This window comes from Taudactylus pleione, unplaced genomic scaffold (genome assembly GCF_031769625.1).
Source record: "Taudactylus pleione unplaced genomic scaffold, aTauple2 ptg000556l, whole genome shotgun sequence".
Lineage (NCBI taxonomy): Eukaryota > Metazoa > Chordata > Amphibia > Anura > Myobatrachidae > Taudactylus > Taudactylus pleione.
Window position 1 is genome coordinate 5,906,895 of NW_028284958.1, and position 72,089 is coordinate 5,978,983.

General features: G+C 45.2%; 1 protein-coding gene across 13 annotated transcripts; it reads left to right on the top strand.

Annotated features, from left to right (window-relative positions):
* Positions 1 to 20,723: 20,723 nt before the first annotated feature.
* Positions 20,724 to 58,005, top strand: KLHL25 (kelch like family member 25). 13 transcript variants are annotated; one of them, XM_088452846.1, is made up of 10 exons: positions 20,724 to 20,906; positions 27,497 to 27,555; positions 30,585 to 30,656; positions 33,937 to 34,029; positions 42,133 to 42,245; positions 46,890 to 46,948; positions 48,283 to 48,359; positions 49,089 to 49,163; positions 49,275 to 51,109; positions 56,348 to 58,005. In XM_088452846.1, exon 9 carries the CDS (start codon positions 49,289 to 49,291, stop codon positions 51,056 to 51,058), a length of 1,770 nt encoding a protein of 589 aa, XP_088308972.1. In that variant the 5' UTR covers positions 20,724 to 20,906; positions 27,497 to 27,555; positions 30,585 to 30,656; positions 33,937 to 34,029; positions 42,133 to 42,245; positions 46,890 to 46,948; positions 48,283 to 48,359; positions 49,089 to 49,163; positions 49,275 to 49,288; the 3' UTR covers positions 51,059 to 51,109; positions 56,348 to 58,005. The 13 variants fall into 13 exon arrangements, with proteins under 13 accessions (XP_088308972.1, XP_088308968.1, XP_088308971.1 ...); XM_088452842.1 differs by having other exon boundaries at positions 33,940 to 34,029; XM_088452845.1 differs by lacking the exon at positions 30,585 to 30,656 and having other exon boundaries at positions 42,109 to 42,245.
* The last annotated feature ends 14,084 nt before the right edge of the window (positions 58,006 to 72,089 follow it).

Below are 72,089 nucleotides of genomic sequence, written 5' to 3' on the forward strand. Positions count from 1 at the left end.
ATGTTATTGAGTCAGATGAATCATACACAGTTAGGAGACAGCTTGTAGCATTTAACCATCTATCTACATGTCAACAAGATTCACCTCACTGCTCTACTTTTGGCACAAAATAATGTAAAGGTAATAGCAGCATTTCTTTTCTATCTTTAACACACACAAGGGAATATTTATTAAAGATAAATTGCTGGAAAACCTCTGAAAGGAGGATAACAAATCTTATATTGGGGGTACACTGTAATTCATTGTAAATATACCCCACAGTCCGTTAAAAAAATCCATACCTCTGACAAGCCCCAATTCACAGATCTCTAAATGGGCGGGCTTCACCCAAAAGTGGTCAATTACAGGGGATTGGGGAACAATTTGAGGTGGATCGGGCATACTTTGGGCAGATTGAGGGTGGGGCAAATTTTATTTATGTCTGGGAGGTATGGACAAACTAAATTGGGAGGTATGGATAAATCCTGATTTATTGTTTTAAAGATACCAACAAAATCTTCTATGCGGATGACATATATTTAGACGAAATACAGGATGCTGGGTTTCCTGTCAGTTTGTAATATGTGCTTTTTTGTAAAAATGGCCCATATGTATCTGCGTATCTGCAATTCAGGGTGGCTTATGTGGGGTGCAAAATCAAACCTCTTCTTAGCTAAAAGCAGCATTTTTGTATAGTGTCACTCAATGAGACACAAGGGTGACAGGTAACAGACAGTCACAATTTACACCTACTGTCCTGATGAAGACCTGATTCAGGCTGGACTGAGCAGTATTTCTGAAAGATTTTTAATGAAGTTTGTGGTCCTAAATTATGAGTAAGCTGGAGGATGGGGGCCCGTTTGCAGTGGGACTCACCTCAATGCCTTGACGAAATATGTATTAATTGCATCTGAAACGTTGCACAGTAATGGATTAACAAGCTTGGATTATTGAGTACCTGAGGAGTGCTGCCTGTATGTGATTGTATGTTCAAGACTGAGCGGTCTGCTTACTTCTTAGGATCTGCACCCCGGGTGTTGAACTTTTTTATTTGGAGTCTACTTGACTATATTTATATGGAGCTTTTCAGCTCTTTGAAGAAATAAAAAGGCGGCACCGCAAACATACACAGTGACATATACACGCACACAGAAGCACAGTCTGACACAGACTACACTGACACAGACACACTAACACACACACTGCACTGACAAAACCTATACACACACTGCACTGACAAAGCATATACACACACACTGACAGACACTGCACTGACATAGCCTATACACACACACACTGACAAAGCCTATACACACAGACACACACACTGACAAAGAATATACACACACATACATTGACAAAGCCTAGAGATAAGGGTGTATTTGCGCAACTGCAAAAAGAGTCGTCTATGTATCCAGTGACTATCTCACCAGTATCACACTAAGCTGTTCCGTTCGGGCCCAATACTAAATGCATATATTAAAAGTAAAATCATGTGGTTAAAGACATGAACTTAAGTGTACATGAAATATGCCTCATGTAAACTGGGCAGTCTGGTTCTGGCTAAAGGATGGAGCACTGACCCTCTAGCCTATAGAGGAATTAGTGGATACTGACAAGTGTTCTGGTTCTATATATATTTAGTATATTGTTTATTCTGAATGGACCTTGAGTGATGCCTATAAAATGTGTGTTTTTTATTATGAATAATGTATTGTTATATTTGGTATTATATATTTTTTATATGTAAGTATAAATGGAATTAATAGAAAAGATTTCTGGACTGCACAACCTAACTATATATACAGTGGGAGGTGCTACCTGATGAGACTAATTGCAGGCACAGAAATAGACAAAATCTCAGGTGCACAACTCCAAATCATCAATAATATATATAAATGCAATAAAATTTTGCAATCAATAGAGGTTTTTAGCATAATCATGGCCAAGGTTATGGGCCTACCCACCATATCCAGGTAACCTCTTTCGGGTAGGTCCCTAACATACTAAGGTTCAAATCCAGAGCGCAGGACCCCCCCAAAACCGGCCAGGCTACTTAATGGAATTAAGTTATAAACATGACGTTTTTTTAGAAAGTACTGGGGATGTTAAAATGGGATTGTAGACTCACACCCTTTATGAGACAAAGGTGATAGCAATTTTCAATCAGGACAAAAGAAACGGATTGGACCAGATTGGTTTAAATAGTGTTCACATTTGAAGCAACTTTTATCTTCTGATGAAACTGTCATATGTATTGTCGACGGAGGAACGTGTAAAGACCCACGAATACTGGTGCTTGGATTTCATCTCTTCACCTGTTGTACCCATTTGCGACTGGGGAGCTTTGCAGGACTGTGGAAAAAGTAACGTGGATGGTTGGCCGAGTGACATTGTTGCCGCACTTCATAAGGACACATGGCATCGGTATAAGAATGCAATCATCCCCCGTATAAGCCCTAATTACAACTGCGGTAACTCGGCAAAGGCTCGAGAGGATGCGCATAGCGCCGGGTGTTTATGAAATAGAGCAGGCGCTCTCCCTCTTATTAACATCACGGACAAATTTATGTACGGTACCAGCAATAATTGACAAGGGTCGAGTATAGCGCATGCAGGAGCAGCGCTCTCAGCTGCATAAAGTATCAAGCGGAGAAGGAAAAACTTTTCATTTAAAATTTAAAGGGACAAACAGTTGGGATGGGGGAGCTCCCCCATAAGCCTTTGCGGAACCTGTCACTCATTTGAATGCCATGTTGAGTTCTGAACAAGAGTAATTTGGATTGGAGAAAGGTAGTGCCGTGCTGCTTCCTAAACTGAGACATCTCTGTTTTCTGCCTCCATGGCCATTTTGGAGTCTAAGTTTCACAGCCAGTACCAATTTACAGCCTCTGTCGCCTATGCGTCAACCTGGCCTGAGGTAACCAGATGTATTTACATGTGTTATGGTATGATTATTGGATTGGGGACACTGATGCATTGTGGCATTGATGTGTGGTAAAATTTTGAGGATTCAGCCTGGGATCGGCCGGCTTCCCTGACTAGCCACACGGTCAGATGCCAAGTGTGGTGGCGGGTGACAAACTGAGTATTATCCACAGTGCCCTGTTGACTTCCACACAATGCTCCATACTGGAGTTCCCGCAGCGGCAGTCATGGGCGCAGCCATGTTGTCTTTCTCACCTGACCGAACCTTCCGCCACTGGTAACCTTGCCAGCTCTCAGCTGACACTCTCCTCCAATGTACAGCTACCTAAAGGTATAAAGCAGGACTCCAGGAAACAGCACGTCGCTTGAACAACTTCTCTTCTCCAGTAGCTGCTAGCTCCGGATCGCTGTTCCAGGCTCCATGCTGTTGTATCCTCAGTGCGCTTCACCAGTCTCTGTGATATTCTCCAGTGATAGTCAGCATCAGTCACTACCGATAGTCTCCAGTGATATTCAACATCAGTCACTACTGTTATTCTTCAGTGATATTCAGCATCGGTCACTATTGATACTCTTCTGTGATATTCTACATCAGTCACTACCAATACTCTTCAGTGATACTTAACATCAGTCACTACCAACATTCTTCAGGAATATTCAACATCGGTCACTACCGATACTCTTCAGGGATATTCAACATCAGTCTCTACCAATACTCTTCAGTGATCTTCAACATCAGTCACTACCAATATTATTCAGTGATATCTAACATCGGTCACTACCGATACTCTCCAGGGATATTCTACATCGGTCACTACCGATATTCTTCAGTGTTGTTTTACATTGGTGATTACCGATATTCACCATTGATAATCTCCAGCCACTCAGTTGTCTTTCTTATCTCTCTGTCAGTTGCTAATTCATTGGGCGCAGCTAAAATCATACCCCAATTGGAGGGGTCACTGCTAAAAACCACCAATGAGTTAGACTCCGTGCCTCTAGTCAGGTCTCGATCAACACCCAGAGTTAGCAGATGAGGAAGTCATATGTACTTCATCCTTGTCTACTGTTGCCTCCCCTCCTAGTCACCCCGACTCCCAGTCCTCTGACTGGAAACCTCAAGTGCCAGGTCGTGACAGTTTGTTCAAGCCAAATGGATGCCAAGGGCAGTTTGTTCAAGCCAAGGTGTTGGGGCAATACAGAACCTTTCTTCTCCTACAGAGAATTAAGAAGCAGCTCAGCAACAGGTGGCACAGTATCTTCAGGAACGTTCTACTCAATTAATTACTATTCAGTCCACCCTAGCTTCAGTGGTTCCAACTTATTCTGTAAGTGTACCAGTGAATTCTCCTCCTGTGTCGTCTCCTCCGAAGTCTTGTCTTCAATTAACTACCCTCAATTGTTTTGATGGGAAACCTAGACACTGAATTTCATACTGGTTAATGAAACCACTGCAATTTGAATGTCTACTTGAAAATACGTGCTAGCAGATTTTTATGTCTCTAAAGTGAACTTTTAAAAAACGTCAAAAACACATATGCGGCATGCACCTGCAATCCTAAAAACACCTGACCCATCCTTGCAGACCCCCAAGAAGTCTTTTTCATTAGTTTTTATGCTTGTCCCCCCACTTTTTACTTATTCGCCCCAAAAATGAAAGTACTTTTTTGGGGTGCTCTTAGTGATTTTTTTTATTTTTCTTGCCCAGATTTGTCCTTTGGGGGACTGTACCAAGGGTTCTGGGTCATTTCCCCATGTTTGCACCCCAAAATACAGATTTTGCACTTCTTTTCACCTGCTATTCTTTAGAGAAACTTTTTCGCTTATTACATTGCATTGAGTTTCCGCTTAGGCGAAATCGTCCTGGAATTGAATTTGGAGATTAGTTCCAAACAGGCGAAAAACAGCAATAGGCAAAACTTTTTCACTGATTATGGCTTTTCGTCTCTAGTTGAATACGGCCAATAATGGCCCCCATTAGAGCACTCACAAAGAAAGGTGCTAATCCTTCTTGTTTGTCGCCATCTTCTGTAGCCACCTTCCAGACTCTCAAACAGGCTTTCTCTTCTGCTCCTATCCTGTGTCAACCGGATTTGAATAAACCTTTTACAGTTGAAGTAGATGCCTCCTCAGTCGGCATCGGAGCCGTGTTATCTTAAATAGCAGAGGATGAACAGAATCATCCCTGTGGATATTTCTCCTGCAAGTATCTCCAGCGCAAAGAAACTACGCTGTTGCTGACCAGGAATTATTGGCCATGAAACTTCCACTCGATAAAAGCCTCTGATGTTCAAGCTCCGCAGCTTATTCGTGCTTTTCACAAAAAAATTCCTGCTAAACCTTCAAGGTGTTCAGAGTTCACCATAAAAGGAGGGGGTACTGTCAGGATTCAGCCTGAGATCGGCCGTTACTCACCGCGGTGCCGCTTTCTCTGACTAGCTGCACTGTCAGACACCAGTTGCGTCGGCGGGTGACACATTGAGTATTATCCACGGTACCCTGTTGACTTCCATGCAATCCTCCATAATACCATAATAGAGTTCCCGCGGGGGCGGTCATGGGCGCAGCCATGTTGTCTTTCTCACCTGACCGGTCCGTCCTCCAATGATAGCCTTGCCAGCTCTCAGCTGACACTCTCCTCTAATAGACAGCTACTTAAGGGTATAAAGCAGGACTCCAGGAAACAGGAAGTCGCTTGAACAACTCCTCTTCTCCGGTAGCTGCTAGCTTCAGAGCAGGGGTGGTAAGGTGAATCTTTGCCTAGGGCACACAGAAACCTTGCACCGGCCCTGTATGTGTGACGTGTCACCGGCACTGGGGAAGCAGGAGGAAGGGAATGGAGTAAAGTTGGAGGGGCCAGGGGGTAACATGGATGATGGAGGTGAAAGGAATGGGGGGAGGAATGAAGGAAATGAGGCAAGTACATAATGGGTAGCTAAAAGTACTGATGCTGGTAAAGAGGGTGAGTAAATGGTATTAGGCAGGTGAAGGGAATGAGTGGGGTAAAGAATAGAGGTAAGAGGAATGACGGGGGGAAGTCGCCAGGTAAAGAGGGACTGGACAGGGAATGTAGGTATATAGAGAGGAGGTAAAATATAGAGGCTGGTGTAAAGGGATTAGAAAGCACTATAAGCAGAAAATCAGAGGGTTGCATATAGATCCCCTTCAGTTAATGTACCCAGACGTGATGTTGAGTGAGGGCGAAAGTGCGGTTCCGTGCCTGGGGGGCGCCAGAAACTTTTTTTGGCAGGGGGGGGGAGCAAAATTTATAGTTACTCCACTTCTCCTGGAGAACTTGTGAATGCCAGCCAGCCTAAGCCACTCTCGGGTGATGAGACACCGCATCCCCTGTAGCACTGACAGATAAAAATAAAAACACTATTTCCAGCCTGGAAATTCCAATTCTAGGTAGGAAATGCATTGAAGTTGCTACTTACTAGGGCAGCAGGGCTAATAAAAGTATTTGGACTTTGGATTGTATGCAAAATTAAGAATTAGACACAGAATTAAGCTAAATCTAGGCTGATAATAAATACAAAAAAACGACTTTGTTTAAAGAATATTTTCCAACCTTGATATAAAGTTTTTGTTGCCTATGGAGTGCGCTAGTATTCAAACTCAATGCTTAAAATACCTCCAGGAAAGTTTCATTCCCTGATTCAAGGTGGCTGCCAAGGTCAGTACTGCGCATGCTCTGTGCCATCTTGTTACTGTGAGACAGTGACACAGTGGGAGACAGACGTCTCCTACTTAGCTCTGAGAGACCCAGCATATTAAGATGCTATTACGACTGTTCAAACACCCTGCACCGCTACCCGCAAGCTATATAGTCACTGGTTGGTGGGCAGTAACACACTCCGCTATGCTAGTGTACTGTATCATAGTGAGTACATTATAGAATAGAACAGATGTGTACTAGCACACTAAGACGGAAGGGAGCAGTGAGAGGAAGCGAGCTGCCGTATGGAATAGCTGACTCTATCCCTAGGTTATAAACAGACAAAATAGATATACTGCGCCTAGCTGTAGATATGATGTGTTCTGTTTGTGAACAGATATAGTAGTAGCAATAGTATATAGTGGAAATACACATAGGCAGTAACAATAACTGTGGTAAAGTGGTACCAATTGTATATAGTGTACATATACGATAGGATACCTAAGTGATAAAAGGAACCGTAATAGTATGATGATTAGATATAACGGACCAATGGTAACATGACCCTTATGACCAATAATGGATGTATTGTGCTGTCATGTATAAATTCCACAAATCAACAGTACAGTATATAGGTAAAAAATAAATGGATGTTATTAAAGGGTATGCTAAACCAGGAAGAACCAGATAACTTGCACGTGCAAATAGATCATCAGTGTTTAGTATGCCAATGTCTATGAAAAGGGATTGGTTAGTAAGAAAGACCAGGATCAATTGCTGATCTGTTAATATGCTGAAGTAATAATGTCCAGGATCATAGTAATGTTTAAAAATATTGTATAGGTGTGTTATATGAACCAGTCAGTAACAGCGGTGTCCCGCTGGTTATGAGGGGGTAAAGTGAACCAATGCGATGGGATGCCCGGGGTGGTCTTCTCTGGGCTAAGGAGTACGGTGTATACAAATAGGGGTAGACTGTCTCCTGACAGAGCGTGTGTCACTGTCCAGCAGGGGGTCAGACGATTGCCTGAATGAACAAACAACCGCCGGCAACATGCATGGAGTGAACGCTGCTGTCTTAGGGAGAGATGTCACGGCAGCATCGCTCGCTAAAGCAGTGTGCCATGTGTCTCCTCCCTGTGACGGGGACTTACCTCTCTCACCCTAAAGGGCACCGCTCCTTCCCCTGCTGGCTCTGTTCCTCTCGATCGGCGCTTCTTGCTTCCTGTGGTGTCCGGGATGTGTCATGTGGCTGATGATGTAATCAGGGTTTCCGTCCGGGTGTATTAGTGGTGCTTCAGAATAATGAAGAATATGTTTGTGCAGGCACTGGTCTCACAAATGAGTTCTCAAAAAATAAATAAAAAATAAATAAACACACTCTTTATATATAGATATAAAGATGCTCATTATTTTCCACTAAATATTACATTTCATGTAACATTGCTAACATTATCAATCTTGATTCAAATAGGAAACTTGTCAAAAATACTTACAACAACCCAGCAAGTAGCTCCTTACTCTGGTCTGTCTAATCTCAACAGGAAATCTGTGTATGTGAGTACCTCCCAATAGTGTACCTTATATCCCTTTTCTAATTAATTCAAGAGCTAATTAAATAATAACACCCTTTATTTAATTAAGTTTACTTGTAACTTCTACTGTTCATTATTCACCTCTAACTATATACTTATTAATAAATCTTAAGAAGGCTTATAACAGTTACCTAAAAATGTTTTTCAACTAAAGCAGAATACTTTAAAAGTAGTGAATATGTGGTATTTATTTCATAATTAGCAACCCATAGTATAGCTTCAATAGTTTTAACATCAGCTAGTTGATTTCTATCAGCTGGTATATGACACGCAGATTACAGCATCTGCTGAACTGACACTCATTAGGGAACTATAACGTTCCACCATCTATCTACCTCCGTAGTCTGCCTGTCACTTCTACAGCGCCGTTTCCTTTAGCGCACTAGTGGTGATATCAGATGTAAACAAAACTCGTCTCCAACTCTCGGATCTAAAGGCTAATGTTTCACTAACCTCATCTGCTTCCGGATTCCACTAACCATCAATGATAGCAGCAGTATATTCCACTGACCTACCTATGGCGCATCAGCGGTGACATCAGATATATCGCGTCTTCCCGCTCTCAGATATATGAGCTAGTGTTCCATTAACTTCCTCTACTACCGGATCTAGAAGCTATGAGTTACACTAACCACCAATGACCGCGTCAATACGTTCCACTGTATCTTATCCAATATAATATATAAAACAACCTTAATGAGTTAATTGTGTTAATTACATTTTATATATATATATATATATATATATATAATATGATATATAACAATAGTCTCTGTATACATATTCAATATACCAGATATAAAATACTATCCCCAATTTCCATAATAATATTTATACGACACAAATTTCCGATTTAAATCATGATTGTCACATAATACCCATAACATACAGAACATATTGCATTATATTATTCAGCATTCAAATGAATGATCATATAACCTAGCAGTCATAATATAGTATATTCCTTAATATTCAGATAAAAGACACTATATCAATATTCTCATTTAGTCCCTTAGGACACAGGGAATTTAAAGTGTATATCCAATATGATTCTCTTTTAGAGAGTTGTAATTCTCTATTACCTCCTCTCTCATTCATTTTAATATTTTCTAAAGCAGTAAAAGTAAATGATTTCACCTCTGATTGATGGAATTCTAAAAAATGCCTCAGTAAATTATGTGTGACAATTTTATTTCTAATACTTCTTAAATGCTCTTGTATGCGAATTTTTAGGCTTCTCTTAGTTTTTCCTACATATTCTTTTCCACATCCACAGGTAATCCTATATATTACGAATTCAGTTCCACAGGTGATTACATCTTTAATTCTATATCCTTTTTTACTATTCTCAATGGGCCAGGTAAAAGATTTCTTTTCCATGAATTTACAACTATATATATATATATATATATATATATATATATATATATATATATATATATATATATATATATACATACAGTCAGGTCCATAAATATTGGGACATTGACAGAATTTTCATATTTTGGCCTCTATTCACCACCACAATGGCTTTGAAATGAAACAAACTAGATGTGCTTTAACTGCAGACTTTCAGATTTAATTTGAGGGTAATTACATCCAAATCAGGTGAACGGTGTAGGAATTACAACGGTTTCTATATGTGCCTCCAACTTTTTTAGGGGCCAACTCAAAAGCTATTTCATGGACAGATGTGGGCTATTCCCTCGTTATTTCATTATCAATTAAGCAGGTAAAAGGTCTACAGTTGATTCTAGGTGTGACATTTGCATTTGGAATCAGTTGCTGTCGACTCTCAATATGAGATCCAAAGAGCTGTCACTATCAGTGAAGCAAGCCATCATTAGGCTGAAAAATCAAAACAAACCCAACAGAGAGATAGAAAAAACATTAGGTGTGGCCAAATCAACTGTTTGGAACATTCTTAAAAAGAAAGAACGCATCGGAGAGCTCAGCAACACCAAAACACCCGGAAGACCACGGAAAACAACTGTGGTGGATGACGTGGTGTTACGCTAATGTTCATAAGTATCTTGAAAGACTTGACATGTCAGAAATAAACAATCTAGTATATATTCATACATTTTTATATATAAAAAAACAGTAAATAATAATAATAATAATAATAATAATAATAAATAATCATGCACAAGTATTAAGGCCCTCATTCAGAGGCGGTCGCTCGGGAGCGATCGGTCGCACCCAAAGTGATCGAGAATATGCAAAACGAGCGCTCAATTGCAACGCACATCGTAAGCGTGGAAACACCCACAACAATGAAAGCACACCTCCTATCTCTACGGCCTAATTCAGAGTCGGTCGCAGGCGGCAACCTACGTCAGCACGATTAACACCTGTTACAGTGTTAATTGCCTACAGACATCGATTGCGGCAGAAACCATCGCCAGCACTCGCAATGCTTAAGGTAGACCCTGGGCTACCTTTAGCACTATGAGCAGTAGCATCGTTATTGCAACGAGATGACGTGTGTGATGACTCGCTCAGTAATATATGCACGCCCTTAAAACGCCCTTTTTAAGGTCAACCACGCCTGCATGCGCCCCACCACACCCACGTTCACAAGCATCTTCCCCTGTAACCACCCACCAACGGCACGAAATGTCAATCACAGCTACAACCTCGTAGTGACTAACGAGCAAGAGGATTGCGGTCGGAAAGACAGGCTTGCGCACGCACACTGCCATGTACACACATGCGCAGTTGAAAAAAACATCGCTCGCTACGTCCAATCGCTCCGTGCGACCGCCTCTGAATGAGGTCCTAAGTCTCAATAAAGACCAAAATAAGAAATCTTTGTATACATATAAAAATTACTGACTAGTCAGTGTAAAAAATTGTCCTTACAGAACATCAATTTCGCTTGAAATATTGTATCAAAATCATAGTTCTCACACGGACTCATATATCAGAGAATACAGAGTCTTTAGATCCTCATTAATCAGACCTCTGTGTCTATAGCATTGGAGGACTCAGCGTAATTGCAGTGCTTTATAAAGATGGAATGAGGAGTCCCAGCTTGTAGGCAAATAACCCAGTTTTCGCATGCTCCGGAGGCAATAATTCAGTCAGCTCGTGACTGCCTTTACTTAGCCGCTGTCTCAATCCGGGTAGTGGGAACTCAGTCTCCGCATATAGCAAAACAGCTCCCGCTTAATTAAAGTTGAACCACCGGCTATAATTGAAAGAGTGTCCGGCAAGGTAAGTGGCAGGTACCCCTGACGCATTCGCTTTTGTTTGAGGAGGCTTTATCAAAGAGCAAGGAGGATCCTGTCTGTGTGATCATGTCCTTATTCCTGGATAGCCCGCTGCTGTTCCAAGTGCCAGTCCTAATAGAGCAACAGGCAGTGTTTGCATTGATGGATTCGGGCAGTAAAGTCACCCTGGTGTCCAGCACTCTTGTTCCAGAAAGACTGATGGACCGGATGCCACCAGTAAAGGTCCTGTGTGTCCTCAGGGACACTGAGGAATATGACCGTGTCTGTCTTCACGTGACCGTGAGGGGACAAGTGGTGCAAGTAATAGCGGCAATAGTGCCAAGGTTGCTGTATCTCCATATTCAGGGGAGAGACTTGAATTACCGGCCAGACGTTTGACCTTATATGATCCTGTTGCTCACATTCTGAAACCAGAGGAAGAAATCAGAAAGCAGCAAGATCTGGAGCCTGAGTGCCAGGCTTTGGCTGCAATCAGACCAGTGTTGCCTACCAGAAAGCGTGAAAAAAAAGGCCTGCTCAGAAAAGGATGGGAGGTAGCAGAGACCTGGCCAGCTGGTGGAGAGGAATCCTATGTTCAGGACTGTAACACTCCAAGGCTTTACAATAGACCAATTAAAGGACTCTGCATTGGCGAATACCTTTAAAAAACGTGTAGATGAATGAAGAGTGGAAGGCTGGGGGTCTGGCTAAAAGAGAGCCATACTTTAAAATAGAAGGGGACCTGCTATGCAGAGTAGCAGTGGTGCAAGGGAAATTAAACAGCTCATGGTGCCACAGGTACATGTTCTTTGATATTGGTAACGGCCCATATACACCCTAAGGGAGGGCATTTGGGAGTGGAGTCAACTCTCAGTTTGCTACTGCAGAGGTTTTACTGGCCAGGCGTTAGGAGATACTGCCAAGCTTGCACAGTCTGCCAACAGAACGTACCTAGACCTTATTATAGAGTTCCCCGGTTACCCCTTCCTACAGTCTCAGATTCAAAGTAAATTAGTGCTTAGAGGAGGCACAGGGGCAGCAAAAAAGAGGTTCTGTTGCCCGGGCCTCCATAGACTCCTATAATGCAGGTGATAAGGGGTTTGACCAAAAGGGCAAATGGTGTGCACATGTGACAGGCCCTTGTGATGTAATAGGGTTCCGTATGCCCTTCCGTATTTGACCCCCACCTCAACAGATTACAGCTCCCCAAAATAATGTTGATGCCCGCTCATGGAAGTTTGTGCATCACAGGGCAGCTGAGTAACCAAAGTTGGCAAAGCTAAGCGAGGGGGAGGTGGGAAAAGGAAAATCCTTTTCAGTTAAAGGGTCCACTTCACCAAGCATGGCAAAGCTAAGGGGAAGGGTATGTGGCAAAGAGGGTTCTTTGCCATGTTCTGCTATAAAGAATATGACTCATTTACTGTGTAATGATGTTGTTCCTTGTTATATACAGAGCCATCCCTAGGCATAGACAAACTAAGCAATTGCCTAGGGCATTTGGAATACCTAGGGGCATCCAAGCCCACCTAGGGCTGGTGATTGGCAGTGGTTTGTGGCAGACACTGCGGCACCTGCTGCGGAAGCAGGGCACCTGATTGGCAGGGCTCTGCTAGTTGTTGGCGACCGTAATCTGAGCTGTCAGCTTTGAACGGGAGCAGCAGGCAGCTCACTGCCAGCAAGCAGGTCGAGGGAGGCTGGAGCAGGCTAGCAGGCTCTGCACAGTGGAGGTAGTGGTCATTGGGCATCAACAAAAATGGAAGCTGGTCCCTGGAGTCCAACAGGCTAAGACTGCACTGACTCCCTGTAGCCTGCCAGCGCCACTCCCACAAAGCCACCCCCACATAGCACAGTGAGGAGGATTCAGCAGGAGCTGCAAAACAGCAGGGGCGTACGCACAGGCAGCCAGCCAGCCAGTTTTAAAAAGTAACTGCGTTATAAAAATGTTTCGATTAATGTCAGCTGAGCATGTAGTGAGTAGTGCTGGTGGTATGTGCTGGCCGGTGAAGGGTGATGGGTGAGGCTGTGATCTGTGCTGCTGGGTGATGGGTGCTGTACTGGGAGAGGGCAGGTGGGTTCTATGTAAAGGGTGGTGTGCTGGATGCGGATTGCTGTGTGGGAGAGGGGTAATTTTGGCTGCCTCTGTGATATGTGCTTGATGCTGTGAGACAGGGAGAGGGGTGCTGGGTCAGAGGCGGAACTAGCGGCGTTGCAGCCGGTACATTGCACTGACCTGGGCCCGCCGCAATGAAGGGGCCCGCAGCAGACAGCAGTATAATAATTAGTCTGACTGACTCATTTTACGCCGTTCACCTCTGCACCGCAGGCCGTAACAAAGGAGGATGCCTGGATAGTTGTATATTTTGTGCGTTTAGCACGTGTTTCTATAACAACAACAAAAAAAGCCATAAACCAATATGTTATTTTTGGTGTCCATGTATAAACACTAAGTTTGGTGGTGGGATTATTTGCTAGGGGGCACCAACAAAAGTCTTGCCTAGGGCATCAAATTGCTTACGGCCGGCTCTGGTTATATAGCTTTAAAATACTGCTGCTACACATGTCTGTGTGAAGCATAAAGAATTCTGGGAGTCAGGGGGAAGGTGCTTCTGATGCTGAATTAGTCAATCAGGTGATAGAGAGCTGGTAGTGTTAAGGCCCCCATACATCAGCAATCTGAAAACCACAATTGAACAATTTGAAGATTTATTGCCCGATTTTAGGATTTCCCAATCTAGCAATCTGCGCCCATACATTACAGATCTTTTTCAGTGATTTGCAGATCAATTGCAGCAAACACAGATCTGCCAATCTGGAAAGGCCCATCATTTTGCTAGAAACGGTCTGCAAATCTCCTGATCATGTCCATACACTAGCAATCTACAGCCCCAATCGATCTGTGAAATCCAACACGTTGGACAATCTGATTAAACAATTCCAATCACTTTTTGGTTGCAATCTGCGATCTGTGAAGCCCATACATTGCAGATTTTTATACACAATCGATTGCAAATTGCACGATTGCTGCAATCCATCTCTGATGTATGGGGGCCTTTAGTGTCAGGGAGCCATATTTTGTTTTGGAAATGTGAAGATATAACATTTTCATCAGTAAAAAGCCATCTGACAAGGTCAACTGCTGACAAGAGTGTTTCTTTGTGAGGACAATCTTACAATATATATATATATATATATATATATATATATATATATATATATATATACAATGTCCGCTTGCACATGTCTGTCCAGCTCCCGTGCCAGAAATTAATTACCAATTACCTTTTGCTGCAATAAGCAGTGATAGGATGTTATAAATATCTGGTCTAAAACTCTTTAATTAATAAATTGGTCCCTCAGACTCTGCACTGTCATGTATATTTTATAAATAGGAAACCGCTATGTTGTTTCTCTATTAACCTACATTTAGAGCAAATACTTTGTTTATAATATCGAGGGGCGCCAAGTCCTTCACTTTGCCAGTGACTTCCGGACACAAATATGGTTGTTATGATGTTTTTGTATGTTGCAGTGTTTGCTATACACCCCTCCAGGGTCACCATCAGAGGATACATGTTGCAAATGGCTTCTTATTCACATGCTGCTGTAATAGAGGCACAAAGAACTTTCCCAAGTGTGCTTCTGGCCCATCCCACCCCAAGTGTTCTTCTGCACCATCCCTCCCCAAGTGTGCTTCTGGCCCATCCCACTCCGTGTTCTTCTGCCCCATCCCTCCCCAAGTGTGCTTCTGCCCCATCCCTCCCCAAGTGTTCTTCTGCACCATCCCTCCCCAAGTGTGCTTCTGGCCCATCCCTCCCCAAGTGTTCTTCTGCACCATCCCTCCCCAAGTGTGCTTCTGGCCCATCCCTCCCCGAGTGTGCTTCTGGCCCATCCCTCCCCAAGTGTGCTTCTGGCCCATCCCTCCCCAAGTGTGCTTCTGGCCCATCCCTCCCCAAGTGTGCTTCTGCCCCATCCCTCCCCAAGTGTGCTTCTGCACCATCCCTCCCCAAGTGTTCTTCTGCACCATCCCTCCCCAAGTGTGCTTGTGCCCCATCCCTCCCCAAGTGTTCTTCTGCCCCATCCCTCCCCAAGTGTGCTTCTGCCCCATCCCTCCCCAAGTGTGCTTCTGCCCCATCCCTCCCCAGGTGTGCTTCTGCCCCATCCCTCCCCAAGTGTTCTTCTGCACCATCCCTCCCCAAGTGTGCTTCTGCACCATCCTAGTGTTCCCGCTAGGCTGTTTTAGCGGGGCGCGGCGCCCTGCCCTCCTTCTGGAGGGCAAAAAGCACCCTGCCCTCCAGGAGGAGGGCAAAAAGCGCCCTGCCCTAACAGCCTGCGGGAGCCGTTCTCACCCGCGGGACGCAGTGTCCCGCGGGTGGACAAACATGCGGTGACCCGGTCACCGCCGGGGAATAGACGCCGGGCGCATGCGCCCGGCGTCTATTCTCCCTTTCTGCAGCGCTTGGGGGCTGCCCGGCATGTCCGGAAGCGCCGGGCACGCCCCCAAGTATGACGAAAAGGGGGACGCGTCTTATAGACATGCCCCCTTTTCGTAACCACGCCCCCTTTTCGGACGCGCGCGCGCACACAACATTGCCCTCTCTAGCTCCGGTGCCCTGCCTGCCGCCGGAGCTAGAGGGAACACTACATCCCTCCCCAAGTGTGCTTCTGCACCATCCCTCCCCAAGTGTGCTTCTGCACCATCCCTCCCCAAGTATTCTTCTGCCCTATCCCTCCCCAAGTGTGCTTCTGCCCCATCCCTCCCCAAGTGTTCTTCTGCCCCATGTGTGCTTCTGCCCCATCCCTCCCCAAGTGTGCCTCTGCACCTATCTCTCCCCAAGTGTGCCTCTGCACCTATCTCTCCCCAAGTGTGCCTCTGAACTCATTCCTCCCTAAGTGTGCCTCTGCCGTCATCCCTCCGCAGGTGTGATTCTGCCCCATTTCCTCGCTGTGATTCTGCCCCAATCCTTCCCCAAGTGTGATTCTGCCTCCATCTCTTTCCAAGTACAGTATGCCTCTGCACCCATTGGCGGCAATAGTCTTCTTCATAGAATTTGTAGTTCATTTTGATGAACATAAGTTATTCCACATTTTTTGTACGTAGCCTCCTATGCCAATAACTCACTAAGAGTCTCATTCAGATCTGGTCACAAGCGCCGGTGCATTCGCAACCGGGTCGATGGTTAGCCCTGCGTCTGCACTGCGCATGCGCAAGCACCGGAGCGAGAGAGAAACTCTCTCGCTCCGGAGTGCTCTACAAAAGGGGCGGCTGTCGATGTTTTGTAGGCGGGCCGGGAGGTGGTTTCAAAAATGGTCGCCTTAAGGAACGCTTACCGTTTTGTGGGCGGCCGCACTGACATTATCAGTGATGTCAGTGGGGAGCTTCCTGCTCGATCAGAGCAGGAAGCTCCCTGGGGCTTGTGGTTGCCGAGACCCAACCTAAGGGTCTCGTCGGCAGCCCCGATGATTGGTCGCTAAGCTGTGGGTGGTAACACAGCTTAGCTAGCGACCAGGAGGCCGCACTAAAAAAAGGAAGCGGCCGCCCTCATTCAGAGAGAGCGATCGCTTCTTGCGACCGCCTCTGAATGAGGGCCTAAGTTTTTGGCAGTGCTTAACACTCTAAACACTGGAGGGTGCTGCTAGTTTGTACAAGGGGTTCCAAATTGATTTTGTTCTCTTCACAGTATTAAATGGGACTGTTTGCGATGCAAATTTGTACACTTAGGGCCGGCCGTCCCGTTACGCCGACTACGCATGTGCGTGGGGTGACAGCCAGCAGAGGCCATTTTGATTCGTGCACCCTGCTGCCACACTCTTTCTTCCCCCCCCGGCCGCTGCAGGGAGGCTCCATTTGCCGGAAGACCGCAGAGATTTTACCAGCGGGCGTCCGGCTCTCCACAGCGGCAGAAGGAGCTTACTCTTAAGCTCCAGCTTCCAGCTCCCCCCACGGGCACTATGGGAGAGACGTCATGACATCTCTCCCATGGTTCCGAGGAGCGGCAGACAGCAGCAGACACAGGATCGGGGCTTAAGGTAAGTATTCTGGGTTTTTTTTGTGTGTGTGTGCAGCAGACTTAGAGGGGGCTTAGTACTGGGGGCACTATTACAGGGGGCTTACTACTGGGTGCACTCTTACAGGGGGCTTAGTACTGGGGGCACTGTTACAGGGGGCTTACTACTGGGGGCACTCTTATAGGGGGCTTACTACTAGGGGCACTTTTACAGGGGGCTTAGTACTGTGGGCACTATTACAGGAGGCTTACTACTGGGGGCACTATTACAGGGGGCATTACTACTGGGGGCATTACTACTGGGGGCACTTTTACAGGGGGAATTACTACTGGGGGCACTTTTACAGGGGGCATTACTACTGGAGGCAATTTTACAGAGGCACTACTACTGGGGGCACTATTACAGGGGGCATTACTACTGGGGCACTCTTACAGTGGGCTTAGTACTGGGGGCACTCTTACAGGGGGCTTACTACTGGGGGCACTCTTGCAGGGGGCTTACTACAGGGGGCTTAGTACTGGGGGCACTATTAGAGGGGGCTTACTACTGGGGCACTATTACAGGGGGTTTAGTACTGGGGGCACTATTACAGGGGGCACTTTTACAGGGGGCATTACTACTGGAGGCAATTTTACAGAGGCACTACTACTGGGGGCATTATTACAGGGGCACTACTACTGGGGGCTAACTACTTGGGCATTACTACTGGGAGCACTCTTACAGGTGCTTACTACTGGGGGCACTTTTACTACTTTACTACTGGGGCAATTGTACAGGGGCACTACTACTGGAAGCTAACTACTTGGGGCATTATTACAAAGGCATTACTACTGGGGGCACTCTTACAGGGGGCATTACTACTAGGTGCACTTTTACAGGGGGCATTGCTACTGGAGGCACTTTTACAGGGGGCATTGCTACTGGGGGCATTTTTTACAGGGGCCTTACTACTGGGGAAATTTTACAGGGACAGTACTACTGGGGGAAATTTTACAGGGGCATTACTATTGGGGGCTAACTACTTGGGGCATTATTACAAGGGAACTTTTACAGGGGGCATTACTACTGGGAGCACTATTACAGGGGCACTACTATTGGGAGCTAACTACTTGGGGCATTATTACAAAGGCATTACTACTGGGGGCACTCTTACAGGGGGCATTACTACTAGGGGCACTTTTACAGGGGGCATTACTACTGGAGGCACTTTTACAGGGGGCATTACTACTGGGGGCACTAATATAGGGAGCATTACTTTGGGGGAACTATTACAGTATTACAGGGGCACTACTACAGGGGGCATTACTACTGGCGCCACTACTAATGGGGGCATTGCAGAAGGGGCACCACTTCTGGGGGCACTGCAGAAGGGGTACCACTGCTGTGGGCATTATGTGAAAGTGCCACTACAGCTGTAGTCATTGTACAAGGGTCACTACTACTGTGGGCATTGTATTAGGGGCACTACTACTCTGGGCATTGTATTAGGGTCACTACTATTGTGGGCTTTGTATTAGGGGCACTACTACTGTGGGCACAGTGTATAAGGGGCACTAATGTTGGCTTTGTGTAAAAGGGGCACTACTGTATGTCAGAACATAAATTAGGGACACTGCTATGTGGTGTAATGTGATTTGGGCCCTATGTGCGGTGTAATGTGAATAAGATTGTGCTACTGTGTGGTGTAGTCTGAATTGGGAATACTATTGTGTGACCACGCCCCTTTCTTTTGAGACCTTTCCTTTAGCATGCCTCCCAACCATCCCCATTTGGCGACAAAGTGTCCCAGATGGGGGGGGGGGGTAATGGTGAATATATGCCATGTGCATGCATGCGGCATCTATTGACTGGAGAAAGGTACTGGGAGCATGCCCAGCAACTCCAAGAGCACTGGGCATGTACCCAGCATGATTGGAATTGCGGGCTGCGCTCGAGATTATGGCATTTCCCATGAGACCACACCCCTTTCCTTTGTCGGGTGCATGCACCTTAGGCGTGTGCGAATTCCGCCAGGGGGCGCCACAATGTATCTTCCCTTACCAAAAATATTAGACTCGGGCCAGCCCTGTATACATTATAATTAGAGTAATCCTCCACCATTCTATTGATGCTTACTATATTAGCTGAGTCACAGTAGAGAGATGTGTCAATGTATGTTGGCAATTCTTTTAAGCCTGACCAGATGTCATAATGTTTCACTCTGGTGTGCTCAGTTGACTCATCATCATCCTCATCAGTGGGTCTCTTGGAAAAGGTAAGTTTTTTCTTGGCAAGAGCATTTTCAGGAGAATCTGAAGCAGGAGACATTATTGTGTGTGTCATGTGCCACTTCAGCTGACAACTTGCTCGCAAGGAGCTCTTTGCATCTCTTAACATCTATGTCAGGTGGAAAAGAAATACATTACATAGGACTTAAACCTAGGATCAAACATGGTTGCCAAAATGTAATGGTCCAATTGCAAGATGTTGCAAACCCTTAAGTCCTGGTGATCTACTCGAAAACCCCAAGTGTTCAAATTTCTGCAAAACTGAACGTTCATTTCTTAAAATAATATATGTTAGTGCGCCGGGGGGAAGGGGGTATCATAGCATATGTTTCCTCTGGATGCCGGGGCTCCATACTACACCTCTACGTCCACCGGGTCAAAGGCTGGGGGTTTCATTATTATTGGGGGCAATTTGCTATAGTTTATCATTGTGTTACACAGTTTGTTATAACAACGTCTAGCATGTGAAACCTCAATCTGTACTTAAAAATAACATACTTAGGAGGAGAATTAATAAAGCTGGGAGAGAGATAAAATTGAGAGATAAAGCACCAACCAATCTGCTCCTGTCATTTTTAACACAGCCTGTACAGTGACAGTTAGCAGCTGATTGGTTGGTGCTTTACCTCTCACAATTGTATCTCTCTCCAAGCATTTACTCTCTCCCTTAGTTTTACCCAAAAGGAAACATATCCTTATGTTGTACATACATGCCCAGACAAGTATATTAATGCAGTGTGCTGTAATGTTTTATTATTATTAATGTTAGCCCCAGACAGAGGCTGGCTGAAAGTAACAAGATATATCAAAATACTGAATTCTAGAAACAATATAATCTATAGTAGGCAGCGTAATATACTGATAACATAGTGTGGTACCTAATGTTGTATATTCCCCAGTGCCTGTGACAGCATCAGACATTTCCCAGAAAGCTTTGGCTTTATCCCCCTATTTAATAATCCCTCCCAAACTCTGTGTCCTGGGACTGAGGAAGCAGCAGCAGCAACTCCCAGAGTGATCCCCATGTTCTGCCAACGTTCCATCACTTCTCTCGTATTGGCTGTCTGCGGAACAGATCCGCCCCCCTACTTTTACTGGCGCTCAGCCATTGGACGCTTCCTCCTGTCACTCACTCCGCCCTTCGTGAGAACTAGTTTGCTTTGCTGAGCACACTCTTTCATAGACTGACTATAACATTACATTACCTACCTGCTGCCAGCTGGGGGGAAGTCTGTGCTGCTGCTGCTGCTCGGACATGGTAAGGGACACAGGCATATCATACGGGAAATCTCCAGGGGGAGCAGATCACACACAGCAGAGATAAACACTTAGGGAATGTCTGGTCTGTTCCACACTCCCTTTCCATGTAGTTCAGTAAGTGGCATCATGGTGTCATCATAGTAGGTTCTACAATTAATGTCTATAGTATTACCTGCTGCCCATAGGCATGAGCCGAACAGGCAGAATGATGTATTAGCTGGCACGGAGTGGTTATTCTATTTCTATGTTTTGTTAAACTGTAGAACTGGTCTGGTATTGGAGGGCTTAACTGTGTCGAGGAGAAGTGTGGCATAGAAGGGGTTAACGGTGCCCAGAAGAGGTCTGGCATAGGAGTTAACTAAGTATAGGTCAGATCTGGCAGAGGAAGGGTTAACTGTATGGACAGTTCTGGCAGAGGAGGGGTTAACTGTTTAGGATAGTTTTGGCAGAGGGGGGGTTAACTGTGTCCAAGATAGGTATGGCAGAGGAGGTGTTAACTTTTCATCTTTGAGGAGGGTTAATACATAAAATATTGAGGTAATTAATAAATAACATGTGCATACTATATGTGTGGTAACCCTCGTGTTTAGTACTGTACAGTATCATGCGGACACTGCCATTAATATCTATCTTTAGCAGTTACTGGCAGGTTATGTGCCCAAATCTGCACCTTGTCTGATGCATGCAATAAGTACTTAGGTTCAGGTGGCGGGGAAGGAGGGGGTTAGGTTTAGGCGGCGGGGAAGGAGGGGGTTAGGTTTAGGCGGCGGGGAAGGAGGGGGTAGGTTTAGGCGGCGGGGAAGGGGGGGTTAGGTTTAGGCGGCGGGGAAGGGGGGGGGTTAGGTTTAGGCGGCGGGGAAGGGGGGGGTTAGGTTTAGGCACTTAGGGGGGAGGTTAGGGTTAGGCACCCCTAAGGGAGGGTTAGGGGGTAGAATAGGTTAGAGAATACTTACCTGGGGACGATCGGGATTTTCAGTGCTGCCATGCGGCCGGCGGTAAATCATACTGAATCCATTTAAAGGTATTCTGCATCTGAAAGAGAAAGTACAAACAAACTGCTCAATGTGAGGCATTATTTCAGTTACAATTTTACTCCTAGGCCCTGGACCACTAACGAGGGCAGGAGTAGCCAACCTTAGTCTTCGAGAGCTACTAACAGTTCACGTTTTCCAAGTCACCCAGCAGGTGCACAGGTATAGTTATTACTCACTGATCCACTGATGGAGCTAATTATTTCACTTGTGATTCTGTGAGGAGACCTGAAAAACATGCACTGTTGGTAGCTGTCGAGGACCAGGGTTGGCTACCCCTGAACTAGGGCCTCAGTGACTTACTAAAGCATATAACGTTCAAACTTCTATCTTGGTCAATCAAGCATGTGTGTGATCTGTCAGATCCACCAATCTGGCAAACTTTTCATTTAAATCAGGATGAGAAAATGTAGCAGAATAAACTAAACTCCTTGTTAAATGAGTACTATAATATATGCCATGACAGATGTAATGGCAGATGTCTGTCTAAAGATCACTATCCTCTAAGCAATTCATAGTTAATTAATTAATTCTTCACATCCATGAAAAATAATTGGAAAAAAAAATAATTATATATATATATATATATATATATATATATATATATATATATATATATATTAGGGATGTGCAGGCTCGGATAGGTTCGAGTTTGCACGTGGAGTTCGGATTTTTCCCTCCAAAAAAACGGAACTCACAACGAGGCAAAACGTCATCTTACATGGACGAACATCATCATTCCTGGTCTTTTGTCCGTTTTTTTTGGAGGGAAAAATCCGAACTCCACGTGCAAACTCGAACCTATCCGAGCCTGCACATCCCTAATATATATATATATATATATAATTTATTTTTTTTAAATGTATTGCCATTGGTTTGTATAACGGGTAGGTAACACTATTTTACATTTACAACCCACCTTTGTATTTTAGCAGGTTGTCACAAAATTAAGCTGCTGCATACACACGGTACGATCTGTACCACCAACGACATGAGAGATATCTGTCAGTGAGTCATCCTGCCACATCTCTGAGCATGCAAAGTTGACGATATCGTCCAGATTGGCCTGCATGTATGGACGATCATAGATATTGTTATCATTCGTACGGGAACGCACATCGTTGGTCGTTCACTGAATAAAAATGAATGATATGAACGATATATCGTTGAACAAAATCATTATCGTTCATATCGTAACGATAGATCTGTCCGTGTGTACGCACCATTAGAGTTAAGGTGCGTACACACGTAATGATTTTTTTAACGATTTAACTATAACGACGTCATTATCGTTCAATCGTTCAAAAAATCGTTCATTTTCTGAGTTATAACGATGAACGAAAAACGTTCAAGTGTGCTCCCGTTTGTAGTTCATTTCAGACTGTCCAACAGAACGATTTTCATTAAGGGAAGGGACATTTTTTGTTAATCGTAAAAATCGTTTATTACACTTCAAAAAATTGTTCACTTTTCAAGGGATAATCTGACAGATAATCGTTGGTTACAAAATCGTTCTGTGTGTATGCAGTATGCACCATTAGAAAACTGTTTTAAGGACCACAAAGAAATAACTGGAAATGTTGTAACAGGGCATAAATGATACTGCGTATTTTTGTAATGATGCATGAAATCTATTATACCTCATTTATTATATATGTATTATTCCATCAATGAATCAGCTTGAGATCAGTTCTAGTGCAATATAATGAAACCTTGCCTTGCACTAAGTAGCAGTGTTTTCCAAGCCTGATTCCAATGTAACCATGTAGGTGCTCCCTATTCTGTAAGCCAGCTGTACGTCACATATACACCTATTTATATTATTGATGCTTATGTTAGCTGTAGTAAACATGCCATTTTCACACCCAGAAATAGTTTGCCCGATGTGTAAATCGCCTGACTCTGACTTGTGCATTGAAGCTTTGCTCTACCCATCATTGGCCTACAGTGCTCACAATGGAGAGATAAGAAAACATTGCTATAGACCAGTGGCCGGGGCGTATCTGTAATGGGTGCAGGGTGTGCGGGAAACACGGGCCCCTGGGTCCAGGGGGGTCCCGCACCGCACACCCAGCACCCATAGTATTACTTACCTCTCTGGAGTCCCGCGTCGGCGTAGGCGTCCGATGCTTTAAAACGACTGGAAAATGGCCGCGGCTGCCATTTTCCCATCGTTTGCGCATGCGCAGTACAGGGAAAATGTCCGCCGCGGCCATTTTCCCAGTGACCTGTGCAGACACTATAGACTCTGGGCACACTCTAGTGCCCAGAGTCTATAACTCCAGCGCTGGCCGCGCACAGCCAGGGCTGCCATCAGAAATCGTGGGGCCCGGGACTCACAAAATAGGCAGGGCCCCCCCCCCCTCCCCGTGTTTCTGCAACTCCAACCCCGCAGTGTCTCCCTAGCCAGTACCCCTCTGTCTCTATTCTGCCCCCTACAGCCCACAAACATTTACCTTCTCCTGTATCTTTTGGCTGTTCGTCTTCGCGCTGCAGCCAGATCCTCTGTCAGTGGTGGTGTCATGCGTGCCTTTCCTCAATAAAAAAAATTTAAACTTTATTGTACCAGGCAGTTGCAATCCCCCCACATTTCACTCTCTCTCAGCGATCACCCCATTTCCCTCTCTCAGAGATCCCCCCGCATTCCCCCCTGTCTCAATGACACCCCCGTACTTCCCCCTCTCTCTCTCTCAATTATCCCCTCCACATTCCCCTCTCTCTCCCAGCGATCCCCACTCCATTCCCCTCTCTCAGTGACCCCCCCCACACACATTCCCCTCTGTCAGTGCCCCCCCAGACACACACAAACACACTTCCCTGTTTGTCAGTGCCACCCCACACATTCCCCTCTGTCTGTCAGTGACCCCCACCACACATTCCCCTCTGTCTGTCAGTGACCCCCACCACACATTCCCCTCTGTCTGTCAGTGACCCCCACCACACATTCCCCTCTGTCTGTCAGTGACCCTCCCAACACATTCCCCTCTTTCTGTCAGTGACCCTCCCAACACATTCCCCTCTTTCTGTCAGTGACCCCCTCCCAACACATTCCCCTCTTTCTGTCAGTGACCCCCTCCCAACACATTCCCCTCTTTCTGTCAGTGACCCCCACACACACATTCCCTTCTGTCTTTCAGTGCCCCCCCCCCCCCGAGCCACTGTTGTCTCTCAGTGGTGCCCCCGCCTCCCCTCCCTAATTAACAAACCGTTGTCAGTGTGCTGAGATGCCCTCCGGCTCACTTCTGTCTGTTGCAAGGGGCAGGAGTCAGACTTGCAGAGAGTACAGTAGTCCGTGTGGGCAGACTGGTGAGTCACACTGCTCAGTCAGCTGCTCTGTGCTCTTTGTAAGGTGGCTGGTCTGGGGGAGGAGCCAGCTACCAGAAGGTAAAGAAAGGAAGCTATGATCATTCATCTCTGTCACTGACAGGTGCTCGGCGCTGCGGATCCTCAGTGAGAAGAATCTGCTACATGCCGGGTAATACCTGCAGGCTATTACTCCCAAGGGGCACCTGCTGCACTACTGGTAGGTCCGTCCCTGTGCGGGCCCCCCTCTCTGCCCGGGCCCAGGACTCCAGACCCGGCAGTCCCCCCCTGATGGAGGCCCGGCGCACAGCTCAGTGCGCTGCCGGGTGAAGACGAGGGGGCCTGTGTCGGAGACTGCAGACGGGCCCCCTCCTCTCTAGAAACGCCCCTGACCAGTGGTTTTCATCCTCAACCCTCAAGTTTTCCCAACAGGTCATTTTTTGAGGATTTCTGCCTGCGGAAGCAGGTGGGATAATTACCTACCTGCACATGATTAAAGAAATCCACAAAACATGACCTGTTGGGGGTACATGATGACTTGAGCTGAAAACCCCGGCTAAAGAGTTTAGGCAACATGACACTTTATCCTTATGCCAGAGATTCCCAAACTCCACCATTACATTCCAGATTTTAAGGATATCCATGCTTGCACCATTCGCTGAAATTCGTCCAAGAGGTTCAAGTTGAGTTAAGATCTGGACTCTGAGCTGGCCAGTCCATCCGGGTTACTGAATTTTCTGTATACCAGTTCAGTGTCGCCCTGGAAACATGACAGGTGGCATTGTCATCCTGATAAATACATTTGTTGTTTCTGTAGAACTGCAAGTGCATGGGCCTCCCTATGAAGTGTTCTTGTTGAAACTGCCACATTAGTGGCCATTTGGAACTCGTGTGCAATGGTATGCATGTCACTTGCACAGGGTGTCCAATCACTTTTGTCTACATAGTGTAAGTGTCTCTGTACACTTAAAACCTGTCCCATCTTTAGGGCAACATGGTTTTACCAAGGTACATAGGGCCTGTTTTAGATGTGGACGCAATACCAATATTTACGCAGATTGAGCGATTGTTAGCCATTGTGCATGTGTGTAAGCTGCACAGCAATTGATTTGCGATTACACTTGCACAAAGGATTCATTTGCAAAGTGAGTGACAGGTAGGCAGTGTCTGGGGGAGGTAACAGGGTGGTTAGAGAAACGCAGGAGTGTCAGACCTTTTAATCGTTGTTTTCTGGGCATCCATACATTAGCCACTGCGTCCTTGCTAGCAGCTCTCTGCATGTCTGGAGACCTGATGTGTCTGCGACAGTTTAACTTTTGGCCGCCTGATCTGTGTTTGATGTCTCCAGTTTTATGCGCGAGCGGCGGATGTGAGATGCTCTCAGTGGACGTCTCTAAGCACTGGACGGCGAGTGAGTCATTAGCATATTTTCGCTATTACGATCTGTGAGAGTTGGCGGCTGCGATGGCAGTAGCGCCCACATCTGAATCAGGCCTATAGTTACTTGTTTGTTTGTTGCTTTGCTCCCAACTCAGACTCTGGCCCTATAAGTGTACAGTAAATGTAAAACCTATAAAACATTTTATAGGTTTTACATTTATTTCTCTCTCAGTTAAATAACCTTAAGTGAAATCTTTACACTCTGCTTTATTCACATCCAGTTATTTAAATTATCAAATTGTATGATGCGTTGTAGTTTTTATTCTGATTTATTCTTCATTTGGGTAATTCTGGATTGAAAGTGATAAAATTTGGGTGTTTCTTCTAGTGCTCTGTACAAATAAATTAATCGTTTGTTCAATGCAAATAAAACCTTTTGGAAAAGCAGATCAATAGACAAGCAGCTCACTTTGATTTTGTACTTTGAAGCTCTGAGAGTTTACAGATTGTGCCCCATCCACTGTGTTCTGTGCAGGTTTCTATCCTCCTAGCCCACTCTCTAAACTCTTGTATTGTGACACCCCTAGGGTCCAGTAAGCGAGTCCATCTATCACAGAACGAATTGTCAAGATAGAGGGAAAAAAATGAAGTACTTCTATTATATTGTGTTCTCTGGGAAGACAGACACATTGATTTCTATCATGGAAGATACTAAATATAAAATTAAGCATGAACATGATCCAGATTGAAACAAATGAAGAGCGAAATCTAATCTTCATGTAATGGGCATTGTCCTTGGGGATTTTTGTGAATGGTCTTTTAAATCTTCTGTTTCTTCCTGGAATACAATCATCTAGTCTTATTTCGCCCCCAGCTTTGACAGTGGCCGTTTTCTGGTGTGTTGGAGACAGAAGGTGGCTGTTATGGAGTGAGGTGAGGACATATAGAATTTCTTTGTGTCACATGAGAGACCAATAAAACCTTTGTATTCAGTAATGCTGATTGTAATATTCACCATAAAATTAGCACACAACTTACATCTGAACCTGAAACATGTTCTATTAGTCTGGTGAAGACTGAACTGTTTCTCCGTTTCTGTCCAAAAACAATATAAAGAACAATGACCTAGAAATCAGATTATTATAGCTGTAATTAAACATGTAATCTTCTATTCATAAGAAAATAAAATTTGATAGCATGATGCAATAAGGGCAGTTCTGTTGCTCTAAAGCCAGACATAGGTGGGTCTTTTATAAATCTGGGCTTGCTAATGTTGGGCACACACTGACTGATCGGCCGGCGGAGCATTCTAATGATTTGGCAAGGGTTATGCACAAGAGATATCGTGCATACATACTTGCCAATCGGCCGCACAAAATGTCTGGCCAGGAGAACCAGTTATGATGTGAGTTTCACTGGTTCCTGTGGTCAGCACATGGGTCAGTTGTTTGGCCTTGTGTACACACAAGCAGATGTGAATGATATGTCTGCACGTCGTTCTCAGATATATTGTGTGTACACATTGTCAGATGGACGGGATGATATATTGTTCGTAGGCTGTACAAATGCTATATCGTCCAGTGTGTACCGAGCATTATGGTTCTATTCTGGGCTACTAAATTTCTAAGGGGTCAAATCAGTTATTGGTCATGTACGGTTGTGATGTTCTACTGCACACTTCCCCAATAACTACGGTAGACCAACATTGCAAAGTTTTCTGCGCACCTCTATGAAGTGAGTAGAAATGTGTGATGTTGATGGGCATGAGGTGCTGATGCTCCAACCATTTCTCTGGCCATTGATGCTAATTGTATTGACCCCTTGGAGTCTAAGGGGTTTATTTAAAAAAGTCACCACTTCCAGGGCTTGCTTATAAAGCTGCTGCTTCGTAAATAAAGCCCTAAGGCCGATCTTCAATTCCAGAGGATGTGCGGTTACATTGTTGAGCTGTGCACATCTAGAAAATTATGGTAGAACACCTCTTTGGGGTACGTGGAGAAATCTGAAATGTTCATAGTTGCAAGGTGCCTAATAAACAGTTGGAATGTCAGCTCCTTGCAGACGCTAATTGAATTACCCCCTAAAGCATCATTTTTTGGCTCAACAAATGTCGCTACACCTAAGCGTCATGGAGGGTCCTATTTTTGGAATCCCTACCATTTCATAAAGCGAGCTAGGAAAGTCCCTCCACAGTGACTGTGTGACAGATAGTGGCAGCTCCAGAGGTTGGGCTGCAGCACAGTCCAAAATTCAAATAGGGGAGCTACACACAATATATCATGAATGGCCAATATATCAGCCAGAGTGTACCCAGCAGTAGCACACAGTCACTGCGGAGGGACTTTCCGAACTACCTTGGTTGTGAGTATGGCTAGTTGACTACAGCAACTACCTGCATTTGCCAGTGTTGGTCTTGGTCCTGCAGGAACTAAACACATGTTTAGGATGCAGACTGTGCTTAAAGTGTATTGTACCTCGTTCCCTTATCTACCTACATTAATTTTACAACATTTGTCTTAATATTCCATTTTAGTTGAAGGTATTACATTTTTCTAATGGGTTTAAAAACAATTCAGCATTGCTTCCTTAGTAAATAGTAAGTGCATCTAGGGAAGCCAGTGACACAACTCCAGTTATCCTCCTCAGGCCACAGGTGCTGATCAGAGTGAGTGAGAGTGTCAGCTCCCAGCAGTCAGCCTCCGCTTAGCAATAGCCAGCCGCCCACAGCAGACTCCACAGTGAGGGGGGTTCAGCTGTATAAGGGGCGAGCTGGCGTGTTGCTGTAGGAGGCCAGGGGGCAGCATCTGAGCTGACGGTACTAGTGCTCAGCGCTGCCCGGGCTGAAGAAAGATGCGCAGCCTGCCGCAGCTTAATCCAGTATTTCCAGGGACTGGAGGCACCAATCCCGGGATTCAAATCCCAGTGTTTTTTACGTTTAATCCCGGGATCCCACCGATCCAGATCCCTGGATTGGTTTCCCTAGGTGCATCCAAAGGCAAACTGCTAATCTTCACACTGGGCTTGTAGCAAGTGCATTTTTTTTTAATAGTTTTTTTATCATTTGAAAAACACATATGAACAGGTATGACACTAGAAACAGTTGTGTCTTGTGTTACCACAAGTTTTTTTTTTTTACCACTGTATATAAAGGAATTGGGAAACCTACAGTGACATTTAGAAGTATAGTAATAACACATAATTAGTGAATTTGGGTTACTTATTAGACTTCTGATCAGTGGCGGATTTTACCTAGGGGCTGCGGGGCTGCAGCCCCCCCAAGTAAAATCTGCTACTTCAGTGAGCCAGTTGCAGTAAGTGACTGACTTCACTGTGACTAGAGGTGGCTTCCCATTGAAAGCCACTTCCCAGTCATGCAAAGGACAGGCAGCCCCAAAGCAGTGAGGTGTCTCCTCCCCCTGGGACTGCCGGCTTCGATTAGCAGAGAGCAGCATCCATTGGAAGCCGCTGCTCTGCCTTTCGGGCAGCCCTACAGGGCTTCTCGGGGCTGCATCCAATGCAGTCCCCAGAAGCCGGTGTTGTGCATGCGGTCTCTGCACCTGCCTCATTCATTGCACAGGCGCTGGGACCAGTCCAGGCACAGCAAGAAAAGCCAGCAGCTGCAGCTCTCCTCAGGTACGAGTGCAGGAGCCCTGCTGCTTCTAAATTAAACAAAATACAGTGTGCTGCGACTTTATGAAGAAAATCCACAGCAAGCATAGTGAAGGTATTTTTTCTACTTCTAATATAGACAATATACAGTAATCTGACTTTATGGTAAAATTTGACATAATCAAAATGTACAGATTATAAACTAATATGGGTATAATAATAAAAATCTGAATTATTGTAAGACATTTTCCCTATATGAGAATGCAGTGTAAATATTGACCAGGTTTATTAAATCCCTGTGCTTGATGTCTTGTAATGGGCACTAAAGCATACTTGCCTACTTTTTGAAACAGCATTTCCGGGAGATTGTGAAAGCAACCTATGAGCCCGACGTTAAAGTGGACGTGTACTGCTACATCTGAGAGGTGTGTCATAACATTAACTTGAGCTGCAAAGCAGTTAGGTGTCTCCTCCCCCTGGGACTGCCAGTCTGGGCTGCGATCAGCAGAGAACAGCTTCCAGTGGAAGCTGCTGCTCTGCCTTTTAGGCAGCCCTACAGGACTTCTCGGGGCTGCAACCAATGCAGTCCCCAGAAGCCAGTGTGTATCTGCATGTGAAATGCTACGTTACAGTGTCAGTGGCTGTGACACTGTAATGTAGCGTTTCACATGCAGATACACCCGCACACAGAATATAGACATGCTGCATATCCTTTTAATCAGCAGGAGCTGATTGTGCTATCTATTCACATGACTGTGCAAATTCTACACATTTGAAGGTAAAAGTCGCATGAAAAACACTCTGCGCTACCGAGTCACACTACGGCATGGCGTGACTAGAAGGGCTGTTTAACGCGCAAGGAGGCTAGATTTATGTGGACACATCTGTACATAATGGGAGTAAGCTGCAATTAGGGAGATTGCTAGTCTCTTCAGGGAGTCAGGGAGATTGCTACTATTTCAGGGAGACTCCCTGACTATCAGGGAGAGTTGGCAAGTATGCACTAAAGTTGCTCCGAGGAGTAGTCAGAACAATATAACCCCTCTCCCTCTCTAGGAGGTAGTGGTATTTTACAGAGTAGTTTGAGAAACTGTGTCATTGTAGCAGTTAAAACAAATGCTGTATATGGCATGGCAACTTTTGGTTTTAGGTAACAGTTTCCAGGCAATGACACCCTTCTATTTCATTTAGATAGTGAGAAAGATTGGATTAAGAAGGTTGTCCAACATTTGTAACAAATTGGGTATATCTATATAACCCCAACTGCATTCTTTGAAAGCACTCAACCTGTGTGAATCTGAAGCATAAGTAATGTAACCTAGTAGTATAAATATGATTTCCTTTTGAATGCATATATGCTAAGGAACAACAGGATACTGACGATATGATCGCACTGGTCAATGCAAAATAGGTATGAAGTGCAAGACTGAGTCACATTAAAATTTCTATGTGGTCACATCTATTGATTATATGCATACTGCCCATGTGTCCCAGGCTGCATACGCATCTTTGCGAACACACGCACTAATAGTATACAGTACGTTTCACTCTGGATGCTAAATGGGCATTTCTGGGTAGCATTGTAGAGTCGCCAAAGTCATACAGCTCTCCTGCGCCTTCAGTGTGGTAGGTGTAGGTGCTGATGATAGTGATGAGGGCTGCTCTTCGGAACAGAGCAGTGGGGTGATCTGTTTGCAAAGATGCACAAACTCAGAATAAGGACAAATAGTGGCATTAGCATTTAATTTACATTGGACGTCTGGAGTTGCATTCATATTATGGGCCTGATTCAGAGACGGACGCTATGGCGATTTTTACGCAGATCAACCAATTGTTTGCCTGTGTGCTTGCGTATAAGTCACAATGTGCACGCTCCGTGATTGCTTTGCGATTACGTATGCATAGAGAATCCACTCGCAAAGTGGGTGACAGGTAGCCAGCGTTTGGGGGTGGTAACCGGTGGGTAGTCAAAAAATGCAGGCATGCCTGACCGTAGAACGTGGGCGTGCATAAATTAGCCACCACGATTGCATTCGCGACATGAGAGCTGCAGTGTTTGCAGCTGGTCAGACCTTCCGCAAGGGCAACACTGCTGTTCGATGTACTTCAATGTTATATCTACGCAGGTAAGCGACGTCGTACGCAGATGAGAAGGCAGCAGTGGGCGTCCCTACACTCTTGTGATCTTTGCAACCATTGGCATATTTTTGCAGCTGCGTTGCATACAAAATCGCAGTTGCAATCACATTAGTGTCCATCTCTGAATCAGGCCCGAAGTTCAACTCAGAATCAGGAGATTGAACTTTATAGGGGAAGCGATGGCACTAGTTACTAGTGGCCTGTATAATGTGCATTCTTGTGGACATTGTTCACTCTAGGTCTGGCTGCAGGCAGGGTGCCGGACCTAGAGCAAAGGCACTTCTGCGCGCAAGCCCGAAAAGGGGCGTGGAAAATGAAAAGGGGGCATGTCTTTACGACACGTCCCCTTTTTCGTCACTCTTGGACATACCTGGCAGCCCCCAAGCGCCGCGGTCACTGTAAATGCGCCCGGCATCAATTCACCGGCGGGGACCACTGCTCTGCCGTTATCTCCACCCGTGGGACACTGCGGCCCACGGGTGGAGGACAGAACCTGCAGGCTGTTTCAGCGGGGCGCCGCGCTGGAGGTCAGAGTGCTTTCTGCCCATCAGAAATAGAGCAGGGCGCGGCACCCCGCTGAAACAGCCTAGTGGGAACGCTACTATATCGCTGCCAGCACTGTGACTGTGTGACAAATGGTATGTGCCAAACACTATAGGTATTATTAGAGCGCAATTCTCTGTACAAGATGTATTTAGGCTGGTTATTGTTTGCATAAATCTGGCCACATACTAAACGATGTGTGTACCCAGCGATGCGACACACGACCCGGCTGCCGACGGGCCGACATATCGGGTGGTCCATACACACTGGGCGATCCCGTGCCCGGTCGCTCAATATGCCGCCAAGCGTAGCGCTGCATGAGATCGCCAGCCACATCGCCTGATCTTACATGCTGCACATAAGGTCAGGCGATGAGGCTGACGACCCCACGGGAGCGCGCACTACACGATGTAGTGCATACACACTACATATATTTTAACTATTTGTTGTTTCGATGTGTGCATCGGCCAAATCATTATCATGTAGTCTGTAGGGGACTTACAACATCAGTACATGTAGATAACACAAGTGCTACAGAATATCACTGTCTAGGTCTACAGGTCATACTCTAGACTCTCTGTTGTGTACACCGTACAATATTGCTTTATGTCCAGTGAACAGTTGGAGACTTTTGGTCGTCTCCCCACGGCTGTTTATATTAGGTACAATTTATAGCAATAAGCAGATTCTGTTTAGTCCAGGCCTCAGTGGAACGTCAGGAATGTGCTGCTGTATGGGACAGAGGGGGAGAATGTTCTGCATTTCGTACCCTGCCTGTTAGACATCCATTATATCGCAGCCAATAGTATGCATCTTTTTGTGTGCTGTGTTCTTATTTCTGGTCCTTATTCTCCCAAAGACATCCTACAACCATGGCTTTAAGAAATAAAGAGATGCTTTGGTCATATTATAAGTGATCATGTGAATCTCTGATGTATGACTTTTATTCAATTGAAATGTTTGTGTGTGCTAACATGTAACTAATGCACTGAAATAATATATATATGTTTTTTTCCATTTAAGCAGTGGGTGTACTTTTGGATCTGATGGTGTCAAAAATACGTGATTTTAAAGCAGGATTTGCCCATTACGGAACCCTTGGCAACACTGGTGTATGTAAGTAAAACTGTATTTTGTCAGTATTATGGAATTACATTTTGGGCTTTTGGTGGCATAAGGGGAGATGCATCAAACCTTCTAAAGAGGACACATGGAGAAGTTGTCCATTGCAACAATCAGATTATACCTATCATTTTATAGAACATACTAGAATGATTGCTAGAAGCTGATTGGCTGCTATGGGAAGCTTATACACTTATCGTCTTTAGAAGGTTTGATCCATCTCCCCCATTATCCTTTAATAGAAACTGACTGCATAACACCACTTCACATTATCTGCATGTTTGTTGATTTTCTCAGTGTTCTATCTTACTGTGTTGGATACCTATGCGCAGAGCCTGCCCTGGCTGAGAGGGGAAACACTTACGCCCCCTGCTGCAGGGGCATGGCTAATTCACTGGCATTTTCTTTAAAATTAATAAACTGATCTAGTACAAGTCTTCCCCAGATTTTGTCCATACTCCCCATTGTGGCTTATGGATCTATGGTGCAGTGAGCTCCAATGTAGTCACAGCACTGTCAACAGAATCACTAAACTTATCCACTGAGTCTAAGGGCAAGATGTATTATAATACAATCATTAATGTACATCATCTATACTTACCTGCCGGAACGTCTGTCAGTATGCCCCATGCTCTACTTGCACCCTAATAGGTATCAAGTTTACATAGGCATTATGCACTTTTTTCCGTGTGTGTGTGTGTGTGTGTGTGTGTGTGTGTGTGTGTGTGTGTATATTAATATATCTCTATCAGACAAATATATAGTGTTAACGATGAGCGCCTTCCGTGCTTAAAAGATAATCTTAGTTGTAAGTAAAAATAAAGTATACATGTGTGGTCGAGTATAAAATCGTTTCAAATTTGTGCAACACTTTCAATAGAAATTATATATATATATATATATATATATATATATATATATATATATATAAATTTCTATTGAAAGTGTTGCACAAATTTGAAACGATTTTATATTTGACCACACATGTATACTTTTTTTTTACTTACAACTAAGATTATCTTTTAAGCACGGAAGGCGCTCAATGTCAACCCTATATATTGTCTGATATAGATAGATAGATCTATCTATCTATCTATCTATCTCACCATGTAATGTATTGATGGCGTTAGCTAGCGGGCACAAGCGCCAGAAAGACCATATCACAGCCCCACGGAATACTGCGGGGGCCGCTGTGCCACAGGACTGCACCAGATATTGGAAACCTTTTTGTAACGTATTGGAAAGGGGATGCAATCGGGAAACCGGCTGACGTGATCCCGACAGCCGGCTTCCCGACTGCTTTATCCCGGCGTGGGTTAAATGACAGGCGTCTATATCTAGACGCCTGTCATTTTTCCCGATGCCGGGAGACAGGCGTCCAGCATCCCAATCGAAGGGATGCCAGGCACCGCGAGCGGACAGCTGCGAGGGGGGAGGGTTAGGTTTAGCGCACCCAGGGGGGACTTGGGAATAGGCACCCCCTTGGGAGGGTTAGGGTTAGGCTAGGGGGAGGGGGACTTAGGGTTTAGGCACCCCCCCGGGGGACTTAGGTTTAGGCAGCGGGGAAGGGGGGGTTAGGGTTAGGCACTTACAGGGGGAGGTTAGGGTTAGGCACCCCTATGGAGGGTTAGGGAGTTTCGGTTAGTATATACTTACCTGAGGACAATCAGGATTTCCAGCGCTGTCGGGCTGCCGCTGCCGGGATCTGCCCATCTGTCGGGCTGCCGGTAATCGAACCACCAGCCGTATTTCATACCGATTCCATTGGAAAGTATATATATCCGGTAAAACCTCAGAAAACTGCAATTTTACTGAGGTTTTACCAAAGCCTTTAATACATCTCTGTGAGAGAAATTATTTTTAACAGTTCAGTCCAGGCACGCAGCTCCAAGGTAAACACCCAGGTGGGAAGTGCGTCTGAGCAATCTGCACCCTCCTATATGTAAACCAAGGCTCAACGAATTTCTCATAAGAATTGGAAGTCCTGGCCAAAAACCCAAGAGTGCAGCCTGTGAGGTGGCTCAGGGGGCCAGGCAGCAGCAGTGAGGAGGACCATCTTTAAACTTGGAAGAAACTTTGATTATGTCCTTCTCTCCAATGCCTCCACCCCAACATTGAGAGACTATGCCCAGTTAGGATATATTTTCTAGGAAACCTGTATTCTATTTAACTCTGGTGTCAACATAATGACATAATAAAAAGAAAAAAGTTCAAGTACTCCTGCACTGGTGCCACTTTTGGCTTTGCACCCTCTTATAATTTTGTTTTTATGGCATCACAAGGGGTCTGCAGCACCTTACAGAGTAAAGCCACGTTATACCACCATAGTGTTAAGCTTTGACTCTGCTGTATACGTTTAATATGAGCATTTTATTTGAGAGCTGGAATATGATTGCATCGGGAGGCTTCTTTATATAGCCACCATAAAATGATTGTTTGTGGTGGGGGGAGTTAGTTATAATCCCAACAGTAGGGATGCCAGAGCTTAGAATGTCAGTACCGGAATTCCGAGACCTATTAGTATCCCGGCGCTGGTGTCCCAACAGTAAGTACTGTGGTTAGGGTTAGGCACTAAGGGGGGAGGGTAAGGTTTAGGGTGCGGGTTCGGGGGAGGTTAGGGAGGCACTATGGAGGGGGGTCAGGTTTAGACAGTGGGGAGGTAGGCAGAGGGGGAGGGTTAGGATATGGACTGACAGGTGTTTGTTTCCTGACCCTGTCAGGATGCCGGCATTGAGATTCTGTCAACATTCTGACTATGGGATCCCGAACGCCCGCATCCCGTACCCAACTCTGTGGTGGATCCACTGCTGTCACGTCTCATTGTGTGTGGTTGCTTAGCATGTAACTAAACTTAAATAAGTTTCCCCTCATCCTTGTAACTTTATTCCCCATTTACTTAACAATCCCTACGATTGCTCTAGGCCTTATTATATCTTCGTTCATTATTACATCTTATGTAGATACAGCCTGTTTTTGTGTCCTCTAGCAGCTGTATCTGTTCATTCTGTGACAGATGGAAACATTTGTACAGCGTAGAAATGGGATGAACCTGTGGTAATGGAAGAGGATAATAGAATAACATTAGCGCAATGTTCTTTTGGCCCCATATAGTAGGAATGTATACTTAGTTGCCAATTGCTTGCATCGGTTCTGGGCTGGAATCTTCTAAGTGAAATGTTTCTAATATAACACGGGCCAGTACGTATTCTGTTTTTTGTACACTGTATATTATGTCAGGTTTCATTTACTCTACTGCAAATCACCAGTAAAATAAGGGCATGATGTACTGTGTACTCATTCCTCTACACTAGGTTTGTAAGATTATGTGGCACATGCAATATATGTGAGCTACTGTATTTATTTAAGTAGAAAAATGTAAGTAGTTACTTTTAAAGTGCATTGTCTTATGTTAAAGCGGTTATGGACATCAGGATATTGTAAAAATAAATCCCACTTTTTAAATAGGAGGAAGCACCACCAAAAGCATAGTACTTCATAATAAATCACGGGGGAGATGTACTAAGCTCTGATAAGTGATAAACTGGCAGCCACTCAGCTCCTAACTGTCATGTTACAGGCTGTGTTTGAAAATGACAGTTGGGAGCTGATTGGCTGGTCGTTTATCACTCTCCAGTTTATCACTTTTCAGAGCTTGGTACATCTGGCCCATGGCATGGTTCTAACGTACTTGATTTTATAATTGCTTCAAATTAGGACACCATAAAGTCCAGATTTTAATACTTCTACTATGCAGGGCCATTTCAAGAGAGGAGGGGCCCATGTGCAGTCTCCATCCGGGTCCCCCTCCTCTCTGTCCGGTGTCCGGCAGCGCGCTGATCACCGTGAAAATGGCACGGCATTTTCCATACTGCACATTACGCCGGGAAATTGGCAGCAGCGGCCATTTTCCAGGTGTTTTTACAGCGCTGTCACCGGCGCCGACATGGGACTCCGGAGTGGTAAGTATAATATGAGTGCAGGGTGTGTGGTGTGGGCCCCCCTAGACCCAGGGGCCCGTGTGCACTGCACACCCTGCACCCATTATAAATACGCTCCACCCTGTTACTACTTTGCCCTTGCAGAAAATTAGTTGATCCCGTATTTGCACTTTTTCCAAGTTATAAAGTGATTCAGTATCTAGATTTTTCCTTCTTTCATTGGTCCAAAAATGAATCCTCTACCGTAGATGTTGGGCAAAACCAAATCCCCAAAGTAGAACAAAACTTGAATCTAATCTACTAGCCAACTACCCATGAATTCCAGGGACAGTCCCAACCACTGGCGGCTCCAGAGGTGGGGATGCAGCGCAGTCCAAATTCAAATAGGGGAACCACATCAACTGCCAGTGAGTCCCTGCCAGCGATGTGTGGAAGGGCAGTTGGTATGGCTCCCTTATTTGAACTTTGGACTACGCTGCAGCCCCACCTCTAAAGCTGCCACTGATCCCAACTATTGACGATGTCCCTATTTCTCAATTTTGTCCAGCTACACAATGTGACGGGATACCTATTTCACTGTCAGCATGTTGAACTATGGCCCTCATTCAGACCCACTCGCGAGCGGCTGTCCGCTCGCAAGTGGGTCGATGGTCCGCACTGCGCATGTGCACGATGGAGGGAGCTCCATCGTGCGCATGCGCGAGACGCGACGAGTGAAGGACTTTCCTTCGCTCGGAGTGTCTCATCAAAGGGGGCGTGCTGTCGATGTTGACTGACAGCACGCCCCCTTTGGTGGGTGTGCCGGGGGCGTGCCTGCCAGATGGAGGCGTTCCCAAGGGAACGCCTACCGTCTGAAGCTGGCCCCACTGACATCACTAGTGATGTCAGTGGGAGTGATTTTGGCTCTGATAGAGCCAAAATCACTCCTGGCCTTGCGGTTGAAAAACTCAACCGCAGGCTTTTGCTCGCAGTTTCGATGGTCGCGATGGTCAAGACCATCGCGACCATCATCCTGCACGCTCGTATATGCTGTGGGTGGTGACCCACAGCTATACGAGCGTCCAGGAGGACGCTCCATATTAGTGGAGGTGGGCCCTGATTCAGAGCGAGCGCTCTGGTCAGAGCGTCCGGCTCTGAATCAGGGCCTATGCCGACAGGCACCATGTCAAAATCCTGAGAATGTCAACATGTTCACAGTGTCAACCCCAGAATGCTCATACTTAGGTTTAGGTGCCTACAGGAGGGTTAGTATCGGGCAGTGGCGTAACTAGAGCAGGGCGAGTGGGGTGCGTGCCCTGGGCGCCTTGGGACCGGCGGCGTGGGGGTGGGGGCGCCGCCGGCCATGGTACCGGCCCGCCCGCCCGCCCTAGTTAGCCAGTGTAGTGCCGACCGCAATGAGTGCGGTCAGCGCTACACATTTACACAGGACCGGCGCTAGGCTTCCAGCGCCGGTCCTGTGTCCTGTGCTGCACAGCTGAGCCCGTTCCCTCCCCCTGAGCGCTTGCCCAATAGCGCTAGGAGGCGGGCTCAGGCTGTGCATAACACACGCATCACCGCCGGCGATGCGTGTGTTAAACAGCAGCCAATGAGAGTCAGATAGACTCTCATTGACTGCTGCAGCACCCACTGCAAGAGCCGGGCTTCCGTCCGGCTCCTGTAGTGGGTAATGGAACAGACGTCATGACATCATGACGTCTGTCCCATAATGCTGAGCGCGGGAGCGGTGTCGCGGACCGGCGGGCGGGAGCGGTGTCGCGGCCCGGAGCAGCAGCAGCGTGGATTCATGTAAGTATATTTTTATATATTTTTTTAAAAACCTGTCTGCACTACTGGGGGCACAACGGCGGAGGGCGGTTGCTACTACTGGGAGAACCTCTACTGGGGGTGGGGGGCACAACGGGGGAGGGGTGGCTACTACTGGGGGCACCATTATTGGGAGGACCTCTACTGGGGGGGCTACTACTGGGGGCACTTAATCGGGAGGGGAACCTCTGCTGGGGACTACTACTTGGGGGGGGGGGAACTACCACTGAGGGCATTATAAAAGGGGCCTACTACTAGAGGCACTGCACTGGGGGGACCACTACTGGGGGCAATAATAGGAAGGGCCACTACAGGGGGCACTGGATAGGGGGGATCACTACTGGGTGCCTGCATAAGGGGGACCACTACTGGGAAAACTCCATGGGGGAGACTACTGCTGGGGGCACTATATAAAGGGCACTGCATAGGGGGGGACTACTACTGGGGGCACTATATAAAGGGCACTGCTTAAGGGGATACCGCTACTGGGCGCACTGCATTGTGGGGACAGCTACTGGGGGCACTGCATAAGGGGGAACACTACATAGGCCACTGCATTTGGGGGGGCCACTACTGGGGCTATTGAGTAAGGGGAACTAATTGGGGGCTGTATAAGGGGGACCACTACTGGGAATACTGTATAAGGGGCACTACTATGGGCCTGCATAAGAGGGACCACAACTGCATACTGGGGGTACTGTATAAGGGGTACTACTGGGGTTAAGGTGCATATGGATAGGAATGTTCAGTGTGAAAATAAAGGGGTGTGTCATGTTGACACGCCCCATTTTTAAGTGACCACGCCCATTTTTTTGGCGCGCACACATCGGGGGGTGGGGGTGGCTCCCCTTTCAAATTTGCCCTGGGCTCCAAATACTCGTGTTACGCCACTGGTATCGGGCACTAGTGGGAGGTTAAAGTTAAGATCCGAGGGAAGGGGGGGATTAGGCTTAGGCACTAGGGGGAGGATTAGGGGGGCTGTACTCACCAGAAAGCTGCTCGTACGACATCTGCACCAGAACAGAAACCAGAAAACGCCGCTGCCACTGGAACCAGGTATGTGAATGCTGTGTCACTAAGGATGTTATGTCGATATTCTATCATGTCGACGTTATCCGTGTAGACATTATGAGGTAAATTTACTAAAGTGCAGGTTTTTAGTAGTGGAGTTGTTGCCCATAGCAACCAATCAGCTTCTAGCTATTATCTTCTAGAAAGTGCTAGATAAATGATAATTAGAATGTGGTTGCTATGGGCAACAACTCCACTTCTATAAAGCCACACTTTAATAAATCTACCCATATGAATGTCGACATGCTGATGTTTTGACCATGTCAACATAACTGTTGACATTACATACCAAACCCAGTAAATTTCCATGTAGTCTATATATTGAATGCACTTTATTGACCATATACAGGTGTGTCCACATACATCTAGCCTCCTTCTGCATGAAACAGCCTTTCTAGTCATGCCATGACGTGGCACCACTCTGTAGCAATGAGCTGCTTTTTGTGCAACTTTTTCAATGCAACTTTTTTCTTTAAAAAGCGTCTTATTCGCAAAGCGATGCAAATAGGACGCACAAGCAGCTGCTGATGAGTAAAATGATATGAGTTATGCCTTTATTCTGTGTTTGGCTGCGGATGTATCTGCATGCAAAATGCTATGTTACAGTGTTACAGCCGCTGACACTGTAACGTAGCATTTCGCATTCAGGTATAACTGCAGTCGCACACAGAATATAGGCGTGCTGCATATCATTTACTCAGGAGAAGCTGCTTGGGCATCGCTTTTCAAATAAGATGCAATTTAAGGGACAAAGTTGCACGAAAAGATGCTCTGCGCTACTGAGTCGCACGGCACTCCCGCGTTATGTGTAACGCAACTTGTAACGGAGGATAGTTGTATGTGGTACATCTGTACTCTAGGCTGCCAATTATGAGCAGGAGTATTACACATACAAAACTATTGTAACCAAGTAAAGTAAACCTGGGGTTTTTAACATTTTTACGATAACAGACGCCCAATGGATTGCTCAGTATGTCCCGATAACCCCTTTACCAGCCTGTTATCCTCAGCATCGCCAGTTCTATTTGGTACCAATATGACTTCCAAATATGGCCATAGCTTGGTTTTACTTTACCCATGGAAAGCTAGGAACAGAACAGCTGAAATACAATAAAGATTTTATTTTTATTTTTGTAGAGAAAACAAATCACAATTACATAAGCTAGCTACAACTAGTGAGATTTTGTTTTTGTGCATTCAAAACATGGAATCGATGTATAGTTACTGCTAATGTTACTCACATGTCACCTGATATATCAAGTCGATTTCTCCACTTTGATTATAGGATTAAGGACGCACAATCACTTATCTTTTCAAAGTGCATTAGCATAATACACCCACATCTCCTCTAATGCTGAAGGCGATTGAACACCAGACCACGTGAATGAAAGTCCTGTGGTGAGAATTGGAATGTTTAGCAATGTAAATGCTCCCTCAATAACATATGATAAAAACGGAAAATCAATGTAACTTTCAGAGTTATGAAAAGGTTTTTTTTTTCAGGGAACAAGTAACGGGTTAATAACTTATTACAGCTGTTCTGCAGAGGATTGCCTTGGCCATGAAGCACTGCCAGTGCACTAGTGAATACTGGATATACAGTATGTCTTATAGACTGATGAATCAAAATGTGAAATATTTGGCTCATCGTACAGTTTTTGTATGTCGTTGAGTTGGAGAAAGAATGGTTCTTCAGTGTGTGGAGTTTATTTACTTCCCTATAGATTGTAAGCTTTCGAGCAGGGCCCTCTTACCTTTATGTCTGTCAGTTACTACCCAGTTTTGTTCTATTAAAAGCGCAAAGGAATATGCTGCTCTATATAACACATAAATACATTTACTAAGCAGTGGCTTCTAAAGACCACAGCTCCCCAGTTCACACGTCAGGAAGTGATGGCTTTTACAAGCCGCCCCTTAGTAGATAAACCCCTGTGACATCAGTTGTTAAACAAGGAAGGGGAAGCATGATAGTTCTTTTGCTGGATTCTGAGCCTGGAAACCTGTGTCGCACATCAGGGTTCAAGGCCCCTTCCCTAACTCTGAAGTGTCGCCTCATGGGTGCTCCTGTGGTCCGCTGAAGACTTCCTTCATTTTCATGGTCACCAACCAGCTGTACGCTTATCCCAGCAAGTGCCAGCATCCACTCCAGGCTGTGTGCTGATCCCAGCAAGTGCCAGCATCCACTCCAGGCTGTGCGCTGATCCCAGCAAGTGCCAGCATCCACTCCAGGCTGTGCGCTACTAACAGGAAGAGCCAGCATCCACTCCAGGCTGTGCGCTGATGCCAGCATCCACTCCAGGCTGTGCGCTAATCCCAGCAAGTGCCAGCATCCACTCCAGGCTGTGCGCTACTAACAGGAAGTGCCAGCATCAACTCCGGGCTGTGCGCTGATCCCAGCAAGTGCCAGCATCCACTCCAGGCTGTGCGCTACTAACAGGAAGAGCCAGCATCCACTCCAGGCTGTGTGCTGATCCCAGCATGTGCCAGCATCCACTCCAGGCTGTGCGCTGATCCCAGCATGTGCCAGCATCCACTCCAGGCTGTGTGCTGATCCCAGCAAGTGCCAGCATCCACTCCAGGCTGTGCGCTGATCCCAGCAAGTGCCAGCATCCACTCCAGGCTGTGCGCTACTAACAGGAAGAGCCAGCATCCACTCCAGGCTGTGCGCTGATCCCAGCATGTGCCAGCATCCACCCCAGGCTGTGTGCTACTAACAGGAAGTGCCAGCATCCGCTCCAGGCTGTGCGCTGCTCCCAGCAAGTGCCAGCATCCACTCCAGGCTGTGCGCTACTAACAGGAAGAGCCAGCATCCACTCCAGGCTGTGCGCTGATCCCAGCAAGTGCCAGCATCCACTCCAGGCTGTGCGCTACTAACAGGAAGAGCCAGCATCCACTCCAGGCTGTGCGCTGATGCCAGCATCCACTCCAGGCTGTGCGCTGATCCCAGCAAGTGCCAGCATCCACTCCAGGCTGTGCGCTACTAACAGGAAGTGCCAGCATCAACTCCGGGCTGTGCGCTGATCCCAGCAAGTGCCAGCATCCACTCCAGGCTGTGCGCTACTAACAGGAAGAGCCAGCATCCACTCCAGGCTGTGTGCTGATCCCAGCATGTGCCAGCATCCACTCCAGGCTGTGCGCTGATCCCAGCATGTGCCAGCATCCACTCCAGGCTGTGTGCTGATCCCAGCAAGTGCCAGCATCCACTCCAGGCTGTGCGCTGATCCCAGCAAGTGCCAGCATCCACTCCAGGCTGTGCGCTACTAACAGGAAGAGCCAGCATCCACTCCAGGCTGTGCGCTGATCCCAGCATGTGCCAGCATCCACCCCAGGCTGTGCGCTACTAACAGGAAGTGCCAGCATCCGCTCCAGGCTGTGCGCTGATCCCAGCAAGTGCCAGCATCCACTCCAGGCTGTGCGCTACTAACAGGAAGAGCCAGCATCCACTCCAGGCTGTGCACTGATCCCAGCAAGTGCCAGCATCCACTCCAGGCTGTGCGCTACTAACAGGAAGAGCCAGCATCCACTCCAGGCTGTGCGCTGATCCCAGCATGTGCCAGCATCCACTCCAGGCTGTGCGCTGATCCCAGCATGTGCCAGCATCCACTCCAGGCTGTGTGCTGATCCCAGCAAGTGCCAGCATCCACTCCAGGCTGTGCGCTGATCCCAGCAAGTGCCAGCATCCACTCCAGGCTGTGCGCTACTAACAGGAAGAGCCAGTATCCAAGTTTAACACAAAATTCAATCACACATCTCTGACGTAATCTCACAGACACGTCTTCCTCCTCCGCCATGACACAACGTATGAATCTTCCACTCGCTGTGACCAAACAAAGAAGACTACGGCAGTCCAACCGCAGGTTCAAACACATCGATGTATGAGCATTGCAATAACCAGCATAGCATTGCCACATCTACCTATGGGACAGAAAAACAGAGGCACTTTCATTACTCAAGAGAAAGGGCACACAGCTGCCCAAAACCTCGCTGTACATTGTATGGATTTTTAATAAACACTCTGTTTTTTTTCTATATATAAATATATATATATATATATATATATATTTGCACATATATGAGGTGTGCGTGGACCCCCCCCTCAAATGTTATGTTCTTGGTTTTGGCAAATCCACCCTCAAGTGTTTTGGTTTGTTTTTGGATGTCTTTTAAAATTTGATAAAAACAGCTAAAAATCATGTCCCTGTTTACATGTCATCCAAAACCTGAGATCTGGTTTTTACATCCAAAATCCAGACTTCGTTAGACCCGAGCCAGGACTCAGAACCCCATATGTCATGCAATTGTTTGGAACAATTGTGTATATAATTTTTCTCACATTGGTGTGTATTGTATTAGGACATATTGGCAGGTTAGAGCTTGTTCACTTAATTACAAGAGATTGAGCATTTGTCCTAAATGAGCTGTGTGAATTGCTCTTGTAATGTAGGCACCTTTATCATCACTCTGGGGCTATGTCACTCCATTGATCTGGCCATGAATTGCAGTGACTCACGCTATCCTGTTTTGCGCAGAGTAAGCAAAATATCCAACATTCATTTTAATTTATACGTGTGTTTTTTTAGTGACTTCACTAAACAAATAGTGTTGCGGTAATGAAAGTCCCATGCTGGGCTAGAGAGTGTTTCCCTGAGCAGTCACATGACCGATGATGTCATGTTAGAGTACAGAGATGTCTATCTAATCATTTGGCTCAGGCCTCCTGGGAAATGCTGCAATGCATTTTTATTTGTATAATAGAAGATTGCATGTGAGCTGTAAAATAGCCAATGTGGATTATGTCGCTAGTGTATGTTTTTTTTAGTTTTGTTTTTTGGAAAGCTTAAAAAATGATGGAGCCTGCTACAGTATACAAATGCTGTTTGTCAAGGGAGACCACACAAGCAATAATGTAACCAAAGACTTTCTCTAAAACGACAGTATAAGTTACATTCCCACCCATGTTATTAAGCAAAAAATTCCAAATTAGGTGTCTAGGAAGAAGCTATGAAATTGCCTAGCCAAAGTGGTTCCCAAACCACAGTAACCACAATAACACTCTATAAATCCGATCTTCGCTTCAGAAATGTTTTTGTTAAATATGAACTCTTGGAGCTGCTACAAACTTTCGTTAAATCACAATTTTCCAGGATTCAGAGATGTAATTTCTTAAAGGGCCGCTCCACTTAGTATACAAGTTTACTCATTAGCTGAAGCGCTGCAGTGGTATTTAGAAATGCATTCTACTTGTTGTGCATTTGCACCCAGGGCAGTAACTAGGGGTATCGGAGCAGTGCCACCACACAGTGCGCAGGGCTCTCTGGGCGGCAGTCGCTACCCCACGGCCCTTGCTTTCAGCTAACATGGTTCTTGTAATGGTACTCTGCAGCCAGGATTGTTGCTGCAGTGCCACCTGGAGCGTCCTTTGGATATTCCAGACATGCACACTGCAGCGGGTACAGCCTCAGGACACTCTGGGGAGTGCTGTACTTCCTGACACAGTTCGGCACCCTTTTCATGATGTCATCCGTTCAGGGGGTGTGACCGGCACAGGGCACAGTGCCGGCTATTTACGGCACTGCTTGCTCAAGCCCTGTCTCTTGCAAAAGACGATCTTGTACCAACAAGTCCACATAGCCCCGCACTTCTGTCTTCACGCCCTCAAGAACACCTTGTTACCATCCAGTTGCACTCCTTCAATCACATGTGGAGATGCAACTGCATTGTTTGCTGCCACGTCGCCCTAAACTTGCATACGCTCAGCGCCAGAGCATGCGTAGTGCTAAAATCACACCGCAAAATTGATTTACATTCAACTTTGTATCAGTCCCAGGATGTTCAGGTGTGCATAGTAATACAGTTCTCACCCTGATCACAACGGAAGATCTTGGAGATCCAAAATTTCTGGATAATAATAGCGGTATTTATTTATTTCATTGTGAAAATGTTGTTTTCCTTTTAAACCAGTTCTTGTACAACGGTTGCATGTGGTACTTGTATTTGCCAAATCAGATTGTAATTTCAGTCTGTGTTGAAATTTTTGCACAGGTCAAAATATAACGGTTAATGGGCCAAGAAACGTGAGTGGGACAATATGCTGCAATAATGTAAGTCACAATTACAACATCATTCTTTGGACAATTTGAAAATATTGTAACAGAGCATAAAACGGTCCCATCTATACATAAACAGAACTCAGGGCCTGATTCAGAGACAAATGCTAATGCAATTTTCGCACAGATCGAGCGATTGTTTGCCACTTCACGTGCGCTGCGATCAAATTGCAATTACGCACACACGGAGGAATCCATCGCTAAGTGAGTGACAGACTGCCAGCGTTTGGGGGTGGTAATGGGGAATGGTGACAAAAAAATGCTGCAGTGCCTGTCCGGTTAAACGCGGTTACATGGGTGTGCATAAATTAGCCACTGCGATTGCGTACGCAGCTCTGCATGTCAGAAGAGCACCCAAGGCTGCGGCAGGTCAGACCAGCTGCAGGGGTAAGATGGCCGCTGATGTACATCGATGTTACCGATGTATGCGTTGTTGCACGCAGGCGAGAAGGCAACAGTGGGCGTCTTTATGCTTAGGTGATCTTTGCTGACATTAGCATATTTTCACACCTGCGTTGCGTGCGAAAACCCAGTTATGATCGCATTAGCGCCCGTCTCTGAATCAGGGCAAAGGCAAAAGTGACTGGCTCATTAAAGGAGTGTACATGTTTATCTTCATTAACCAACTCACAGCCAGCATTCTTGTGAAAGTCCTATGCCATGGAGCCTTGCAGTTACACACACTAATATACTATAATTGGAATATAAACCACAGTTTAGTTTAGGAGCCACCACAGTGGTGGCTGACCACATCATCAACAGGGGAGGGGGAGGAGTTGGTTCAGAGGCTATGGGGGAGGGCATCCCATGCCAGAGGCTCTGGTACAGTGCTGATGGGGGAGGGCATCCCATGCAGTTCTGATGGAGATGGGATGGAGGATGACCTTTTTGTTTCAGGTGGAAATATAATTTTTTCCTCCTAACTTTTTACACAAATCTGGGATTTCAGCTAAACATATACAAAATACTTTTGTAGCACCTTGCCTTTGCAGGTCTATTCTTTCTTTTTTTACGATTATTTTATCAGGTCATCTAGAACAATACAAAAAGAAACGATAAACGCAGAAGAGATCTGGTTTTACGCAGTCAGATTCAAAACACATGATTACAATTGAATTTATTGAGTATTGGCTGTAACGAGATATGCATGTGGGTCATATGTAATTACTGCTGTATAAGATTTTTTTGTTCTCCTACTTAGACATAATGTGTACAATGAATAAAATTCTAATCAGAAAAGCATTTTGAACAGTAGTTGTTTGCCAGCAATTTGCTCTGAATACAGGCAGGGTGTGACCCCTTTAACAGTCATTTCCTCTTTTCACTAGATTGATGGACTAGACAACCACACAACGGGACACACACGGGCTCATGCAGGCTGAATTGGGGGGCCAAATTTGGCCAGGTACGGCCTTTCAGGTCCTATTCAGAAAGCTTTTATCACTTACGTTACACACTGGCATCTGTCAGTATAGTTGAAAGATGACTGCACACCTAGGGCTCCATTTATTAACTAAGCATAACCCCTTTAGTGCTCGCTAAGGGGGTTATGTCATCCTTTCTGGATTTAACAAATAGAGGTGATCTAAGATTACCGTTGTTTGTCACAGCGTTGTTCTCTCCATCTTTACATGACGAGAGCAATGCGGTCCCCATTGATGGCAATGGGGACCTGTCGCTGCCTTTCCAGCTTCAGCGAAGCCTTCCAGGCTCTGCCAGGTCCCCGTGTCATGCACATGCTCAGACGGACAGTCGCACATGCGCATTACACAAGACCTCCGTCGCTGGCAGCGTTAGGCTGCCTGCAGCCTAACGGAAAACCTCGCCAACGAGGATGACTTGGCTGGACCTCGCCGTGGGGGGGTAAGCATTGGTAAATACCAGTGGCTTTTTCATTTATATCACAGTGATACTAAATGAAAAATGCAGCGGGTGTTTACCTTCATTAATAAATGGGGCACCTAGTCTGATAGTGATTACTACCAGAAACATTTACAAACATGCTTGGCCACCCACACTGTAATAACGGGCCAGTTGCCTAACATAGCTGGCTCCATTGCATTGTATTTGCTGCTGTGTGAGCCCATCATGCTGCTACACTCCCCCTCTAATTTGACTTGATTCTTCTCTGCAGGGACAAACTGTGAGTCCATGGACCATTGTTGGTGCAGCTGAAAATAACATGTCTCCTACCTGTTCTGGATTCTGTGTGAGTGTGTGTGCATAGAGTGTAGAATTGTTGTAATCAAGTAATGAGGCTTGTCTAAAAGCTACTAGATTAACTCATTTTTATTTCTTTGCTTCTTTTTCTGTATGTCAGCTTTAGGTGTCATCATGTCAGTCAGTGTCCATGAAAACCGCAAATCCCGGACCAGCACTGGGTCCATGAATATTTCATTATTTCACAAGCCAGCACATCCGGACTGTGTCTTGAACCATCTCAACACCATGCGGAAACAACAACTATTTACCGACGTCACCCTGTGGGCAGGAGATCGCTCCTTCCCAAGCCATCGAGTGGTGCTAGCAGCCTGCAGCCAGTATTTCGAGGCCATGTTTAGCAATGGGTTGAAAGAGAGCCTTGATAACGCTGTGAATTTCCATGACAACCTTCATCCGGAAGTGTTGGAACTATTGCTCGACTTTGCTTACTCTTCAAAAATCATAATTAATGAAGAAAATGCCGAGTCTCTGCTAGAGGCGGCAGACATGCTTCAGTTTCATGACATACGAGATGCTGCTGCAGAGTTTTTAGAAAAAAATCTTTATCCTTCCAATTGCTTGGGAATGCTGCTGCTGTCCGATGCTCATCAGTGCCGGCGATTGTACGAGTTGTCCTTGCAGATGTGTCTTGTTAACTTTGAAACAGTGCACAGGACGGAAGACTTTAACAGTCTCTCAAAAGACATTTTGCTGGACTTGGTTTCCAGCGATGAACTTGAGATTGAGGATGAGCAAGTGGTTTTCAATGCTGTACTACAGTGGGTTAAATGTGACTTGGACAAAAGGAAAGAATATTTTCCCGAATTGTTAAAAAACATCAGGTTGGCTTTGCTCACCTCTGATTCGCTGAAGGAAGCCATCACTTGCGACGACTTGGTAATGTCCGACGAGAAGAGCAAATTAATTATAGAGGAGGCTGTTCATTGCAAGAGAAAAATACTGCAGAATGACGGCATAGTGACCAGCCTTTGTGCCAGGCCTCGGAAAGCAGGGCATATCTTGCTGATTCTAGGTGGGCAAACCTTTATGTGCGATAAAATTTACCAAGTTGATCACAAGGCTAAAGAAATCATTCCGAAAGCTGATCTGCCAAGTCCTAGAAAAGAATTCAGTGCTTGTGCCATTGGCTGTAAGGTCTATGTGACCGGAGGGCGGGGCTCTGAGAACGGAGTGTCAAAAGATGTTTGGGTGTATAATACAGTTCATGAGGAGTGGTCAAAGGCTGCGCCCATGCTCATTGCAAGGTTTGGCCATGGCTCAGCTGAGTTACAAAACTGCCTCTGTGTGGTCGGAGGACATACAGCAGTTGCTGGAATTTTCCCAGCATCCCCTTCAGTTTCATTAAAGCAAGTGGAGCGCTATGATCCTCTGTCCAATAAATGGACAATGGTGGCACCGCTATGGGATGGCGTAAGCAATGCTGCTGTGGTCAGTGCCAAATTGAAGCTTTTTGTATTTGGAGGGACAAGTATACACCGAGATCGGGTCTCCAAGGTGCAGTGCTATGACCCATTTGAAAACCGATGGAGTATAAAAGCTGAATGTCCCCAGCCGTGGCGTTATACTGCCGCTGCCGTTCTGGGAAGCCAGATTTTCATTATGGGAGGGGACTCAGAATTTACAGCCGCCTCTGCCTATCGCTTTGACTGTGAAACAAATCAGTGGACAAGAGTTGGAGATATGACTGCCAAACGCATGTCTTGTCATGCGTTAGCATCAGGCAATAAACTTTATGTAGTTGGTGGGTACTTTGGAACACAAAGGTGTAAGACACTAGATTGTTATGATCCAATATCAGACTCCTGGAATAGTATCACTACTGTGCCTTACTCCCTTATACCGACTGCTTTTGTGAGCACCTGGAAGCACTTGCCGGCATGAGAAGATCTGCATTATAACTGGTCACTTATCATGTCACAAAGCAATGAAGAGGTAATTTGCAATTAAACCTATTGCATGACCTGGGTTTTTTTTCGTTGAGCATCTTTTTCGGGTAAAAATGTGATACAACTAAGACAAGCCAGGAGAAAGCACTGATTAATGTCATATGCGACACTTGTTTTATCTGTGTGAAAATGAGTCAGTAAATGAAGCACAGTGGAACTATGAGTAAAAAAGAGCTGGGGCTGCTGCATCGTAGCACTTTGTATAGTGGTTCAGAGTCTCAGTCACACACAGATGTACAAGTGTCACCTATCAGATTAATCAGCAGTCCCCTGGTGTATCCTAGTCACATTACATTGCGGTTAAGACTGATTTTCTGGTAAAGAAAAAGGAAGCTTGGCGCAAGTAGAGTCATACTGGTGCTGGTGTGACTGCAGTAATGGTGAATGAAGATATATTCTGAAAAGGTCATTTTAGCTGATCTCAGTGGAAATTGTGACCTTACCAGAATTACCATTTTCTAGTTATCAGGAAAAAGAAATGACAGAAAGTGGAAACACTACTCCTGTACTGTACATCAGGAAAACTAACTGTGTGGCAACGCTGGAGCTCCTGCTCCGTACACAGGATTGCAGTGACCATGTATTGGATGTTCCTGGGCGGTGACAGGTCTGTGGCTATTCATATACCCAGAGATACTGCATCTAATAGGAGTGTTATGGGAGTGTCGCTAAAAGTAGTTCTGTACATAGATACCTAATCTCTCACATTGGAGGCCATAATCAGCATAGCAGACTCTATCCTTCCTGGGTGCACCATTTCGGAGACAATAAGCTTTCATTATTGTTTCTCCCCAATTTGTTGCATACTTTGCCCATTGCACATAGTCTCATTTGGTATCCTGACAGACATATTGCAGACTTGAACAATATATTATTTTAGCGTCAGTGGTACTTCTTCCTTGCATATGAGAATATGTCTTACTTCCTGGGCACACCGCGGCCACTGGTCCATACGGTATGTGCATCAAGTCCAGATACTGCCAGGTCTTGTTTTTTTTTAAATATATTTCCATCTCCCTTTTCAGGCAGCTTTGTGCATTTCATCATCTGGCTGCACAATATTGTTTATTAGTAAGCGGCTCCCGGCCGAGCATGCTTTATTGCTTTGGTGTGTCACACGTGGATGCAGTCAGTCCTGTTTGGCATGTTGACCACTTTATTGGGCTTCAGCTGGTACAGTCGCACAGTGGTTTTTATATCTGCAAGAGTGCAACTCCCTTTTGTAACGGGTTGGGTACGGGATGCCGGTGCTCAGGGTCCCAGCAGTCAGAATCCTGACGCCGGCATCTCAACAGGGATAAAATACCGACAGCAGCTGGTAAGTACGCTAACCCTCCCCGTAGCCCCACTATTTACCGTTGGAATGATGGCGGTCGTGATGCCAGCACCGGGATTCTTACTGCAAAACGCGCAGTCCACTACCGATAACTATGCACGATTCCGCGGGTCGTTTGTCGTATCTTCAGGTCTTACCTACATGCAGTAAGATCTGGCAATCTCACTAACAAGGTTAAGGTCGTTAGTCAGGTCATTCGTCAGATTGCACAGTTTATGCAAGATATCGTTTTGTCCGGAAGTGCCGGGGAGTTGCCGGGAGAGTTCAAGGGAAATAGTTGACGATATTGCATCTTTTGCGAGTCATCTAGTGTGTAGGCACCTTTAATGTACTTCTTATACATTTGTCATGCTCTTGATCAAACTACCACTATTCACTGATGAACTGTATTGGATAAACTGTTTTAGGGCCTTATTCATTACGGATCGCAATATTGGGCACACTCTAGTGCAGGGATGGCCAAACTCTGTCCTCAAGAGCTACCAACAGTTCACGTTTTCCAGGTCTCACAGAATCACAAGTGAAATAATTAGCTCCACCGTGGATCTTTCAAAATGTGTCAGTGAGTAATGACTACACCTGTGCATCTGCTGGGTGACCTGGAAAACGTGAACTGTTGGTAACTCTCGAGGACCGAGTTTGGCCACCCCTGCTCTAGTGCCTGGAGTCTACCGCTGCTGTCAGTTCGCTGACGGCAACCAGGGAGAGAGGAGGGGCCCCCTCCTCTCTTAATAGGCCCCTGTATGGCCCACTAAAAATGCAAAAATAAAAATGTTTTTACAAGTCGTTCACAATGAACAGAATCCCACTTTATAGTCTACCGGAAGGTCATTCTTAATGTGAGCGTATTGACTTGCGTGGGAGATTCTTCACTGGCAACAGGTTGCTTTCAAAACTAGCCATATATAATATTTACTAGTATAATTTTGGTGTGTAAGGGAGACTAGGTGGTGTCAGTAACCTTTCCCTATGCCATTCATTCGGAATGGTAATTCCTCCTTACTTTGGTCAAGGTGAGCGCAGAAGCTATCATCATCATTAGTCATTTGGCTCATAGCTATGGTGTCAGCACACCCTTCATGCTTTGATAACCTATTATCACTGATAGTAAATATTTCATCATCTCCTGGATTGTTGACATCCTCTCTTATAGCATTTTTGTTTATTATTTTACTTGATTCATTGTAGCTTTAAACCTCAGTAGTCAGCTTTCATGTGACCGGGTTGCTTGCATACAAATCATTCACATTTGACAAGTTGACGACTATAGTTCTTAATCCAGTCTTATCTATTTAATACTGATTCTGTTCCGAGCACATTGTCATTGCTTGCGCTTTATGATTTTTGTCTTCATCCACAAGATTGCCTTCTGTCAATTGTAAAGTGTTTAATAGCTGAGCTACAGAGTAGCGCCACTGCATGGAAGTCCTTTTTTATTCTTCCACATTATGCTATTTGTAAGGTAGGGATGCGGTTAGGATCCCGACAAGCGGAATTCCGTCTGCTGGAACCCCGGCATCGGAATCCCGACCTTCAAGACAACACCAGCGCCGAAGTCCCGACATGACTCTGGATGCCGATGTTGGGATCCCGGCAGACGGCATCCCGATCGGAAGGACCCCGGGGAAAGGTAAGTATCTGCCTCGGTGAGGGGGGGCTTAGGTTTAGGCGCCCCTGGTGGGAGTTAGCATTAGGCTCCGGGCAGGGGGGTTAGGTTCAGGCACCACCGGGGGGAGGGTTAACTTTAGGCACTGACCGGGAGGGTTAGGGTGCGGGGTAGGGAGGGTTAGTATAAGGGTCCAGGAAAGGAGGGTTAGGGGGTAAATAGGACAGGGGAACATTACTTACCGTTCCCCTGTTGGGATTTAAACAATCGGGATGCCGCTGTCAGTGTACTGACAGCCGATATCCCGTCCATCAGTATTTCATACTGATTCTATAAGGTACTCCTGGTGTAATCCTGCATTCACTGGCCCTTAATCAGTTTAGTTTTGATATATATTTTTTTCAATTAAACTATTCATTTATTAACTAGAAAAGGGAGAGAAAAGAAGCGGTGTCTAGTGTAATCATTTTGGAAGTTTTGAGGAATTAAATAATTATGCATACCGCAATATAATATGAAACTTGCTCATCAAAAGTGGTCTTTAAGGAACCAGTGGGGAGTGGGGACGTCTTCTGTTAGATCCCTTGTGATCCTCCTAGGTTTTGTGCCCAACTATGCAGTGTGTTTCAGTTATGTGGATTTATAAAATAATTGCTCCAATGATATATTCATTTACAGGAGTTTTATTTTACCATGCACACATAGCGGACAATGAAAAAAAGTAGAAAGAGACTTGCATTCAATTGTAGAATGTCAGTGAAACTGATAGATATAATGCAATGCCCTCAATGCGTTTAGTCTCTTATGCCCAAAGGATTTACCTGCTGCTCACCCATGGCTCCTGCATCTGGCTAGCAGGGTGCTTAGAATGGCACCCTGCAGCCAGAATCTCTACAGCAGAGCTGCCTTGGGCGTCCTTAGGATGTTTAGACGTGCGCACATCTGCCCTTACGCCCGCTCAAGGTATTGCTGTAATTCATAAGGAGGGGGCATGGCCTGCCGCCAGCCATAGTTACGGCTCTGCAATCTATTTTCCCTACCACACAAACACTACGGTTAATTTTTGAGAGGAGCTAATTAAACTACCAGTATGTTTTTTGGGATTATGGGAAGAAATCAGAGTACCAGGAGGAAACCCACGTAATCAAGGGGAGACTATACAAACTCCACACTGTTAAGGACATGGTGGTGGTGGTGGGAAGTAATGCTAATAAATTACACCAGCTGTGCATGCACATAAGGAAGAGCGCTGCGGGGGGTGCTGAGAGGGATCCGATTGGAATCCCCTCAGGGAGGGCTTCACGAATAGAAGCCCATAGGCTTCTATTGGGCAACTGCATCTGAAGATGGCATTGCCCACCGCATCAAAGCACCGTAATGTATCTCATTTCGGGTCTTGATGCATATGAGAAATGCAGTCAGACCCCCGAAAACTGCATTTTAAGGGGTCAGACCGCATTTGTGATGTTAGTGCACCCCGCCCATGGGCTTTTTAATATTTTTAAAGCCAATCATCTGCAAGTGCAATGTACAGTATTTATAGTATGTAGTCTGTGAAATTTGAAAATGGGAAAAGATTTCCAGCAATTTAACTGCAAGATTTTAATGGCAAACCCAACCTGGTGTGACCCTCCTGTACATTTCTATACCTAGTAGTCCTGGTTTTTCAGATTGTGACCCATCAGCATCAGATAATTCAGGACATTTTCCAGGCATATACAGTAGAACTTAAATATGTTTTTATTCTAGAACAAATCTTACAAAGTGCTTCATCTACTGCAGCAGCGCAGCTCACATCCATCTGTCTTATTTACCAATAACATCTTAACTTAACAACTACAATCCAGTTATTGTCACATGAATGTCATATAATGACCTACAGTATTTGGGTAATAGTGATTTAGCTGCGTTCTTATATTTATGGTTCAGTACGGCAGCTTGACCATTACTATGGGCCTGGTTCATAGATTGTTGCATTGAGCACGAAAACTCCAGGAATCCCTTTCTGCGCCAAGGTGAACCCAAGTGTCCAATGTTGTTCGCAAATTGTGTACGGAATTGCTAACATTTGAGAAGGATTTTATGACCATTGGACGTATCAGGGTGGAGACTGGGAGGTGACAAAAAGGGGCCGTCTCATGGGCATGAGTCGCAAATCCAACTTCAGGGGCCGTGTTTAATTGAATTTGTGGAGAGTAGCTGCCGTAGACACCAGGTTACCACAAATGTCCATGTGTTCCGCACTTAAAGATTCAGTGACTGAAACTTTTTTCTTTCCCCAGTAGACCATCACTATTCGATCACTACTGATTTAATTGGGAAACAGATTTATGGCTGCTGGAAATGATAGTCATATTATCTTTCATCTATTGGACACGCTCCCCCTTCCTCCGAAAACAACAACAACACAAAACAGTATTGTAAATCAAGATGACTCTAAGCAGATTGAGGTTTTCTTCATTACCGGAGGATGTCTGCCAAAATGACTGGGGAGAAGGAGAACTGATTATTTGAAGGGAACTGATCTTCCCATTACCCCAATTAATAGAATTGGAAACTATACACGCACCCATATGATGTGTAGGAAAAGTGAAACCTCAGCTGAGACAGCATTCTGTCCCTCCCCTCCCTTCTCCTCTGTGGGATCCGAGCACTGAATGTAATTTGTGGGCTGCTGCTGGCATCCACTCAATCATGATCATTCCCAGTGTTCTGACATTTCTAAGCTGCTGTAATGTTAATCACCGGCTACCTCATGACTTCATTAATCCTTTTATAAAGGCTGCCAGCTTTCCCAAATCGTAGCAATACAACACGAAGCAGTTACTTGGCGAGGGAATGTTATTCATGTGGTTTAGCATTATGGATCACTCGAATAGCACTGTAGATTATATACGTATTTTTAGACAATATTTGGTTAATCATAGATGGGATACTTTCTGTGTTTCTCTATCCTATGGGCGGGATGTACTAAAGGGTGAAATGCGGTCAAAACTCTGAAAAATCCAATTTTGGGAATACGGCCGCATTTCCATATGTACCAAGCTCCGAAATGCGATACACACTGGGTCCAAGTCCCGAATGTAACGCCATCTTTAGATGGTGTTACCCAATAGTAGCCGATGCACTTCTTACTGCATTTCCCCTGAAAGGCATTCGATCAGATAGCTCCCGGCGATTTCCGCCATGCTGCTCTGACACCCGATAAGTGGTGGAATGTACAGCATCGCGGTTGTGATGCTTAGTACTTCCTGCCCTATGACTGTATTTGTTCGCAAGTTAATTTGTATACAGGACATCATAGAGTAGTGGTGGTGAACCTTGGCACTCCAGCTGCTGTGGGACTACATATCCCAGCTTACATTGCCAGAGTTTTGCTATTAGGGAGTGCTAAAACTGGCAGGGCATGCTAGGATATGTAGTCCCACAGCAGCTGCAGTGCCAAGGTTCGCCACCACTGTCATAGAGCCTATACCTCAAGTATGCACCGGTAATTACGTTATAGGGTGACGGCCGACATTTCCGCCATGCTGCTCTGACATTCTGCAATGCATTATATGATGGGAACATCATGCTATCACACTCTCTACATGTATTATGCCACCATGTGATAAATGTATGCATCAGCATCAGTATGGAAAGATCAAGTCAAGATAACATTTGTTTATTAAAAACAAGTTATTAAAATGGAAATGAACAGAAAATGGAAAAGAGTGATATTTGGATGAAGATGCCCTTACAGAATGTTGTTGGGGATGTAGTTGACCTTCCGGCGTGCGGGATGCCGACGGTCTTAATAACGGCACCGAAATCCTGATAGGTCGGGATCCCGGCACCAGTATCCCGACCGTCGGCATCCCGAAGGTAAGTATCTGGGTGCAGGGGGAGGGTAGCGTTAGCTAACTGGGTTAGGCACCGGGGAGGTAAGGTTAGGATTAGGGTACGGGGAAGTTAGGTTTAGGCACTAGGGGGGAGGTTAGGTTTAGGTACTGGGGAGGGGGTGTTAGGTTTAGGCACTAGGGGAGGAGGGTTAGGCACCGAGAATGGTGGGTTAGGGTAAGGGTTAGAAATACACTTACCATTGACTGCTCTGGGTGTCGGGATATTCTGACTAGGAGCATCCCGACAGCCGGGATATCCTATCCAACCCTTGATGTTGCCCCCTATGAGAATTTACCAGTAAGGATTTATGAAACAAAGCCAGGATATACTGTTTAATCAGATTATTTCTTACATTATTAGGATGATAATTTGAGGGCTAAAGATATAGCATGCCTACTGGTAAAGGTTTAAATAGGATATTATGTGTAATTACTGTGCTATACTGTATGTGAGCAGTTTAATACAGTGCAGATTGGTGTAATATATTACAATTATACCCTATAAAATGCTTCTGTCCCTGAATGCTGGCAGCTTGGTTACTATGCCTTCCTTACCCTGGCAGCCATTATTGCAGATGCACTAGCTCTAGCATTTATCAATGCTTGTCACTTTTTTTATTTTTGAAAACAATGTGTTAAATAATTAACTAGCTGCAAAAGTAGAACACGTCATGTTCAATGTCTGACTAGTGTGCACGAGTATAGAGCACAGGTTCTAAACTCGGTCCTCAGGACCCCAAACAGTGCATGTTTTCTAGGTCTCCTCACAGAATCACAAGTGAAATAATTATCTCCCCCTGTGGATCTTTTTAAAATGTGTCAGTGAGTAATGAATATACCTGGGCACCAACTAAGTGACCTGGAAAATGTGAACTGTGTGGGGTCCAAAGGACCGAGTTTTAAGAACCACTGGTATAGACAAAGCATTCTTTTCTGCAATCACAATGACACAATTTTGGAGGACCACATACACTGCAATCATGTTCTGGGTAGCTAACCACTGACTTACTGTATAGTCGTACATTTATCCCAAAGTTTAGTCAGGAAAAAGCAGTTCAAAATAAGCCCTGCCATATCAGAGCAAGACACCTCATTTCACAGCAACCCTGCACTAATTGACCCAGCCATGATCACTTTCTGCCACAAATCATGTGATCCCTCCCCTGCAGCCTCCATTCTGCTCCCAAATATTTTTTGGGAAATTTATACCGTGTGCTACTGTAGCTGTAGATATTCTGGAGGAGTCTTTAATAAACATTAAAGACTTATTGGGCGGAATTCAATTGATTTCGCGGCCCACATCTCCCGTCTAAAGTGACAGGAGATCGCGGGCCGCTATGCAATTGTGCCAGCTTTTCACGCTGATCGCGCCCATAGAGGTCAGGTTTAGCTGCGTAAAGCAGCTAAACCCGACCAAAGTGCTGGGCGCGATCGCGAAAAGTGATGTTTGGGCGCCCAAACGTCACTTTTCGCACATTTCAGCTCTCATCCCCCAGGGGCTGCGAGCTGAAATGTAGCGCTTGGCAGCTAATCGCGCCCGACAGGAGCAAGAATAGAATAGCTCCGTCGGGCGCGATAGGGGCTGGAAAGAATTGAATTCCGCCCTTTGAATTTGCCAGGAATAAATGCTCAGGGACAGCTTTTTATTTTAATGCCCTATCCCTGTAGAATTTTTTTGACACATAGTATTAAAAAAAGATTGTTCTCGCCATGACTAGGATTTGTCCTCGCCTGTAACCCTATTCCATTGATCCTGAAAAAGACCCCACTGTTTTCTAACATGCATGCAAGCAGTGGCGTAACTACCATGGGTGCGGCTGCTATGGTGCCCGAACTGCCTATGTGGCCTGCTGCTCCACCTGCACCTAGTCTCGCACACAAGGTGGACCGGTCCAGTCTGGGCCGCCGAGGGGTGTCCTGTTGGCAGCGGGTTGATTTGGTGCCGGCCCGCCAGCTGATTACAGTTGGTGAACCAGCAGGCAGACATGGAGAGACAGTGCTGTGGGTCGCGAGGCAACCAGGATAAAAAAGAATATAAATAAAATTCTGAAAATTGGCATTTGCATATGTAATCACCCCCTTTGCTATGAAGCCCCTCAAAAGTTCTGGTGCAACCAATTACCTTCAGAAGTCACATAATTAGTGAAATGAAGTCCACCTGGTGAAATCTAAGTGTCACATGATCTGTCAGTATAAACACACCTTTTCTGAAAGGCCCCAGAGGCTGCAACACCACTAAGCAAGAGGCATCACACCATGAAGATCAAGGAGCTCTCCAAACAAGTCAGGGACAAAGTTGTTGAGAAGTACAATTCTGGGTTGAGTTATAAAAAAATAACCAAATCTTTGATGATCCCCCGGAGCACCATCAAATCCATCATCATCAAATGGAAAGAACATGGTACCACAACAAACTTGCCGAAAGAGGGCCACCCACCAAAACTCACAGACCGGGCAAGGAGGGCATTAATCAGAGAGGCAGCACAGAGACCAAAGGTAACCATGAGGGAGCTGCAGAGTTCCACAGCAGAGTCTGGTGTAGCTGTGCATGTGACCACAATAAGCCGTACACTCTATAGAGCTGGGCTTTATGGAAGAGTGGCCAGAAAAAAGCCATTACTTAGTGATAACAATAAGAAGACACTATTTGAGTTTGCCAAAAGGCATGTGGGCGACTCCCCAAATGTATGGGGGAAGGTGCTCTGGTCAGATGAGACTAAAATTTAAGTTTTTGGCCACCAAGGAAAACGCTATGTCTGGCACAAACCCAATACATCCCATCACCCCAAGAACACCATCCCCACAGTGAAAAGTGGTGGCAACATCATGCTGTGGGGATGTTTTTCAGTAGCAGGGACTGGGAAACTGATTTGAGTTGAGGGAAAGATAGATGGTGCTAAATACAGGGATATTCTTCAGCAAAACCTGTTTCAGTCTGCCTGTGATTTGAGACTGGGACGGAGGTTCACCTTCCATCAGGACAATGACCTGAAGCATACTGCTAAAGCAACACTCGAGTGGTTTAAGGGGAAACATTTAAATGTGCTGAAATGGCCTAGTCAAAGCCCAGATCTCAATCCAATTGAGAATCTGTGGTCAGACTTGAAGATTGCTGTTCACAAGCGGAAACCATCCAACATGAAGGAACTGGAGCAGTTTTTCCTTGAGGGATGGGAAAAAATCCCAGGGGCAAGATGTGGCAAGCTCATAGAGACTTATCCAAAGCGACTTGCAGCTGTAATAGCCGCAAAAGGTGGCTCCACAAAGAACTGACTTTAGGCGGGTGAATAGTTATGCACGCTGAAGTTTTCTGTTATGTTGTCCTAAATGTTATTTGATTCACAATATATAAAAAAAACACAACTTCACAGTTGTTGGGATGTTCTGTGAATTAAATGATGCACACCTTCAAACAATTCATTTTAATTCCAGGTTGTGAGGCAACAAAACATGAAAAATTAAAAGGGGGTGTGAATATTTTTGCAAGGCACTGTATGTTTATTGTGTAGGTGGCGAGTCCACTTGAAGTCTGCTCCTTACATTTTGTAACCAGTTGACTCTGAATCAGGACCCTAGAACCCTTTTATGGAGATAAATATCTTTTTTTTTTATAACAATTTAGCTTTGCCCTGAAAGGATTGGCAATGGATGAAATGACGTTCTCGTCATAACATGCATTTGTTGGGCAGATGTGCTGACTACATGCAGAGCATTTAAACCCTCAGGCTTTTCCTTTTTTGTATTTGTTTGTTTTTGTCTCTTTTAACAGATGTGTCCACGGCTCTGAATGCTTCATTCTCACTGTCTCTGTTTCAGAAAACTACCAGGCTTCACATATTCACATATAAGTGGTTTCTGTCAGTCCACAACACAAGATCAATAACAAAAGGAGAGAGTGTTGTGGTAAACAGTAGTTTCTTCATGTTGGCGATATTATCGGAGTGTTGCATCGCATGTGATAAAAACACAGCCAAATACTTATTAGGAGTTATTTTAAAGGATACCTACATTATTCAATATATTGATATTCCATTTGAGTGGCACCGTTTCTTTAGGAGCATTTGACATGTTTCAGGGCACCTTTTTGTTATCCGCAGTTTTGCTGCTAGCGGGATGAAATCTGTTGCCGGGCAGATCAGAATGTTCACAGCAGCACAGAATATTTCAGGTTTCTGTTCTTGTGGCCATGTTAACTTTTGTGATTTGTGTATGTACAGCGACAATGTCATGATGCAAAGATGGGAGTTGTACAGACTGATACTCCAATAATGGTAGGAGCAGTGTCCTCCAATAGATTAATGCCATGATGAGCCTGACAAACTGATGTGGGAAAATTTCATTGCCAAACACACTTCTATACGAAATTAAGTGACGGCAGAAGGGAGAAAAAGATTCAGTTATATAATATATCACAGTGAAAACAGAGCTCAGTGGTGTGTCCAAGCCTCTCTGCTCACTGCATCATGTACCATGAGGGTTATTCAGATGACCGATGTTCACGCAGAGTGATCTGATGCTGCATCTTTGGACACAGCCCTCAGATCTGCAATGTCGGTTTTTACACTCAGCAGCTCTTACGGCATTAGCTACGTACAAAGTCAGCTCAGGGTAAAACCATACAATACAGCAGAGAAGTAACAAATAGCACTAGAACTCTCAACACAGCCACTGATGCCAGGGGTACAGTGGAAATATTCAGCGTAAGCCGAAACCTGTATCAACTAGCGTGGGCTCAGATCATGGGTCTAGGTCATCTGAAGAAACAAAAACAATAGGGGTTGGAGTCTGGGGACTGAGAGCACAAGGAGGAGGAGTAGAGTGTAGCTGGTGTGTAAGAGAAGTAGGTAATGAGAACAGGAAGGCCCTGCTCATGGTGCTTAAAGTCTAAAGAGAAGGGGGGAGACAAATGGAAGACATAAGGAATGAGCCAGGATAAGTGGAGCTAAGAGCAATAAGCAGGAGTGGGAGAATTGCAAGGAGCAAGAATATAAGGTAGACTTCATAGTGACAAGTGGTGGATGGAAATGCTTTTATGAACCGGTAGGTGGGTTTTCATCACCAGCTTGAAGCAATGCAGGCTGGGGAATAGTCTGATGGCACAAGGGTGATCGTTTCAATGGTGGGAGGCAGCACAGGAGAAATCTTGGATTAGGGAGTGAGAGGTGGTGATCAGAGTGGAGGAAAGGTGATGGTCATTGGCTGACCAGAGGTGGCGAGAGGTAGTGTGTATGGAGATGTAAGGAGCAGTGGAGTTGGAGAAAGACTTGTATGTGATATGAGGAGTTTGAAGAGGATTCTGTATGGGAAGGGGAGCTATTGTGGTGTCAGTCTGACCTTTTGACATCATTCTGGGGGTGATTCAGAGGTGAACGCAGTTGAAGTAGTGACTGTCTTTTGGAGCAGCCACTACTGCATCTATATGGTAACACCATTGCTGATGGGCTGCCTATTGAGATACCCATTAGCTGCGACGTGACTCCCCCGATGTGTACATAGACGCACTATAAGCGCACAATCGGATATGGCACCTGAACATGGCACACCCCTCTGTGTTCACTGTGATCTGTACTCGGGACCATTACCTAGAAAGTTTTAAACACCAGAAGGACAAATAAAGGCATGTTTTGCTGACCTGACCACCAAATGTTTCCCCCTATATAGTTAGTCACTGTGCAGAGCACTCCTAGGCAGTGATATCTGGGGCAGTGGGAGTTGAAGCAGACATCATTTATAAATGGAATTTAGTTTATTGTATAATGTTGATGGTGCTCCAAACTATGACAAAGGTTTTATCCAGAACACAAATTTAAGTCCTAAGCATGTTGGATAATGGATTCCTTACCTGTAAATATACTGTATTCTTATGAATGTTTTGGCTGCTCATCCTGGGCCTGAATCAGAGGTGGGCACTAATCCTATCACTGCTGCACCTTCATACGCAGCGGATCTGAGAACATATGCAAATGTCACAGCCGCCATCTTTTGTATAGAGATAACCCATTGCCGGCTTCTTAGATCCGCCGCGCCAGACACACCATCGGACCTCTGAGCACCCCTATGGTTGCTTAGTCTGTTGCAATTAAGGTTGCTGGGGCCAGTAGCACTGCGTATGAGGATGCAGACGCTGGTTGTGACATGCTTGTTTCTTCCCCCGCTGTCTGTCAATCACCCTGTGTCCTAATCCACACCACGACCACCATCGCAGGACCATCATGGTGCATGTGCAGTGTGACTGATGCATGCGCAGACTGAAAACATTGCCTATTTGCGATCGCAATTGACACTGTGTTACCTGAGAATCAAGCCCGTGGTCTGTATGTGATAGATACACATTCATGCTTCCTTGCCTGTAGATAGAGATTTTTTTCTTCTTATAGTATTTATTAAATTTTTAACAAACGTATCAACTTTTTAGGCTTCTGTTGATCTTTGTGTGTATTGTTCTAGAAACTGGTTTTCTGGGTAAGTGAATAAAGTGACTGATTACAAGAGCATAGAGCACAAAAGTCATTTAAGTCTAATCTTGACTGAGGCTATTCACTACACTGAGCACATATTCAGTCGTTTAGGTTGGACGTGGTTGATTACATTTCTAAAATAAACGAGTGACATAACAAATGTTTACATTAGTCGCAGAACAGGGGACTGTGCGCTTTCATTTACATTTCAGAAACATTGGTGGCTTTTGTTATTGCATCATTTTAGAAAACAAGTGATTAGCTGCAATGTAGACTTTGAGATGCCCTCACTAATAAATACTACATTTACAACCAAACGTGTGAATTTGTAATTTATTTCTAATAAATCACCCTAATGTGACATTGTTTAGTTCTGCCTGGAATTAGGAAATATATATATATAAAACTGGGCTCCTACACTATATTGACAAAAGTGATTGGACACAGACAGCAAATAAATCAACAAGATTTTATTGATGTCAGTACTTTGTAGGTCCACCATGTGCAGTGATTACTGCAGACACCCGTCATGGCAAACTGTCAGTTCCTGGACAACAGCATTCTTTTAGAATGTAAGCTCTTTTGAGCAGGGCCCTCTACCCTCTTGTGCTTCTCCCTACTGTATTTTCATTTATCTCTTACACCCCACTAGGGCAGCTAACACTTTGCTGCTTATGTCGGTGTAAAGGTCGCTAATATATAACTATTTAGCTATATATTAGCTAGTTTATTATCCATGTCCTGCATTGTATTGTATTGTAAGTAGCTGGTTACTTATTTATTTATGTACTTTGTAAGGCGCTGCGGAACACTTGTGGCTCCATATAAATAAATGATGATGATGATAATAATAACAGCAGGCGGTATGTTTTACCATTCCGTCTTAAGTACAGTGACCAACTGTGACACTGAAGAAGGTCGAGTCAGCCTAGAATGCACCCGTCGCTCCAATTCATCCCAGAGGTTCTCAATGGGGTTAAGATCTGGACTCTGAGCTGGCCAGTCCATCCAGGTTACCGAATTTTCTGTATACCAGTCCAGCGTCACCCTGGAAACATAACAGGTGGCATTGTCATCCTGAATAAATACATTTGTTGTTTCCATTGAACTGCTACAATGTAGGGTGAACAGAGTTATCAAGAACATCTCTATACTTCTCATTTTATACTTTATACTGCTGCAGGAGCACACCATTTTGCTTGCGCGGGGATGTCCAATCACTTTTGTCTACATCGTGTATAATAACCCAATTTCCCCTATGTCTACAATGGTTTAGTCACTGCAAAAGTTCCTATCTTTCTTGAACAAGTATTTTCAGACTCTTGATTTTTGGTCGATTTTGTGTTTCTTTTTACTTTTTTTTTTTTTTTTTTTTTAAATGATGTCAAAATATCATCTCTAAGTGAATGTGTGATTTAGACCCTGAAACCCAAAATTGTGTTGATAAGAATAACCTCCACATTAATGAAACTGAGTGAAAGATGTCAGGTTACCCCAGATAGGTAAGATCCAATAGGAGGCATATAGAGAAGTATGTTAGAGGTCTGTGTTACATGGAACAGAGGTCCTGATTCACTATGGATCACTGTTGCAATCACAGCTGAAATTACGCATGCAGTTCTGCTGCGAAAATATGCTTATTTCTGCAACTGCTCCCCCGTCATGGAGACGCCCACTGCTGCTTTCGCACATCCGTAAGACCTCGCAATCCAGCGTATACATCAGTAACATTGGAGCCTCACGCAGCATTACTGCAGCTCTGAAATTGCAATTCTCGTCACACGCAGTGGGTAATTTATGCACGCCCAGGAAACTGCGTTCAGACAGGCACGCAACGGAATAGGGAGATGAATTCTGCTGGGTATTGATGGCGGGTGACAAATGATAGTTATAACCTATGCATAGTAAATACTGTTTATTTAGACTGCAATCCACTGTCGGTTTCAATTCGACTTCAATTCTGATGCTTAGTAAATTTAGCCTCATGTCCTCTATATTTGCACTTTAATATGTAAATGCAGTTTTTTGTTTTAAATATTTACCATCTCGATGTAAACGCTTACAATGTGGCCTCTCGCCCATCAATGGTAAATGTACATTTTCTATAACGCAGAGTGATATTGTTCAGGTATCACCAGACGTTAGCTGTTTAGGGGCCACATTATTTGACGGGATTCCCTTCTTTCAAAAGTGTGCGCAGCCACATGTACAAGTGCAATAATAGGGGTGATGGAGCACATAGTGCCCTCTTCTCATATAAGAAAACATGTGTTATATAGTGCATCTTAATATTGTCTGGTGAGCACCAGACAGCTGCTAAGGATTTGCATCACTTGAAAGAGGATGACCCTAAATTTATGGATGCAAGGTTGGGGGGAGTTCTTCCCCATCCCTGGTCTCCATTATTTTCCTGCAGTGTACAGTTTGTGTGGTGATCACACTGATCACCACACAGTGAAATGCACTAAGCTCTGGAAAGTGATAAACTACCAGCCACTCAGCTCCTAACTGTCATGTTACAGGCTGTGTTTGAAAAATGACAGTTGGGAGCTGGTTAGTTTCTATTAGAGTTCCCCCTCTTTTTAAAAAAAAAAAAAAAAAATAGGATTCCCTTACATTTCTATTTGATATTGATGGGGAGATATAGGGTCTTAAACTCTTTACCCCCAGACTGTTCATTCATAACTTTTTATTTCCACTAAAGTGACTTGAGTATATTCATTCAATGATGGCACTTCCCGATGTGCATTGCCGGGTGCCAGCACCCCTGACCAGGACATCAAGTTCATATATAGACAGCTGTTTTCATCTTTTGGGATTGAAACCTTCTTGATGTTGCTGAGGGATAAAGCACTTATAAATGTGTTTTACCTTAGAATTAGCCTATATTTACACAGTACCACCCCATTCAATCTAGGACAAATGGAAGATTAACAAAGAATTAAAAAAAAAAAAAAAAAAAAGGTGAGCGGGATCTGCTCACTAGAGCTTACAATTTAAAGGAGATATGAAAAACACAGTTGGAAAACTGCAGTTTAGTTTATGTAATGAGCATACCTTGAAAATATTATTATGGTATAACATACCTTTGTTAACTCTTTCTTCGAGGTCCATAGGGTCCACAGAAATTACCTTGGGATGTCCTAAAGCAGTACCTCCTAGGGGTGGGGACACTCCTGTGTCTTATTAGAAAGGAGAATCCTCCACCCAAAGGAAGAGACAAATGTGTCAAACGCATAAATTTGACAAAGGTGTGGATGGAAGACCACGTGGCTGCCTTACAAATCTGTTCAGCAGAGGCACCCAGTCTTACCACCCATGATGGTCCCATAGATCTCGTAGAATGTGCCGTAACCGTGTCCGGAACAACAAGATCAGCTTGTGTATAAGCTTGAGAAATTGTCATACGCAAACCATCTGGCCAAAGTCTGTTTGTAAGCTGGCCAGCCCTGCTTATGACAGCCATACAACACAAATAAAACATCTGACTTTCTGATGAAGCTGGTGCAGTCTACATAGATATGCAGAGCCCACACAACATCCAGTGATGCTTCACCAGCCTGCAAAGCTGGAACCACAATTTCTCCATTCATGTGAAACCAGGATACCACCTTAGGAAGGTACCCGGCACTAGAACGAAGAACAGCTCTATCCTGATGAAATATTAAAGATAAGGCTGCCAAATCGGAGACCCTGCGGGCCGAAGCAATAGCCAGAAGAAAAACAGTCTTCGCTGTCAACCACTTCAGGTCTACTGATTTCAGGGGTTCGAATGGAGGAGCCTGTAAAGCCCCAAGCACCAATGTCAAATCCCACGGGGGTAAACGGGGGAATAAAGGGAGGCTGAACCCTCAAAACCCTATTGATACCCCTAAATATATATACCCTAAATGTCGCTGTTTAGCGTTACAAGTGGCATAAGAAATAATTGCTTTCCAGACATTTTGTTCCAAAGCACAAAAGTTCTTATTGCAATAAAAGAAAGTTACACACTTTGATCTAACACAATTATCGCAAAAGACAATTAAATACAAAAGGTACAAGCCGATACATGTGTGCGCACTGGTCCCAGTAAACAGTCGTCTCTCCAGAAGCTTGTGGTCATCCAAGAAGAATGGCTGTATCCTATAACCAGTGAGCAGGCTATATACCTTACAGAACAAAGAATCTAGTTAACAGGTTTCCATTGTATCTTGCTCCTGGACATTCTGGTACGATGCTGGTCATTGGACAGTTCATACAGCATCACTGGGAGTATGTCCCAGTTCCCCAGATGTTGATTTGTGTGGTTTTCCCGCCGAAGAACTGGTTTAAACTAGTCAAAAGACACTACTTGCAGCTTTATATTCTAACCACTAATTTCATATAATTCATAACTTGCAGATGTATGATGCGATCTCCTTGTCGATAGAACCGGAGACCTGCAAATAAACAGTGATTTAGAATGGTACCAAACATGATATGTCTACTAGCTTATGTACCTTAAATATTGTATACATTACATTTTACAATATAAGTATTCGCTAATAAAACCTCTAATATTAAGCTTAATGCTTGGGAGCCTTTTTCTAAGTGGTTGCATGTGTGAGAGTGAAAATATTGTGTAAAGACGCTAGTATGCGTTGTGCGTCTATGTGTTTTGTGCTTTGATAAACAGCGCAACTGTGCGTTGTGCGTCTTGTATATTTTATATGTATTATTTAATGTGCGTATAGGTTTTTATAGGACTTTCAACAATATGCGGTAGCAAAGCAGACGCATGACGCTAATAATCAAATATCGCATTGTACACAATGGTTTCGTGCTGACAACGCAAGATGGTGTCGTCAGAGGCGACACAAAATGGCATTGATATTAATTTAAGATTGGTCTCAGCCAATCATCCGGCTTCGACAACCCCCTGAAAAAATATTCTCACGTCAGACAAGGTGGCAATCCTGGGCCAAGCAGGAGCTATCAGTATTACTGTACCGCTTTCCTGCTTGACCTTCCTGATGACCCTGGGAAGAAGGGACAATGGAGGAAACACACACACTAATCTTAAATTCCACCTCACTGCCAGAGTGTCCACAAACTTGTCCGCAGGATCCCTGATTCTGGACCCGTACCTGGGAACTCTGTGGTTGTGCCTTGAGGCCATGAGGTCTACCTCTGGAAGACCCCAACTGTCCACTAGGTTCTGAAATACCTGAAGTTGAAGAGCCCATTCTCTGGCATTTATATCTTGCCGACTCAGGAAGTCCACTTCCCAATTTAGGACTCCTGGTATGAACACCGCCGATATTGCCGGAAGGTGACATTCTGCCCAGACCAGAATGTTTGACACCTCCCTCATAGTGTTGTGACTCTGCGTGCCTCCCTGATGATTGAGGTAAGCTACTGCAGTGGCGTTGTCAGATTGTTCCTGGACAGGCCTGCCCTTTAATATTTCCTGACCCTGAACAAGCGCTTTGAATACTGCCCTTAGTTTCAGGACATTTATAAACAGAAGACTCTCTCTTGCCGTCCACTTTCCCTGAAAAGTGTGACGACCTGTCACTGCACTCCATCCTCGGAGGCTGGCTTCGGGTTGTGAGGAGAACCCAATCTGGAATCCAGAATGGGCAACCCTTGTTGAGACGACTTGTCTGCAACCACCAAGACACTGACAGTCGCACTTCTGGCGAGAGACTGAATGTCTGTGCTTTTATTAAGTGGTACTCCCCTTTCCAGTGAGAAAGGATTAACCTCTGCAATGGTCTGGAGTGAAACTGGGCATACTCCACCATGGAACCCAGGACATGCATTGCTGCATGAATTGATACAGATTGGTTGAGAAGCAGCCTGCGTATCTTCAGATGAAGGGCCGCAATCTTGTCTTCTGGCAGATAAACCCTTTGTGCCAGAGAATCCAACCTTGCCCCTAGATGCACCATCTGCTGTACTGGAAGAAGTGATCACGTTTTCCAATTTACAATCCACCCATGTCTGTGTAGACATGCTACTGTCAGTCTGAGATGACGCTTCAATTCTTGTGACGATTGAGCCAATATTAGAAGGTCATCCAGATACGGCAGAATCCTGACTCCCTGGCACCTGAGGCAGGCCGTCATTACTGCCATGACTTTGGTAAACACCCGAGGGGCCGTTGATGAACCAAAAGGCAGTGCCTGATACTGGAAATGCTCCTGCAAAGAAGCAGGAATTGTTGGTGGGATGGTGCAATTGGTACATGAAGGTATGCATCTTGAATATCCAAGGATGCCATGAAATCCCGATTCCATGGCCAACACATTCGACCGCAGGGTTTCCATGCGAAACCTGGGCACCTTGATAAACGTGTTGAGACCCTTTAGGTTTAGAATAGGCCTGTGAGACCCATTGGGTTTTCGAATCAAGAAGAGGTTGGAATAATATCCCTTTCCTAGTTGATTCACTGGAACCAGGATTATTACCCCCGATAACAGCAGGGAGTGTATAGCCTGCTGGAGGGCAAAAGCTTTCACAGAATTCGCTGCCGGAGTTGTGCTGAAAAACCTTTGTGGGGGACTTCTCCAGAACGTAAGGGCGTACCCCTGGGAGACTACCTCCCGAACCCAGGCATCCATTGTCATAAGATGCCAGGCGTCTGAATACTGAAGAAGTTGGCCTGCTACCCTGGTATCCCCCAGAGGGAGACCTGTCCCATCAAGCTGCAGGCTTAACGTCAGACCTGACAGTCGGGCGTCTGTTTGGCCAGGACTTCTTAGACTGTGTCTTCCTATAAGAATTGGCTCTAGTGGAAGACTGACATCTTGCTTTCCCTTGTGGCTGAAAGGCTGACCGCTTAGGTTTAGCAGTGGATGCCGAAGGTAGGTCAGCCGTTTTAGAGGCTGCCACCATAGCAACAATCTTTTCCAACTCTGTGCCAAACAAAATGCACCCCGAGAACGGAAGGGATTCCAGAGCTTTCTTAGATCCTGCATCCATCTGCTTTCCAATTCCTCAGCCAGAGGTCTCTCCGAGCCACAACTGAGACCGCTGATGCTTTGGAGGATAATATCCCTGCATCTAAAGCTGCCTCTCCCAAGTAGGACGCTGCCTCCTTAACATAGGAGATGTTCCCTGGAAGCTTCTGGAAGAGCATTTTCCAGTGTCTTCATCCATTCCTCAGTGGCCTTGGAGACCCATGCTGGAGCCATGGTTGGGCGGGTAACAGCACCCGACAGAGAAAATATTGCTTTAAGACAGGCTGCAAGTTTCCTATCTGTGGGACAATTAAGCGATGAAGCAGAAGGTATAGGCAATGTGGCACTCCTAACTAGATGTGCCACATGTGCGTCCACTGACTAAGGAATCTCCCATTTAGCGCACTGATCCACTGGAAAGGGGTATAAGGCTTCCACCTTCCTTTGCAATATGGAATTCCTATCTGGCAATCTCCATACTTCCTCCATAAGATCCGAAAGGTGCTCCAATCTGGGAAACTCAGGTTTTATAACCCTCTGGCATTTAAACCCTGGAGCCTTTCTTTGCACTGGCTCCTCCTCTTCAAAGTTTAGCACAGCCTTGACCGCCTTAATCAGATAAGGAACATCTGCAGCCGAAAAACGGTCTTCCTCACCTGAGGGTGATTCCTGAGAAGAACCCTGTGTATGCTCCCCGTCGTCAGAAGATGTACCAGAATCTGAAGGCTGAATGGTGTGTGAAGCTGACCACCTTTTGGA

What these genes read in the sequence shown, in the direction of transcription:
- KLHL25 (XM_088452846.1), top strand. Translation starts at nt 49,289, where the DNA reads ATGTCAGTCAGTGTCCATGAAAACCGCAAATCCCGGACCAGCACTGGG.